The sequence below is a fragment of the Equus quagga genome, chromosome 6 (assembly GCF_021613505.1).
Source record: "Equus quagga isolate Etosha38 chromosome 6, UCLA_HA_Equagga_1.0, whole genome shotgun sequence".
In the NCBI taxonomy this organism is placed as follows: Eukaryota; Metazoa; Chordata; class Mammalia; order Perissodactyla; family Equidae; genus Equus; species Equus quagga.
Window position 1 is genome coordinate 128,565,055 of NC_060272.1, and position 72,089 is coordinate 128,637,143.

Consider the following 72,089-nt stretch of genomic DNA (forward strand, 5'->3'; position numbering starts at 1 on the left):
GTCTTACTCAGTAAAAGAAAAGCCTTTTCCTGGTTGATTTTGAGACACTTATAGACACTCTGATCCTGAGATTGAAGCATTCTTTCCATTGCAATACTGTTTTTCAATAACGTTTCCCTTTACCTAAGTCTGAATTTGTTCTTAAATGACATCAGTGCGTTTGGAAGAGGACTTGCACCTCCGATGTTTATTGCAGCCTTTTCAGACACTGATCAGAGGACGTAGCTAAGCTGAGCTTGGAATCGTGACACACGGAAATATGAGATAATAAATAGGTGTTGTTCTAAGCCACTAAGCTTGTGGTAATTTGTTACACAGCAATAGAAAACCAATAAATGTAGAAATGTACAATGTGAACTTGAGTCACAGTATAAATGACAACTCAAGCCCTTTTTTTTTAATAAAGAAACTACCTTAAGCACTTAATATGTTCCATGTAATTGTTTTCTTCTGTATTTTTCTTAATGTTAACTAGGAAGATTCTTTATTCTTATTTAGTATAGTTAACCTAAAGGTCTATAATGATTCAAATTACATTTTACATTAAAAAACTTAAAAATTGAATTTTAACTTTTAAAATAAACTCTTCTGGGAGATGCCTCGAGAGTGGTGGCATTTCATGATCAAGACTTTCCCATCTACGCGTATGAGTAAATATTATAATATTTATTTAAAATTGATGTTACATACATTGCTTGGATATGGAGACATTTTCCATAGTACATTACATCTATGAAGGAAAAACCATTCTGTTGGTTGACCAATAATATTCTACTAAATAAATATTAGCAGACGTGATTTCCATTTCTTTTTCATTAGTGGATACATCTCTGGCATAATGGAAAATAGAGTAACCTTGGTAGAAAAGACAATGTTTGTTCTAAGATGTGAAGACTTAGCACAAAGATGGTTCTGACATTCACTAGAGTAAATATTTTTGTGAGAAAGTAAAGCTAAATTTTGTAGATCTGGTTTTGACCTGGTAATAAAAAGCAGGTGCTTATTTTTACCAGTTGTACAGAGGTTTGATAGATCATTACTGTGGTGATTTAAGGAAGTTGTTTTTAATCTTATCCAGATAGACCTGAAGAGATTTTGACTTACAATTTTAAAAAAACGAAACATCTAAAAATTTACCATACTGAGTACTGTTTGAATCGGAAGTCATTTCTATAGATATTCTGTGACTTGCTGAACCGATGTCAAATCCCAGATTTCCTTGGTCTCTTATAGGAGGTGCTTAGGACATTTAAGGGAAAAGCTAGTCATCTACTGGGACAAAGCTAAGTTCTGCATACTATCAGAGTGTACCTAAGAGGAAGCACAATAATCTGAAATTATGACAATAATTTTTTTCAATTGCATCCTAAGAAAGGATGAGAATATGAGTGTCTCATCACACATTTCTGTGTTTGCTACAAGAAATTTAAGGACAGTAGAAGATGTGTTATTTTGTTAAGGCATCAAATACCCAACACTTCATCTCAGTGTTATGGATTAAATTTGTAGGTTGAGAATAAGAGAATTGTTATTATTTGGGCCACAAAACATAAAAGTAAAGTTGACACAAAAGGGGTTAAAATTTATATACCTACATAGAGTTTTTAAAACACACCCATTATAAAATTTTTAAAGGGAGATATATATTTGAAATTTTTAGTGACACATATGTTCAATAAATTGTAAATGGCATGTGAATTTTAACTAAATATCTGGGAACTTGGCCTCATAGAAAAAAAGAAGAGCTAAAATCTTGCAATTAATTCATTATATTTTTAAATTTTTTAATATTAATAATAGAAAACTCTTTTTTCAGAAACTTCACAAAGCAAAAATTAAAAAGACAGCTGCTCATAACAATGCCTTCTTTCTCAAATCATTAGAAACAAGAAATGAAATAAATTTAGGCAAATTAATGGATATAGCCTCTGCCATTGAAAGCTTAAAAGAAATAGAATTCATGATATAAAAACTTATTGCAAGAATTTTTTCTAATTCATCATGATATCGTGTTAATTTAAAAGTAAAAATACTAGTGAGCTATACCTTAGCAACAAATCTGACTCTCATTTTCAGGCAAAAATATAACAATAAAAAACAGTAACAGACATCTAGTTAATATTTATCAGCTAATATTATAGGCAGTTTAAACACACTGTCTTTTTCATTCTTCAAAACAACCTTATGAGGTAGGCGCTATTATTATTTCTACTTTACAAATGGGGCAACTAAGGCTCAGAGAGATTAAGATTAATTTATCTAAGATTCATAAGCAGATACGAAAGTCTTCAGATGCACTCAGACTAGGCACAGTGCTGCAAAGTGAAGAAACTTTTCTTCTCTGACCCCTCCCTCCTTTCCTGCTCCCTCATTAGCGCCTGTTCCATGCTAGGTCAGGTTCCATGCGACATCAGGTGTCAACCAACATCAAAACACAAAGGGATTTGAGAGACATCCTCACTTTTATTAAAACTCACTCATTCCAGTGTGTTTCTCAGAGAATGCATAGTTTTAGCTTTTTTTCTATAGTTACGAGGATAGACTATTTTTAAAGTCACTTGTGACCACCAACAACATATTAAAAATTATTAGGAGAGAGGATTTGAGAGCTTGACTATTTCCAAGGCCACACATGATGGCAGTCTGCCCTTTGCCTCTTCCTGTTGCTCTGTAGCCATCTCTTTCCCTCCCCTCACCTCAAGCTTCCAGGCCCTGTGGTGATGGTCAGGCTGCTGTGGTGTTAGAAGGGTCCATAGACGTGGGTCCCAGAAATTCTGCTGCCTCCAACCTTCTAAGATCCAGGATATAGAAATGGCTGCAAAAAGCCATCACCTCACGGGTGTAGATCTGTGAAGTGGGTTGTGCGAAAAGTTACTGAGGCACTGAAACAGCAGAAGATAGCCAAGTTTCAAAGTGGCTTCAATTGGCACTTGCAGGTGGTCTCAAAACTACTTTATTTGGTTACATAATCACTAGATTTTTAAGCACATTCTCCCTTGATAATCTATATGAATTTCTTTGTGAACTACACATGTAGGGTGGTCTATCATGTACACTAAGATCTTACAAACAAATGGAACTTAAGAAGGGCAAAATAAAAATTATAATTTATGCCAAAACCTCTACACATTCCTTGGTTATGCTAAAATGTGCATGCGATACGCTTTGAGGACTACCCTCCAGAATCTCTAGGTTCTCCCTGACTGTTTCTCATAAACTCATTTTTAAACTCTCTTCCTTTCTTCTGGGACTGCTTATTCCCTTTCTGCCTCAGCCTAAATGGATTCCATCTCTTTATAGTCACATTGGATTATCCGCTTGGCGTTGCCTTCAGTTTTGTTATTTAGGGGATTATTGCAGGTTCGTGTTTTGCTTCATATGGACCTACTGGAAAGGCTCCAGGCTCTGAAGTCAGAAATAAGATGTCATCAAAACAGATATGTGTGGAAATACTGCAGATGTAAAGTTGATAATGGTGCATTCATTCCCTGATCTTTCCTGTAAATATTTGAGGGCCTAGTATGGGTCAGACATTCTCATTAATGAGAGTCAGCAGTAAAAAGGAAAAAAAAAGCAAAATCTATACTCTTATAGAGCTTGTTGCATCCTGTTGGTGACAGAAAGAACATAAACAGATAAACACACACACAAATATATATATATATATAAAATGCCAAGTGGCAGAAATAAGTTCTACAAAAGTAGAGACAGTTTTGTGCTGTTGTTTAGGGAACAAATTCTAGAGACAGACTGTCAGGTTTTGAAACCTGGCACCGGCTCCTCTCACTTACTAGCTGTGTGACATTGGATGCATTACTAAGTCTCTGTGTGTCTCTGTTTCCTAGCTTGTAAATCACAGATAATAATATCCCAATGTTGTCATGAGTATTAAATAAGTTAATATATGTGAGACGTTTAGAACAGTGCTTTATGGGTTAGTGATATTGCAATACGTGTTAGCTACAGTCATAAAGAAAGGGAATAAAAGCATAAAGGATAAGACTGTGAAGCTTTGGGAAATGCTATTTTATATAGGGTGGTCGTGGAAAATCTTGAGGGTAATGAGAGCATATTGTACTTGATCACAGATACCTATATTGACATTTTTTAAATGTAGGATCATGCTAGTTCCCCAGGTTTCTGAAATTGTAATTTCTCTCCCTTTTAAAGGTCTTAAAATTTGATTTCCAGTTTGAACAATAAATTGTTCATTCATCCTATTTATCCATAATGGAGAACTAAAACCATGCAAAAAAGACAAAGCTATATGATCATTTGGGATGCAGAGAAGTTACAATTGTTGGTTTTTGTGTTAATGGATAAAATGTATGCATTAAATTGCCACTGAGTAATGATAATACATATTTATATCTTTTAATATTTTGGACAAACGAATATTATTTCATTTTAGAAGCATGAAGCATCTTCATATACTCTTACTATATGTACTAGTTGGAGAAAGGACAAATTATATACACCTTCCCTCAAAGAAATTTATCATCTGACAGCATGTATCACCTACAAGAAAACAGACATATGCTAATAAGCACAATGCACAGAATTAGGGAAAATATAAATAGGGAAAAGGAACTGATTTCGAGAATGCACAGAATAAGAACATCGTTGTTTTACTGTGGACCAGACTTCAACCTACCCCAGCATCAAAGTGTGTGCTATACAATTCTCCCCAGAATTGGGTCATAGAAGTGCGTTTCGTGACAAGAGTAAGTTCAGTGCATGGAAGAGTAGTCTTCAGTATTTGCTGCTCTAGCTGTGTGTTTTTCTGTCTACAACGATCACAGAATTGGGGGTGGCATTTGTCTCTACCTCGTAGCTTTTCCTTTTGTTCTTCTAATACCACTAATACCCTTTCCCAGACATTGAACGGGAACACTAAGTGAGGCTTAATTACTTCTGCCCAGAATAATACACCTTCTCCCCTTTTCCTGCATGAGAAAGACTAATCAAACTGCCACTCAGCATTATCTGAGTTTGGGATATGTGATGTCTTCAGAGGTTTTTTACTTTGGAATCCAGCTCACTATCACAAGCCATGAAAAACGGCCAATTTTTAATTTAACACAGGAACTGCAGTTTGCTGTGCTCTACAATATATCAACATTTTCAGAAACTCATGACTTTGCCCAAGGAATTTTTAAAACATAAAATTTTTGTTACATAAACGTTTAAACATTTCATGTTGAAAAATATCCAGTCAAATGAATCATTAATCAAAGAAAAATTAGAAGGTTAGAATCCTCAGCATCATCGTGTATGAACCTTGTGTTTTCCAGGGCACTGTATCAAGGCTAGTGAGCAGGCGTTTAGAACTCAGGAGGCCCAGGTCGAGTGCCTGTTCTATTATTGCAATTCAGGCTGATGACTTTTTTTCCCAAACATGGCCAGGGAAAAAATAAAACATTCTTTTTTTTGGTTTCTTGGAACCAAACAGCTTTTTGTGGTGTCTTTGAACCACAAAATAGCCAAAGCAGCATGCTGGCTGTGAGGGGCAAGATGGACAGAACTGACGTTCTCTGGGGGGAGAAGCGCGAGCCCCCAAAACCAAACCCATCAGGCAATTCGGAGAGGGCAGGCCAGGTCCTGCCCTCGTGTGGTTCCATGGAGGGCGGAGGGGGCCAGCTTATTTACGGCAGCAGCTGAGATGTCTGCTCTAGGAATAACCTACTAACAGATGGCAGAGAACTTGTGGAGGAGTTTGTGATGAAGGAAGACAAGCTCATTGTATGAATTCCAGGACTCCAGCAAGATCTCAAGCTCACTGTTGAAAGTAAGAAGACATAATTGGACTGGAGGAGTTTCCTCAGCAGATACACACAAATTGATCAGAAAGCAGTTACTAGAATTTGAGTATTTGGCCAAGCAGGTAGACCTTCTGAGGTACAATAAATAGCATGCAAATGTTGATAAGCAATTAGATGTTATCACAAAGGGAATGGAGAGAAAAATCAAAAGGTTTGCAGGTAACAAAACACCATAACGATAGTCTCTAAGTCTATCTGAAACAATTGATGCCTAAAAACCCATGCTGATAATCTCCAGAAGCAGCTAGAGGAACTGGAAACTTTTGGCCAAGGGAGAAGGAATCAGGAGAAATATGACCAACAGAAATCAGTGTACAACTTCTCACGTCTGACAAAGCATCATGACCATGGGGAAACACAAAATGAAAACCACCCCCTACTACTGGGCAAATAAGTCCTCCTCCTTACATAGCACTCCTTATAGAAGATGAAAGAACCTTCACAGACATCAGGCATTTGCAAAGATTGTCATGAAATTTCTGAAGATTAAAGAGAAGTTTTGGAAGAAAGTCATTACCAGAAAAAGCAAAACTGATTTTCCTGTCAAGATTGGTTGGGTCAATAAGATGGCCCAGTTCTAGAAGACATTCGGTTCGCTTTCTGAGAGTACATAAAGGTATAATAAAGAAGCAAAAGCAAGAAGGCCAAAGACAATGGCCTGAAAATTGGGTAAATTTTATATGTTATCAAATATGAGGTCAACAAAAAGGATTCTGGTAAATCTTACTAGTGATGTTACATGGCTCTATTTAATATACTCAAGCTGACTTTTGTGTCTAATGAAAATCCTGGAAACAGTACTCATTAGGATTGCTAAATAAAGGTAAGTATACATCAAAAGGACATAATGAGATCACAAGGTGAAATACACTAAACCATGTCACCATCATGACAGTGTTTCCAAGATGATCAAGGAAGCAGAAGGCTATTGCACGTAAAGGAACACCATAGAGATCTGATGACTTCAACAGCATTGTGTCTTAAAGTTATCTCAACAATATCCAAAATTGCATCATTAAGAGCATTCTTGATCACTAAATTAAGATTATCTAATGAGAAAAATATACAGGGTTATCTCAGTAGTATATGACTACCTTAAAAGAAACCCCAAATTTGTATTTGTCAAGTAAACAAAGCTCAATAAAAAGTTTATTTTCTTTTAAAACTAGCAGTTGTCATGTATGCTGAAACTGTAATTATAATAGTTGATACTAAGTAAATAGCCAGTACTCACTTACTGACTCTGTGTTCAGGCCTTGTGCAAGTTCTTTACATGTACAAACTCACTGAATCCTTACAATTACTCTAAAAAAAAAAAAGAAACAAAATAATAATATCACAAATGTGTTATGTGACATGGGATTGCAAAAGTAGCAACTTGAATGCCTTCAGAGGCCACAAAATGAACATATAAAGAACGAGTATGTGAAGATGGGGTTGGCGAGACGGACCGCTAACTGAAGTTGACACATACTCAAATTTCTTTATTTTGACAGATTTTGGAAAAATAAAAAATATTTCTAACATCTAGTCAGTTTTGCCTTTTAGACAGAAAATTTATAATTCCTCAAATAGGTCAAAATATGGGCCACTTTAGAATATTTTAAGATAGTTGTTCTTAGCATTAAAACAGGTCACCTTAAATCATTCAATGTACTACTAAAAATTGTAGTGTGGGCTATCATACAAAGAGAAGACTAATTTGATTTGGGAATGTTTCTCAAATATTTTTAAAATATTCATTTAATATTATTATGGATATTTACATGCTAACTTTATTTCAGTATTTAAACTATAAAATCATTGAGGGCCAAGGTCTCTCTGTCTCTTTCATTACTTACTAATGCAATTTTCACTTAAGATGGTTATGTTTCCCAAGAAATGTTTTGGAAAAATAGAGAGGGGTGTTTTTTAGTTATCACAGTCATCAGAGGTACTTAGTGGCTTTAACAGGTTGCGGGTAATTTTGCTAGATGTAGCTCAATACATGGGTCAATTACATGTAATTAAGAATTGTCTTACATCCTCTCTGACCTTCCAGTGTCCCTCTAGAAAGTCATTCAGGTGAAAACAACACTATAACTTTTGGAGATAAAACATAAATCTCTTTTACGCTTTTTTTTTTTTAAATTTTTGAGGAAGATTAGCCCTGAGCTAATGTCTGCTGCCAATCCTCCTCTTTTTGCTGAGGAAGATTCGCCCTGAGCTAACATCTGTGCCCATCTTCCTCTACTTTATACATGGGACTCCTGCCACAGCATCGTCTAATAAGTGGTGTGTAAGTCTGCTCCCAGGATCAGAACCAGTAAATCCTGGGCCACTAAAAGTGGAAAGCCTGAAGTTAACTGCTATGCCACTGGGCTGGCCCCTTTTTTACATTTTTACCGGTTATAACATAAACTGAACTTTCAGAAAGGTAGTTCTTGTATAATTCAAGGGGATATTGAATTTGTTCCATTTTTAACTTACTAGAGATCGTTTCTCTAGCTTAAGGTCTGCAGCCTTAAGTAAACCTGTGAAGTCTCTTTTGATGTGAGACATAACATATTCACAGCCTCCAGGTATTATGGCTTGGACGTCATTGGTGGGCCACTGCCACCACAGTGCACTAGACCCTCATATTGATAGCTGACCCTAAACCCCATAGGCCTTGTCTGTTTACTCTCTGCTCTCTTACGTAATCACTGCCTCACACAGTCCAGGGATGAGTTCTGCTAAGAACTGGGCAAGTGTGCTGCAATTCCCCTTACCAAAATCTGGATATGTCTTGCTCTTCCTCAAAGGTACAGTCTAATATCTCCATTATGTTCAATGTCTTTCACAGCTTTCCGATTATGCTCTGTTCTTTCTAAGATGATCAGTAAATAGCAATGTGGTGAAGATACTTGGATGTTGACATGCCATGAGTAATTCTCAAAATTATTTTTGCCTTGAGTATCCCATGTCACGTATGCACAATTTTTAGAGGTAAAAATTATTTTTTTAGTAGAAACAATATTTTTTCAAAGAATGCCTGATGTTCAGGGAAAAAAAAGATCTTGTATCTGAAACACTGTTTAAGTAAGATAATTGTATTTTCCACCAACAAAGTAAATGTAAAAATGACACAAAGCTATAGACAGAAAATTTACCCTAAGTCATTATTCCAGGGACATGTTGAATATTTTCAATAAGAACCTTCAATTAATGTTCATTTGTGCAGTAAAATTATTATAATGAGCAAGGCAAACTAATAAAGCAGTGTGCATGAAATTGGATATTTTTTAAAAGTTTAAAGAAATTTTAAAGAAAAAGTTTAAAGAAAAGTTTAAAGAAATACGATTTATATTCCTTGGAAATTGTTTCGTCGCTTTAATGGAGACTATTAGCCATAGAACTTCTTTCAAGTTGGCAATATGTCAAAACCATTTTAAGTCCATGGATGTCTTAAGTTTTAAAAGATCAAGAAAGCTGAAAATTTTTTTAAAAATTTAGATTTTCATTTGTATTCTATCATAAATTTTAATTTAAGTTTTAAGAAAGATAATTTTTCCTAGAATAAAATACCCTTTCTAATAGTAATTATAATAGCATTAATAAAAAATAATTAACATTTGTTGGTCCCCTGCTGTGGGCCAAGCTGTGAGCTAGCTGCTTTATGCCAGCAATTATTTTTAATCATCACAGCAACTCTATAAGGCAGATAATTTATAATTACTAATTTACTAGTTCAGAAACTTTAGCTGATAAGGGTTAATGGAAGTCCCAGGTCTGGGAGCTGATAAGTGGAAGACCCAAATCTGTCTGAAACCAACAACTGTGTTCTTCAACTATAAGCAATACTATCTCAAAATATAAATCTGCCTATCTAAGAATGTAGAGAGAACAGTAATGTCGTGATTAAAAATGAAAGCAACTAAAAATGTAATCAGAAGAGTTAGTTATGCTTCTTACATAGCACCCTGGCTTGACTGGTAAGGCTCAGTAGGAGTGGAGAATGTTGCCCTGTGAGCGTCTACCACCAGTCCATTGTCATCAGTGGATTCTGCTGTTGATTATACTTGGAATTTCTGGGGCAATCTGGAATCAATCTGACTGAGAAATATAATTTCAGATCACTATGTGGTAGAAGGGAACTGCTGTTACTTCCTGAAAAACAGCTCCCACAACTTTTATTTTTAAGTTTTTACTTTTGAAAAGTTATGTTATTTTTGTGGCAGAGAAGGATTTTGTTGTTCTCTCTGAAAACCTGTCATGTAGCTGTGCTCACTGAAGAACTGACATATTTTGTCCGATTCCTGTGTATTGTTTGTGGGTAGAGGGTGCATATGGTGTGTGGATGAAATGAACTATATAAATAGCGTTGCTCCAGATAATACTAAAGTGAAACACAGGACTGAAGTGAACTTTAACAAAGTTCAATCTTGTCTTGATAATCTTTTCAAAAAAGGAAAGCAGAATATCTTGATTCTATGTCTTATTAGTATTAAAATGTAGATTTATAAGGAAGCCAAAAGGAAAAGAAAAATAGAAGTTTTCCTTATTTACTTTGTGGCCAGTATATTTTTCTTCTTTGAAAAGTTGTTTTTATGCTTTACATGTTGCAATTCCAACATAGTAAGGATTTTGATCCAGGTCAGATGAAGCTTGATTCTAGAAAATGCAAATAGGCAATAGATGGTAAAAACAACTTATTTTACTCTTTTGTGGGATTACAAAATATTCATACTCAAACTCACTTATACATTATGAGTCTTTGAAGACAGGATAGATGTCTTGCATGTGTGTTATTATTATTTCACGTGAAAAAGCCCATGATCGCAATCTGGGCTCCAATCTGCTGTCTTTTCATTGCATTGGCTGTCCTTCTTGGGAAGTTAACGCAATGCCCTATAAATTTTATGGTCAATAAAAATGCCAAAATGTACATTCTTAAATTTTTAACATTAACATTTGCTATATTAATGTAGCCGCCCCTGACACAGGAAGGGTTAATAATCACTGGAAAAAGCTTGCCAACAAACTGTCACCCGGAGGTGAGAAGGCCAGTTAGCCAATGACGGGTAATACCTCGGGGGGGAGGAGGGGAGCAACCTAAGACAGGTGGTGGCCGCCCGGGGGCACAGATGGAGAAACGATATCGCTATCGGGAGCCGGAGGGACCATTGCCTAAGAGACCTTGCCTGCTCCGAGATAAAAATATACGAGCACAGCAATAACATGATAATATCAAAACAGAGGCCGAGGGAGGGCTCCTTGAGAAATCACTAAGAATTCTTGGCATTCGCTAATTATTTCATCCAGAACACCTGTGTATGTCTAACAGATGTAAGCAATGTATATATTGAAACCCTGGTTGCAATAAACTCAGTGGCCATCAGCCCTCTCCACATCTATCCTGATGTGTACATTGGATTGCGACACCGACAATTAATGTTAAACATCAATGATATTTCTCTTCTCATCTCCCCAGAACTCCTGTCCTGAATTTCCATTGAAAAGTCCTGAAAGACCTTAAAATCAGCATTCTACAAATAATATTTTACTTCCCCTCTCAACAACTCCAAACCTTGAATAGTTCTGTTCATTGAACCACCATTCTCCAATTCTCCCAGGTTCAAAATGTGTTACTGTCCTTGATTACTCCATAGCTTTTTCTCCTGATAGCTAACTAGCCAATAGGTCTTACTGACTGAGTCTTCCTTCAAAACACTGCATGGAATCATCTCATTCTTTCTATTTCTTCTGCCACGACCGACATTCATGACACTTTTATCTCCCACTCTGTATAGCTCCCTAAACACGTTGTCCTTTTAGAAAAATACACACTGACACACATCTACCTATCTATAAAATAATTAGAACTGAAAGACAATTTTACTAGGGCCTTCAGTATGTCAATTAATGCCTGTAACTTTTGGAAAATGACTTAAATCCCTGAAACTCATTTTTCTCAGCTAGTAAATGGCAATAATAATACCTAACCCCAAAAGCTAATATGAAGATTAAATAAAACATTTTTATAAACACATTAGTCTTATGGAAATATGACCATGATGGGAATTCTTCACCCCTTTATTTGTTTTTAATCTCCATTTCTTTAGTCAACCAATCATTTATTTCATCATTCATTCATTCATCAGTTCAACAAGCTATCATTTTTTTGAGAGGCATTGAGCTAGGCCCTGGAAGGACAGATTTATTTCATGAGAATTTAGAGTGACACTATTACCTCACTGTAGTGACACTATTATCCTCACAACAGATTAAAGGCAATTCAATTTCAGAGTCCACAAATGTATATTTATTTTTTCTCCCTTCCTGATTTGGTCCCTGGCCTCCAGTAGCTTACATCACACTAGGGTAACAACTGTATCTATTAGTACCATGATGTTCAAAATACTATTATAGAAGCATTCGAAATATTTTGCAGTATATACAATATATCTAAATCAGAATAAAGGTTAGGGAAAGACTCTTAAAGGAGGAGACACTGGAGCTGATATTTAATAGAGAAGTATAAATCTGCTAAACAAGTAAAAGATAGGTGGAAGAAGACATAGAAAAGTATATGTGAGGATGCAGATGTGGGACGCAGTGTGGGACACTCAAGCCCTTAGTCATAAAGCGAGGCTACAATTATTAAGGGAGAGTTTTATTGTTTAGAGATTATTTGGAGTCTAATTATGAAGATGGTATAGATCATTTTAAGTGTGTGTGCAGGAGAAAGAGAGAATTATTTCTAACTTTGAGCTGAATATATGCCAAGTATGAATATTATGAATATGTACCACAAGCATTTTTTAGAAATCAGTTTGTCTTAGTTTGTTTTCCTGGGAAACAGTCTCTGAGACAGTGATTTGCTGAAGGAGTTTACCTAGAATGCTCTGGGCAACAGCATTGATGACACAGTTGACCACTTATTGAGTGTGAGCTGTCCCTGGGGAGAAGGTTTAAATTTGGGTGAGGCTGTGAAGGGAAATTCACTTGAAGAACTCAGCTGTGGACCGTAAACATGTAGCCTTTTGACAGCTGGGAGAAACGCCTCAGTCCTTAGGTGGGATCTGCATGGAAAAATACGGCATCTACAAGGTTCCACCCATTGCCCATTTAGGATCCATTTGCTGCATATAATAAAGTCACCCATCTGGGAACAATTCTTCCAGAATTCAGGTTGCTCTCTCTTTCTGGGTAAGCTTAAAAAAGGAAAGATAGGAGGGTAAATTAGGGTTTGTACTCTTGCATCTGATCTGGATCCCTCAGTTGATAGCAGTCATCTCCCTTCATTATTCTAGATCTTCTTTATTGTAAATTCCCTTCACCTTAAGCCAGTATCTATGCTAGACTACGTAAGACTAGATGACTACTGGTGGTGTGACACAGACACAGACACAGATCCTCAGAACTGTCACTTTGCCCTTCTAAGTTTGTAACTACTGCACTTATCCACCCAATGTTCAAATTGGATAGGTAAATAATAACACCCCCCTGCTGCATGGATCACTTCGGTACCAAACATATTATTCCTTGCTCACAATGTAAAACAGCATCCCTATCTCTCCCTCAGTTACTATACTGGTCACTTACTACTTAGTGTAGCCAGGAGATGCTGAGTCCTGTCTGTGGCTGCTTTTCCCTTTCCATGAGGAACCTGAAATTACCGTGATTAAAATTAAATTGAACCCTTCAGGGTCCCCTGATGAAAGTGTTCCTTCTCTGGAACCAAGGCCTATAGTTAGCAGTTCCTAGATTTGCATGAAGGAAGCACAAATTCTCAAGCATAAATGGAAATGATGGGAAGCAAGGTCACTCTTATTTTCTTCTCTTGGCTCTTGGACCCATGCATTCTACTCATTAGGGTCAAGGAACAATATAATATTATTGCATTCTACTCATTAGGGTCAAGGAACAATATAATATTATTGCTTTAGATTGTATATTACCTCCTAGAGGATGATGCCCAGTTCTCACAAGGCATCATCTCACAAGCTGACTCTTCAACTAAACCTTACAAAGAGTTCTTCCATATCTTATCAGGGTGTTAGTTTCTGGGTGGTACGATACACACTAACATCAGCGCATCTTGTGGCCATTCACTCATTCTGCATTTACTTTCTTGAATGTTTCTGCATTTACTTCTGTTGACCCAAAGCAATGTTATGTGTAATACAAAGGCAGTGGATCAAACACTCTGAGCTTCTTATACACCATGCAGGCTAAAGTTTTTTAACCTTATTCTTTATTTACAAGATTGAAAGAGGGGCTGGTTCCGTGGCCAAGTGGTTAAGTTCACACACTCCACTTTGGTGGCCTGGGGTGCGCTGGTTAAGATCCTGGGCACAGACCTACACACCTCTCAGCAGGCCATGCTGTGGTGGTATCTCACATAGAAGAACTGGAATGACCTACAACTAGGGTGTACAACTGTGTACTGGGGCTTTAGGGAGGGAAAAAAAAAAAGGAAGATTGGCAACAGATGTTAGCTCAGGGCCAATCTCCAAAAAAAAAAAAAAAAAACCTGCTCTTTAAAAAAAAGAGAATATGATATGCCTAGGTGTAGATTTAAAAAAAAAAAGAATATTGAAATATATTTTGAAACAGGTCTAAAAAGCCTGCACTAAATGTTAGCTTGCTCCAAATTGCATAGGGAAATCTCATTATCTCATTGAAAATCTATGTTTTTCAACTGAAAGTATTGAAAACATTATTGAACCCTGCTGTTTCGCACACTTCAAGTAATAGTAATGTCTTTCAATTTTGAATAACTTAACAAGAAATTTGTTGGAATTTCTTTGAAAGAAAAATAACAATGAAGGTCACAAGCTTTATCTAAATTATAAAACTCAGTGAAGGTACTGAGTCTATTGGGAAGAGAAAATGATGAATCAGGAGAAGAGAGCTGGAATTTTTCTCTATTTTTCTCCTTCATTTATTAAAATGGCAGAAAATATCACTTACCAACCATGAGTAAGATACTGAAATTGAATTGTTTTCTCAAGATACACTCGTATTAATACCTTCTACTTTCCCAACATATATAGGCATTAAGTGAATTTGATGGAGAATATGATGTTTGAATTGAGACTTCTGGAATGCATAGGAAAAGTTAAGGATAAGGGAGGTAGGTGACCAAGGAGTCAGACATAGGTTGGGAAAGCATGTGAGAGCCACATTTTCAAGTAAGTTGAATGTCAGGGTAAGGAAAGTAACTTTTATCTTGTTGTAAAGAAAATGCATGAATCTCTTTTAGCAGGTGACCAGACCACTGTTACGGAAATATTAATCTGAAAGAAGCTTAGGGAGTAGAACCTGGGAAACAATTTACACGTATATGATGAATTTTTTGCTAGGTTACACAGCTGATAAGACGGGGCTCATATCCTTTAGAAACTTATCATCTGATAAGGTATCTGTGATTTTCGCATCCTGATGCAGCCTTTGTATCATAATGCCATGTATTCTGCCTCACATCCCGTTCCACCTTTTATTCCTGCCATTGTAGGAGTAATTCACAGGTGCAGCAGGAGAGCACCTCTCCTCTCATCACAGCTGAACTGTCCTGGAGCTTTTCTGATTCACAGGCTGATCATAAGATGTATGGAACAATCCGTCTGGCACTTAGACAAGCACAAACTGGAGGTACAAAGGCAGTTACCTCTGCTATGGGCCTTCGAACAGAAGATCTCCCGTCCCATCATGGGGCAGAAAATTCTAAGCTGCGTTCAACTTGCTCCTCACAAGGTTCTGAAGGATCCAGTCTCATTTTCCCATGAGTGTGAACACTCCAGAAAATGGATTTCCCTCTGCTACTTCTCTGTCCTCAGTCCCCCGCTCCTGTTTCCTAGAATCACTTTCCCACAAACCACCTGCATGCAACCACTTCCCTAAGTCTCTGCGTCGGTGGCAGTGGTAGGGGAGGCATCAAGGCTAAGACAGTGTTTAAATATGAAATTCATAAACTATTTACAAGGCATGCTGGACCAATACTTGCAGCACAAAAGGATTATATGCTATATGATCAGTCAAGCATCAAATTATATCTAAGATAGTATAAAGTCTTATGTATCTGCAGTTTCACTGATGTTTACATTATATATAGTACAGAAAAATTTCTCTTTCTCATTAAAATATCACATACATTAAATATTTAATTGCAACAGAACTTTACTGCAATATTCAGAAATTACTGTTCATTAGAGGAATAAAACTAAAGCTGGTTTTCAATCCCATAGTACTATTACTAAAGTGTGTCATAGAGAAAAGAAAAACATTGACAGTAAAGTCTTGAAAGAAAAGTTCTGAAACCAGAAGGGGGCAATACTTACAGCAAACAAAACGTGGGTTACTGTGGAAGAAGCTCGGCAAAGTTCTCATCAACTACAGTGAAGTGCGCAGGACGTAACCTTTGTCAAATGGCATTCCTCTTATATTTTTGTGACTTTTCTATTGTTGTTTCTTAATTTTTCCTCTGCTCTCCGGGGCACATTAACTATATCTCCAAACTTCAAACAGCATAATCTTAAGAGAGAACATTTATGAAAAACCCATGAAGGCAATTTAGACGAGTAGATTTAGTGAAAAGTCGTAAATTGGTTGAGATTAGAGAGGATGCTTTTCCTCTTACACTATAATCAGCAGTCATTTACTTTAGGCCAAACTCTGAGGCTTCTGTCTGCATTACACAAAAAGGCGACTATTATACTTGTTTTAACGTCTGGTTTTCTTTTGGCCTGTAGGATGGTTTTTAAGTTCCTAAAGCAAATTCTCAGCATGTTTTATAAACTGCATTATTATTGCTATCACTGTTTTGTGTTTTAAAGTACTTTAAGGCTGGTAAGGCATATTTGTGTAAAATATTTGGACCTCATGATGGTGTCAAAATGTATTATAATATTCACTTCATTTACAGGCAAAATAACTATAGTTCAGATAAGTTATGAGAAAAACTAGATTTAGAAACAAGATCTTTAATTTTCTAAGTTTTCATAGATCTACGAAATGGAAGACTACTTGGAAAGAGGAGCAATTCTCTGTGAGGCAAAATCAATACTTAGGAATTATCACCAGGTAGTCTATGAACAACTTCGAGATGTCGTCTTTCGTCTTTGATTCTCTTCCCCCTCAGTTAGAGACAAAATCGGAAGCCACTGCAGATAGAAGTGAAGACTCTTAGCAGTAGACAATTGTTATCACATAATTCCAGCTAAGTCACCATTAAATGGTGCCTTCCTAAAGCAGACTTTAGAAATGTGACAGGCTTGCCTGTTTATTATGATTCAATCAAGCAAATTTTCAGCAAGGACTTCTCATATATTTGCATCTTTGTATTGTTTTTTAATATAAAATATGTATTCTAATTTCTTCTAAAAAACAATATATTGCAATCCTAGAAAATTTTCATTTGAGGCCAAAGAGAGACAGAAGATACCGCAGACCTAAAATCAGGTTTAATTTGAATAATCAGCAGTAAGAGAAATTTTCACAAATATGCATGAAGCAGAAGATAAAGGCTCATTGGAATAGATGAATTCAATACTCATGATTGGAATATGGCCTACAGAGAGAAACAAACTGAGCCTCTTTAACCAGGCATTGCTTTCCAAAGTGGGAACCATGTCTAGGCATGTTCAATCACACAAAAAAATTAGCCTGTGAGGAGGGAAGGGTCTCCTCACTTAATTTATAGTTAAAATAACTCATTTTTATTCTATCATATGCATATGCCACTTTTCCTTTTTATATAATTCCTAAATGTATTACTTTAAAAGTGACTGCTATAAAGAGTATGGAATTTAAATGATATTATCTGTGTTTTAGTCCAGGCTCTGATGACTAGTACTTATGTTAATGGTCAAATTACTTAGCTTTCCTAAATTTTATACTCCCCCTATGTGGGAATACTTATACTAATGTATTTTACTTATAGAATTATTTTATATTTGTAAGAGAGAAATTACTTTAAAATGTGTTTTCAAAATGATAAGCACTGTGAAAATAAGATACCCTTTTCTTTTTTTTTTTTTCTTTTTCCCTGAGCAAGACTAGCCCTGAGTTAACATCCACCACCAATCCTCCTCTTTTTGCTGAGGAAGCCTGGCCCTGACCTAACATCGTTGCCCATCTTCGTCTACTTTATATGTGGGACGCCTGTCACAGCATGGCTTGATAAGTGGTGTGTAGGTCTGTGCCTGGGATCCAAACCGGTAAACCCTGGGTCACCGAAGTGACCCTTGAAGTCACCGAAGTGCACCTGCTCAAGTTGTATTATGATAGTTGCTTTTATATTAAGCCATAATGCAGAATTATTAAAGATCGGTAACATTAATTTTAACTAATCTTATGTTAGATTTTCATTTTTGCTTAGTCACCCACCCTGGGCTGAGAATTACCAAGCTGAATTAAAAGGGTCTGTAATACGACCACAAAATATACTACACATATAATTCCTCCTGAATGTAAGGGATATAAACCTTAGAAAAAAATAAATGTAGCTGTGCGGAAATGGCTCTGGGGTTATATAGGTTTTTATTATAAGAGCTTTGCAACCACCTAGCCGAGTGAGTTTTGACAAATCGCATTATCCCTCCAGATCATTTTTTCCATGTAATCAAATCTGTACCTTTCTGTCTTGAGAAAGATTTTTCTGTTAAGATATTCTTGATCTTTTTATTTTTATATTTGATAGCTTATCTATCCAGATAAAAGATTTTGTTCCAAAAACTAACCACATCATGTGATTGCTACATATTTGATGACATAAGTTTTAGGAAAAAAATAAATAGAAATGTATTATTAAGAATTAGTAAAGGAAAAATAACTTGTATGTCTTTATCATTTGAATTGTTTGCTGAGTGTGATGTCATGAATTACTAGAAAAATAGGAACTTAATTTATACAAAGAAAAATATTTCCTTTAACAAAAATGGTTTCCTGTTTGGTAAATAAAAGTGAGTGCCAATGATCAAACTGAAAAATTTATAATGTGAAGAAATATCTACAATACCAAGGCCAGCAGTTCCATTTTTTAAAGTTTTATAATGTATTTCTTATTCCTGATTAAAATGCTGGAGTGAACACACACATCTAAAATTGACTAAAAGCAGAGTGAGGGCATATCTACAAAAAAAGGCATAGAACCTTTTGAACTGGGAGAAAGGAGAGGATAGATAGCACAGCAGGAGTCCTTTGGAAAGTGCAAAGTGGACTGGATCTCCAAGTGAGTTAGCACACACAAAAAAGCAGAACCCAGCCAGCACAGGGAAAATAGAGAATCAAGCCTATTTACGTGAAATAATTCCCCCAAATCTCAGTAGGTCCAGAAACAAAATAAGAGAAGAAAAGAACAGAGAAAATTATCAACAAAATAATTCAAGATGACTTTCCAAAATTGAAACTACAAAGTTACCAGTGAGAAAGAACCCACCTTGTGCCCAGAAAATTAATTAAACAGAACTTCTTGATTATCTTTTCAGAACACTAGGAAGAAAGAAGAGATCAGAGAGAAGTTTGTAGGGCTTTCTCAGGGAAAATAGTGGTAATGAGGACATGTATAAGGAGCTGTGAATGATTTTAACTTTGGAATTCTCATTAACAATGTCAGAAGTTAGTAGTCATTGGGAAAATGCCTTCAAAGTTCTGAAGAAGCATATTTTCTAAACTAGAATTCTATACCCAGACAAATGACCAATCAAGTGTCTGGGTGAATTAAAGTCATCACCAAATAATCGATTTCCGAAAAACTGAGTGCCTACATATAGCCTTGCTTAAGAAGCAACTGGAAATTCATCTCCATCAAAATGAGAGAGCAAACCAAGATTGACAAATACATGAAACATAGAAACCTAAATCCAACACAGGAGAGAGACAGAAGGATTTTCCCAGGATGATGGTAAATGATATCTTGTAACCCAGATATACAGAGTAAGAATACCAATTTGGAGCAGGTCAAAATGCACAAGGTGGGAAAAGAAACAAACAAGTAAGCAGTTACCATATAAACCTCTGACTTGATGAAAATAAAGAACTGATCTCAGTATTCTAAGCAGTATTCTGCCACTTATGGCTCATAACACTTTATTTCCATGACCAGCAAAAACATGGATAAATCCAGGAAAAACAAAACAACTTAGAATTTCAAACCAGTCACTGTTAATTATTCTTTATGTGAAAGTTTCCATGTATTTTTTTTTTCCAAATGAATGTCAATTATAGTATAGAACTATAGTTGTAACATTCCAAGAGTAATTATGGATTTTTCATTCCTAACACAATAAAAACGCTTTAACTTGTTTATTGAGATGTTTAGGATCCATGTAATACTTTCATGAATAATAAGAAATATACCTAGAAATGCCTATTGTTAGATATTTCAAAAATAAACTAGTGAGATATGGTCACTGAAACCTCCTTTAGGCATAATGATATAATCCAACTACTAAAGGAAGATTCAGTATACTCTATAATACTATGAAGGCACTGTATTCTAAACACTGGCAACCACAATGTGTGTAATAGTGTGCCATAGCACGTGGGCCTTAAAACATTTGTTAATAGTTTCTTTAAAAGCTCTTCTCAAATTAACAAGAAACTAAGCATTTTTAGCAACAAATCCTTGTTCTGAAGTACCCACTTTCTTCGTTTTAGTCCTCAAATGTTGGTTAATTGAAATCTTACTATAGACATGATGAAAAAAGTCTAAAATATTATGTACCAGTATTCAGAAGTAAAGCTGATTAATCACATTAAACTGAGTTATCACAAAAGTTAACCCAACTAGGTTTTCTTTGTTTTTTGTTTTGTTGTTAGTCTTACTCTAACTTTAAATTTCACTATAAATCTCAGCAGTTAGGGAACTACAGAAGATTTTTGACTTCATCATCATTTGCGTCATTGTCATCATGGAAAAATAAAGAAATGTTTATAGGATATTCTTTTTGTAAACAAAACTCAAAATTATTTTCTTCCAATGATTAGGTGTGTAGCATAAATAGCCACGATGTGACAAACCAAGGTTCCTTTCTCGGACTCTACCATATAGCGCTAGATTGATATTATTCCCATTTGCTGAAATAGGATTGCATGACAAAGTACAAGTCTGTGGGGAAATTCTACGAGTTCAGCTTTGAACAGGTTCAATTTAAGGAGTCTGTGGATCATAAATATCTCATTAAGCAACTGGATTCTAGAGTAGTGCTCATAAGAGAAATATGAATTAGAAAGTAGCTATAACATCAAAAACAGGTGAGTCTGTTAAGTAACCCATAGTGAGTATACAGATTAATCCTAAAATTGGACTAAGATAGAATCCCTGGAAATACCAATATTTAAGTTGTGGTTGGAAAAAAAACACATTAGCTCCAGACAGGTAGATCACAAACCACAATAAAATAGCGTTCTAAAGCCGGTGGAAGAATGTCTTTCAAGGATGAATGACCAACAATATCAAGCACTTAAGAGAAAACTTTGATTAGTATCAGAAGAACAATGGGCATGGAAAATAAGTTTTAGTGCATACTGATAAATAAATAGAGGCAGCAAATATAGATAACTATATTTCAATAACTATGCCAGGAAACCGCTTGTGGCTGAGGTTTAATCCACATCTGTAGTTCCAGAAAGGAAGTCTTCTCTGAAGACCTCAACAATGAGGCTGGGCTTCCATAAATGTGTCATAGTCCTGGTGGTGATTTTGGAGAAAAGACAGTGCAATTACGAAGAGCGAGAAACAAATTCTGTGTAACCAATCCCAGAGTATTTCTGACACTGGATGGTATTTATATGATGCTTACCATGTTCCAGGGACCCTTCCAAGTGCTAAACACTTACGGAGATGCAAATTTGTGGTAATTACTATATAAGGTGGGTAGTAGTTTTTACCATCACCTACATTGGAAGAAACTGAGGTGCAGAGAAGTTAATAACTTGCTCTAGGCTCAAAGGAAAGGAGCACTGGTACCAGGCCTTGACCCACGCCCACCTGATCCAGAAATTAGGCCCCTAACGTGATGTTTATAGCCCCCTTTTTGCTTCTGTATAACAAACCATATTTATTGGCTGACCAAATGAATGAAAACATGGTGGGTGGGGATTAGAGAAGAATGAACTCTGGCTTGGTGTAGAAGTTTACATCAGTGGAGGGACCTTCTCTTCATCTCCCTTTCTTTCTCTCAAGTATCACTAACAGTCTAACTTAAGCCTGTTATATAAATAAGTGTCTTCAGCTTTCCCAAATAACAGGAGCTTCTACTTAATTTGTAAATGCCCTAATCATCAAATGACAGGTTACTACACATCCACTGATTCAAATTACAGGAACTGATTTTTTTTAATTACTGGTTATATGTTGGAAAATGCATTCAAACAATTAAACAGCTTTGATTTATATGAATAGAAAAAAAATGAGCATGCCTAAAAGTAGAGGATGAATACTAAAAATAACAGAATAATATAACTTCCAGAAGCTCATGTTCAATTAGATTTCCTAAGGAAATCATTTGTTTAAGAAAAACAATTAAAAGGCTATAATTTTAAAACCTGCAAAGTTGATAGAACATTATGGTTCATTAGATTCACTTAGCATTATAAAATTAATAACAGAGTAATCAGGGCATTATAATTTGACAGATAAATAGGATAGATAAATGATAGATGCATAGATAGATACATAAATAGATAAGATAGAAATAAATACAGAGAAATAAAAGCAACAGATATGTATTACTATATTTCTGTATCCATTTGCTAGGCTTTCTTGGCAAAATACTACAGACTATGTGGCTTAAACAATGGAAAGATATTGTCTAACAGTTCTGGAGGCTAGAAGTCTGGGATCAAGTTGTGAATACATGTCTGTCTTTAAAAAAGTTCAATAATAAACACCAAATTTTGCATAATAGTTACTCCTGGGAAGAGATAAGAGGATGGAGTTAAAAAAAAGGAGCCTGTATGTTAAGACTCAGTCTTTTATCATATTTTCTTAAGGATTAAGGATTTTCTCTAGGAAGAACCCAGCTTTTAATAAGTCGTGGCTATCTAGAAAAGGCCCGCTCTGTCCCTGCCTTCAGATCCCTATGCTTTCTATATGTGTTAGGTTCAGAGTTTTCTGGATGTGTTTTCAGAAAATAAAATATATTTTTATTAGTAATCTTTCTTCTCAAATATCAAATACTTAACATTTTATTTTTAAGCCAAGAAATAATAACTCAAGGGCCAGGCTTGATGGCCTAATGGTTAAAGTTCAGCCCACTCTGCTTAGGTGGCCTGGGTTCAGTTCCCAGGCGCTGAACCACACCACTTGTCTGTCAGTAGCCATCACGTGGCGGCAGCTCATATAGAAGAACTAGAAGGATCTACAGCTAGAACAGATGACTATGTATTGGGGCTTTAAAAAAAAGAGAGAGGAAGATTGGCAACAGATGTTACCTCAGGGCTAATCTTTTCCAGAAAAAAAAAAAAAAAGAAGAAACGATAACTTAATTCATGAGAATTTTCCTCTATTGTTACCCTGAATGTACTCTTTCAAATCAATTACTTTTTTTGGCTTAGATTCTCCTTCCCTAATTTCAGACACAAAAATAGAACTTTAGACAATTTTAACTGCGAACAAAGGCTTCCTTTGTGGTACCTTGACACCATTGAACTGAGCAAACTACATAGCATAAGGCATGTTTAAGCTCCTGGCACCTCCAATGGTTTAAAAATAGTGAAGATAATGACAAACCTTGACCTAAAATAATTTTCTCTCTAGAATACAGAGTTCTTTCTCCTGGAAAACTATCTTCACAATTTTAATTTATCCAATGTAAATCCTACCATTGTTTAATAGTGATACTTTTGCTGATTAATTTACTATTTTAATAAGGACAACATTTCAGAAAAGAAGAGAAATTATATAGAACAACCACAATAGCCACAAAAATCAACGTTACTTCTGAAAATCTGCCATCCAAACAACAGACTTTCAGAAATCTCTACAAGACAGTGTGAAGTTAATGCCAAGTCAAAGATAGAATTAATGGAAGACACAACTAGGGACAGAGTTTTCAATAATTACATGCAAAAATAAAAAAATGAATAAACAAGTAAATAAATAAAATAGCACATCGATCAGACCCATAGCAGACCCACGGTGTGTCCATCAGATGCACTCTCCATTCTTCAGCTTTCTTTTTGCCCCAGAAGTTTTCCTGTTTGGGTTGTATCAAAGGAGATGTGCTCTGGCTTCCTTATTGTTTTACCTTCCTTGATTCAAAATTGCCTTAAAGTGACCAAATAACATTGTTCAGTGCAGAGTGGCTCGTTCCTTTTTCCCTTTTAAGTCCAAGTGAGGGACAGATCAACTGCTCCCAGCTTATCCTCCCCATACACTTACATTTTCACAAAGAGCTGAAAAAAACAAACTCTCCCTGAGTTATCCTATACTGGATTTTCTGAATGTTTTATGTTGGGACACTGACTCACACTCTAGCTTTGATGAGACTGACAGATTAATAACCCAAAGGACTCACTTTTGGGGGGAAGTTACTGATTCTCAGCAACACTAAATAACTTAAGGAATGCGGATGATGTTAATTATTGATCACTGTTAAACTTTTACCTAGTGCTTGGCATTTTTTTAGCATTATTTCTTAACCTTCCCTTTAAGTCAGAATAGCCTAGTGAATGTTTAAGCACAGGGATCCCCCATGTCTACTCTGCAGATCTGCCTGCAGGGCAATCATTCAAGTAGCACGTCGGGGTAACATTACACGAACTTCAAAGCAAACTAGGAGACACAGCACTTGGGACATTGATAGAATTACATTTAAATGAAAAAAGTCTGACAGTTAATAATCTAAGCATGCAGTTTATGATATTAGAAGACAGACTATAGTAGAGGAGAATAGAAGGAAGAATATCACGCTGATAACAGGAAAAAATAATAAACTGGATGCCTAAGGAGCAACAGAACTAAAATTTTCAAAATATAGTTCTTTTTCTAGAAAGTCAATTATGAAATGACCAAAATTGCCAAATTACCAATATTACCAAAGCATTGATTTTATGGAATAATGGGTTTACTAAATATAAGGCAAAATATTGGAAATATTCTTTGTAAAATTCCAGTAAAATTTCTGAATTTAAATTAGAAATACAAAAACAGGATAATTCTATAATCAAGAAACATAGTACTTCAACATCAATTATATGTAGGTAAAGAAGTACAATTGTGATGATTATGTGTACATGAGGAAGAACTACTCCTCTACCCTCTAGGTCCTTCTGGCTGGTCTAAGAATTAAATTGACATGAGACAGAATAACAAGAGGAAATCAAACAAAGTTTAATAACATGTATACATGGGAGAAACCCAAGAAAACTGGGTAACTCCCCAAAATGGCAGAAGCCACCACCTTAAATACTATCTTTAGCTAAAGACAAAGGAGGATGTTGGGGGTAGTGGTTTGGGGCTTCAAAGGGGAGGTAGGCAATTTGCATGGATATAGAAAAGCAAATGTTTGGTCAACAAATGTTGCTCGTGCCTGTAAAGACAGTGGGACATGGGGAGGACTTTGATCAAAGGGGCCTTACTAGGTTCCTCCCTGTCTACCACACCTAGCTCACATTATATTATAGATGTCTATGGCGATAGCTCCTTCCTGGAACAGGCCTTCTATCCTAAATTCTTTTAGATAGTTAGGAGAAGGCTAAAGTTTCTTCCTCAGTCTTTTGTTCTTGAAAATTAATCATGCTAAAGAGATACATTTTGGGGTGGCAAATTCTAGTCCCCTAGATATGAAAACAGGGAATTAGAGAACATCATCCAAGGAAATATAATGAATTTTTTTTAAAGAAGCTACCAAAGAGACAGATGAGAAGAGAGTGATGATATAATTGTTGGCTATATTTATGCATCAGAAACATGGTAGTGAGAATCTACTCGTGAAGGAGATTGTGATACGTAATCACAGATGGAGGTGAAGAATGAGAAAGGTGCAGATTATGGAAGAAAGTGGACTGAAACCTCAAGAAAGCTGGATGTTTGACCCTGGCTAATAGTGTAGAGTGAACAAGAAGTAACAGAATAAAGATAGGGTTTCAAGGAATTTTTAAAAATTAGAAATTATATTCCTTAGGGAAAATTGAAAATTATTTTGATTTTCACGTGGTACTTTTAAAATCCATTTTACTAGTTATTCATGGGTATTTTTCCGTAAACAATGTTAATATTTCTCAAAATGTGCATTTATTATCTGAGTAAAGATGAAAGAAACATAGCTTTTGTTTAATTGGAATATCAGGAAGCTGATACCAAAATAACTGATCTTAAGGATTAATTGAATTTTTACATTAATGTTCATTTTTCATAATGAGCACTGCATAAAAGTGTTCAAGTTACCTCTTTGCCTTGATTTTTTTCATAATGTATTCTATTAGTTTTTTTATGCTATCTTAGAAGTGATGAAAAAATAACCCTGAAGTGAAATATTTAGGTCATATAGGGGCTGACTTTAATACTTTCTTTCCTAAAATCACTCGTCCTGCTTAGTATATTCACATATTATTATTCAATCAACTCTTGCAATGATTCATCATGGAATCCCATAGCCATAGAAGTGTACTTCTGTGTCCCACAGCAATAATGAAATTCTAAAACTAATTTTTCTCTCTTTTCTCCTTGGGTAGAAATATTCTATTTGTAGAAATGCAGTTGTCAACATTCATATTCAACTTGAATTGATATGTTGCTAAACCTTAAAATGGAAAAAAGAAAGTTAAAGCATAAACTTGAAGGAGTATAATTTCTTATGAAGTACACACATAAAATTTTTCCTGAGAAATAGGAATTCAGTTATTGAGTTTCCTGTTATATGTCTGCTATTTAATGTGGCTGATGTTGAGTTTTTTTGTTTGTTTAATTTTGAAGGCAGAATTAAAAGCAAAATTGGTTGTTAAACCACAATACTACATTTAAATTCTCCATATAACTACAATGATGCTTTTGTACCCATTGTTAAAAATATCATGCTCATACCACTAACTCAAACAGCTGAGTAAGTTATGCTCATAAAACAAAAATATACTGTAGGGTACTTTGTATATTATCTAACTTAATCTCAAGAACTTAATGGTGTTTATTGTTATTCTAGTTTTATAAATGAATAAACTGGGAATTAAAGTGTATTAGATCAATTGTCAGAAACATACAATTAGTAAACAAAATAGTGAAAACACAACCTGGAATCAGGTCTTCATGACATCAGAATTCAGTTCTTTCTTGTGTATCTTGCTTCCCCAGACATTGTATTCGGTATTCGTTGTACAGAGGAGTGTACTTGATTAGACAGGATGTTCACAGTTCTTAATTACTTTCTGAAATCGATGAAGTCAGCAGGCATAAGGGTTAAGTCTCATTTTGAGTAACACTGCACAGTTTGCAGACTTCTTTCACAATCATTGTTAAGACTTAACTCTGTGAGTTTTGGTTTTCTAGCCCATTTTACAGATAACTTTTGCAGAATTCTTCAAATTTCACAGCTGGTGATTTCTATTTAAGGTGGACTTAGAGACATAATGTCTCCCCATCAAAAAAAAAAAAATCTAAATAAAACAAGACAGAGAAAAGAAGCCCTCCCTCCTTAACTCAACCACTGCCACCCTCCCCACCCCTTCTAAGAAAAAATCTGAAATGACCAAAGAAATATAAATGTATAGGGAAAAAAGACTTGCATTAGCTTAGAAAACTGAGTGCCACCAACTTGAGGAATATCTGCATTCAATGGGATCATATCAAAGGAAATCATGGTAAGCCACTTCTCACATTTGCTTCTGAGAAAGAAGTCTAGTGACTCGCCATGGCTATTAAGGAGTAGAGATAATGCTCTAATTGCCTTCTAATTTGGAGACAACACAACCTTAGGCAAATTTCATTTGTAAGACAAAGACTATTATTGAACTGGTTTTGCCATTAGACTATTATTGAATTGGCTTTGCCATTACAAAATGAGAGCATTAATGTTAAATTTTTCAAACTTAAATGTTTACTAGTGATTTTCTCTAGCATACAGTATCTGAGGACAAGATAGAATGGTGGAGAAGACCTACATTAACTGTCAGAAAAGCTTTGATTAATGTGTGGTTTAGTGTTATCTTTTCCTTATAATAGCTCCCTCTGTTCATTTATAGACAGGGGTACAGCAGCCAGGCTGCCTTGACTTGAGTCTGTCATTATTAAGACATATCAGAGGGAAAGACAGGAGAAGAAAGATAATGTACCACTTATCTTCTTTCTCCTCTACCACCCACGCTACACCATATCCCACCTTGTGCAGCCTCAACTACTTTCCTAAGTGCATAGCTGAATGGAAACTGCCTAGAGGGTTCCAGTAACTAACCATGAACACATTTTTATAGTAGTACATCGTTAGTTTGTAACTCACCACTCCTTAAACTGCAAATGAGAGCTGAAATGTTACTCCATGACTATGCTCTGATCACTTGTCCACCAGGATTAGACATTACTTTGTACCCCCAATTCCCAGTATGGTATCTTACACTGAGTAGTTATGCAATGTGTGTGGATTGAATTAATGTTGGATGTTAGGTAAAGTCTTTCTCTGTAAATCAGGTAAAAATGTTTGCAGACAAAATCTTGCAAATCATTGAAAAAGATGCATTGTTAAATTTAAAAAAATCATTTCTCTACCAAAAAAAAGTCTTTGTGATATTCTAGCATCATTACTGTCTGTTCTGTGAAACAGCCTGACTCAAGTCCAGATGTAGGAGTCTGAAATGCTTGAACTTAATAAAACTAAATGTTTCACATGCTGATTTATATTCCGCGTGGCCTTTGACCTTTCCATATTAATGACGCAGTCAGATTCTATTGTCTTTGCCCCGATATACCTTCAAAAGGTGGCATATTAATTTTATAACTTCCAGGGAATGATCTGATTAAACAAGAAACTAATTAAATACTAAAGGAGAAACACAATTTTACTGTTTAGATAAAGATATATAGGAAGAAAGTCTGCATAAATATGTCTACCATTTTTGTATTTCTATTAAGAATTAAGACAGTTTGTACTTATGTGTTCTTCTCCAAAGCTAAGGAATGTGGGGAAGAGGCACACAGATCTGGAAGGTGATGACTGCATCACATAACCACATTCACTACATTTCTCAAATATGTTAGAAATTTACCATTTGCGAACCTTAATGTGCTCTCAATTCTTTTAAGGCAATGCAGCTATATCCATTACTTTTTATTATGATTAGTCATCTCTCAATGAATTTCAACTTTATCTCACCCATTTGCAGCCTCCTTCTGTCTCTGAGATTGATTATGGCTGACATTCTCAGCAGTCAAAACATCTTGCAAATGACTTCTTAGCCTAGAGAGCCAACCAGAATGCTGTTCACTTCACCGCCTGCCTAGCTTGTCTCCCATGTAGCCATTGAAGCATTTACAAGAACACTTTTATTAAATTTGTTCCAACATGTGTTCAATTAGATGAAATCTTCTTAAATATTGCACTAGATCTGAATTGGGAAAATGTTAAATTGCCTCTGTATTTGTTAAATGTATTCTCAAAGGTAGATGAAGCCACATTATATCACTGTATTCAAGCAATAAAGTAAATAGAAGAAAAAGATGCTCTTTTAGTTTGGCTATGCTTATACATTTGGTTTTCTTTTCAAGATATATTAGAATCTATAAAATAAACTGTATATAAAGTGGTAGCCCTGGGTGAAATGTCATACTTTGATTTCTATGTTTTAATTTTTGGGGACAGTAGAAATTTATGGTCTCCCATATAGTACACAACATGATATGGGGGAGAGAACTATGAGTCAACTTAGAGACACTGTTTATTCTCCTTATTTGATAAATGGAAAACTAAATAGTTCTTACTTGTTTAATCAAATAGAGAATATATTTAGCATCAATGCTCTAAGGTTCCTAGTAACTAACGTGAAAAAGTATGATCAATTACAGAAGTCAAAAAAATCATAGTGACTCAGGTTAGGAAATTAATTATCTTCTATGATTTTTCCTAAGCATAAAACAATTAAATTATAAGGGCTTTCATCCCCAGCTCTCCCTTGCTCTGATCTATGTAACTTGTTCCACCCCAATCGGCACTGTAAAAAAGTATCTTGGTAAGAACAGCAAACCAAACTTTTTTTCAGGATAAGGAGGGAGAGAGGAGATTATTCTGCATGTGAAAGGATGAGAGAGGGTAAAGGCGAGAAGGAGAACACTAGCACCTGTGAGAAGTTTAGGGAGAGAGAGATGTGTAAGAAGAGCAGTCACAATTATAAAGAGCAAAATCTAGAAGGATGAGAAAAGATACTTTAAAGAAAGTCTTTCCTCTGTACTTTGCAATGCACTCGCCACCTTCTGAAGACACCTAGCTTCCTGAGAACCCCTAGGGTCTTTGGAGTTGGATTGGAGGTGAAGTGTGTTAAATTCATTAAACAAGAAGGCCGTTAGGCGGAGGTGGCTCTATGCCGTGGAGGCCCGGCTAAGCAAACCGAAATCTAAACCTGTAAATGGCTCAAGGTTACGAAATGGACACCTAAGGAAAACCAATCACGAATAGCCAACTAGGCTTTCAGCTAGAGGCAATGATCCTTTCCTCACTGTGCCTCCATCGTTTCTCTATCAAGTCTCTCCTAGGGCTCCTATAGGTGGAGAGCTCCTAACTGCTCCTGGTTTGGCACTGCCTGCTTCCAAATGATCTTTGCTCAAAGAAACTCTTAAAACTTTTAATACGCCTCAGTTTCTCTTTTAACAAGTGATTGGCTATATCTAACTGCCTTAAACTCAGTTTTGGGTTTACAGGAAAAGAATGCTTGGGTTCAACGGAAACCACCACTAATCTAAGATGCTGTCTTTGTCATTCTGGCCCACTTTCTTTCCCACTGTCTCCTTGAACCTGCTTCGAAGGGAAGAGTCAGTGTTCTCTCCATTCAAATATATGCCCTTGGGAGATTTTTAATAAAACGGGCGATGAATGGGCAGCAGAAGATACCAGAGTCAGCTAGAGGCAAGCCAGATAAACCCTGGATATTCCGAAGCTGGTCGCGTACAGACTCTGCTTATTTCATACTTGTTATGTGTTAGTATGTGTATGTTTAACTCTTGGGATGTGCTAGCACATATTCACAGTAGATGGTTTTCATTTTTTTAAGTCACTTATATGTTTTTTGTAAATTACAGAAAATAATGAAGAAGCTAAAAAAGAGCATTTTCAACATTTTTTGTGTTTCCTTACAGTATTTTTTGTGTCTATCTATACTGGGTAATATTTCTAGGTGCATGTTTGTATCCTTAAAATATAAGGTATGCAACTTCTCAGGCTATTACAAAATTTAATCAGTGTAATATAACATATTGTGTATTATTTTTTATACCATTATAGCATGCCAGCCTAAGCTGTCTTTTGGTTGGTTGGATTTTAGCTTGATATAAGAACAGCTAATTTTACTATTTATTTTATTGAATTCACAATTGGTTAAATATTGTTTCCTTTATAGTTCAGCTAATAAATGTTTTGGATAAATTGAGAATACTGACATTAATAGTAATGTGATTTTTAATAATGACAAGTACCCTGGAATTAACAGTGTAAATAGTAACTTATCCTTTTGGCAAAGTAGATATTTAAATATTGTTCTTCTCAGATAACATTTTATATATCAACGGCATATGCTTTATGATTATCTTATAAAAATCGTGTTAGTAAATATGAATAAAGATGAGGTATATAACTATGACTGTGCAAGAACATACAGAATTTATAATAATAGTGAATTTTAATTTGGAACATTTCTTTCCCTCTTTTAATTTGTCAACGTACATAAAGAAATAGGAACACTTGAAATGATAAGGTGTTATATGATATATCTTTTCACCAACTTGCATCAACAATGTAACAATCTGGACAGTTCTGCTCATTGGTTTTTCTTATTAATATCTGTATTGATTGAAGATAAAGACTTCCTATTATATACGGTTGACTCACTGCCCCCTGAATGATTTCTCCAACATTTGTACTTTCGGATCTTAAATTATGTATAAAATTGAATTAAAAAAGAAATTGAGACAATCACAAAATTTCTATATTTTAGAGCAGAGAATTCAACATGTTTTCACTTAAACAATGTCTACAGTAGTTCCAGTCTGGAGTAAAATGATTAGTATTTTGTAAGTATTGATATAGCACCAAGGATTAGATTGTGAAATAAGGCTCACGAGAGTCAGATGTAAAATTCAGATCAAGCTCTACTAACACATTTAAGGATGTGTATTTCACAGGCACATCAAAAACAGAAAGTAGTCTAGAACCACTGGTACTTCCCCCCACATCTTTCCTGCATCTTATGATGTGCTGTGGCTCAAATTAAAATATGAGATGCCTAAGGGACATACATTGTTATTCCTTATCCAAAGAGTGTTATCTCAATCATAAAGATCTCCATTTTATTTTCAGACTGTTATATATTTCACTTGACATTTTTCAGGGAAATCCATAGATTTCAGGGGAATCCATAGATTCAGTTTATTTACCCTAAGCAATCCATACAAACTACGTACATCCTGCGAGAGCATTCCATAGATAAGGAGAGTTTGCAAGGGATCTATCAGTAGCTGATTTCCAGGACATTTAACTGCATCTTTTTCCTTTACTTCCAGTCTCGCAGTAAAAGAAGAGAGTGGATTGAAAGTGGGCTGCTAACCTTGTCTTTTATTATGTGCCAGGCACTTACTGGGTCATATTCTAGACTAATTCCCTAAAACATCCCTATAAAATTTGGCATTGCTTTACTTATCTTAATCATTTTGTAAATTAGCAAATTGAGGCTCAAGGACTTTTAGCATCGTTCAAGGACAGAACTGGGATTGAGATACTGAACTTGGGCACATATAATCGAGTAAATTTTCAAACATTTAAAAACAGCCCTGGCAAAATTAAGTGTGAGCTAAACGTATGTTTTAGAATACTGAAGAAGGTTTAGCTCTTGGCTCTCTGAACACCGGATATATCCTTTCTAGGTGGGCTCCACAAGAAGAAGTAAAATGGACAGAATTAGACACAGGAAATGTGGAAAACAGAGAAACAAAAGAATGTGTGCAAATTTCCATTTTACATAATGAAATAAATCGTAAAATTAGAAAGAGTTTGCAGTTAGTTTTTAATAATTACTTTTAGCATCCTGAACCTTTAAGAACACAGTGTGACTAAACTTACTGAAAGTTATATATTTTATTTTAACGTAAGATTTTTATCAAAATCTCTTGACATACATCTTTTCTGGTTGTTATATTTTATTTTATCTTCATTATTTTTTATTATTATTTTTCTCAAATAATTTTAATTTCAGTTAAATATATTAGTCTCATACCCTTATAGTGGATAATCTCAAATGAATTCATTAAGGAAGTGCAATATAACCAGTGCTCAAATCTGTTTACTTATGAAATATGATTATAATTCATCCTTATTGATTTGAAGAGGTAATAATAGGAAATCAATGGGAAAGAAATCTCCTCAAACTTTCTGCAAATAAACCACAATATTTTCTCAAGGTCATTTTCATACATTATGCCAATCAGTAATATCCCCCAAACACTGAACATTAAGCAACAATCCTGGTGCCATATGGAATGTTTGCACTTTGTAGGTTCAGAACAGCATGAAAAGTTTTGTTTTATTGTTTCTTTCTGAATTTCTTTAAAATCATAAAGAAATATTTAACCAACAAAATTATGAAGAAACAAAGTCAAAGCACATTCTGTACTTCATAGAAAGAGTTGGATTTGGTTAGTTTATCTCCTGAAAATTCTATTTTATCATTTCATGGTAGCTAGTGTTACTGTTTATACTTATTCTCTTCCCTTCCTTGGGGAGGAATTTATATTCCATCTGAAAGGACAAAATACTTGACCATATGAACTGTTTTAGGCAATGGAATATGAAGGGAAATAATGTGTGTCACCTTTGGGCATTACTGTCAAGAGCTGGTATTTTCTCCCTTCGGTTGGGTTCCTGATTGAAGTTGTGGAACAGAGCTATGGCCAAATCTTAATAGATACGTAGCTTGATTAAATCTTTATTGTTTCACTCATTGAGATTTTGAGGTTGTTTTTTATTATAGCAAAACCTAAGCTACTGTGAATTATAGTCATGTTTATATATTCTATCCTCTCAACTCTTCCCTCATGGGTGCAACATTCTCATATTCTGCACACAGTAATTTATCCATGATACTAGCTTTGAGATGTGCCTATTGTCAGAGGCCATAATAAGAAGCCTCCATTGTTAAGGCTGATGGAACGTGCTAATGGTGATGGTGCCATAAGTCTCTACTAAACAATAGAAACTTCTACCAGGCAATTTCCCACCCACATATCATAAGTGTTAGTCACTAACTGATGATTTCAGGTTTCTACCCAAATCTGATTCTCACGCCCCTGATAATTTATCTGTTCTGTATTTGGAAATTTAAGTATTATAAGCGAAAAGTACTAAAATGTTGTGATGCATATATTACTTCATTCAATCCTCACACAACCTTATGATATAGGTATACTGCATCTATTTAACTCATTTTACGGATGACGACACTGACTCTGTTAGTTTCCCTTTTCTCCTCAATGTGAATATTTACATTCTTCTGTCATAACACCCATCACAACTGTACTTAGTCATTTAAATCTTATGGGTTTTTTTCCTGATAAAACAGGAGCTTCAATTAGACAGATCCTGACAATGATAAGTGTTCAGTTACTATGTGCTGCATGAATCAATGGACTGGGAATGCAATTAACTAATCCAATATGCTCAGATTTTTAAGTGGTACACAATAGGTTTGAAACGAGATCTGTCTGAACCAGTCCTTCTTGTATATTGTTCTGCCCTTGATTTCATCTTTGCTTGAGGATTATATAATGACATACCGATGAGGCTTTCATGGCTTTTGCTGTGCAGTGTCCATCTATGCTGAAATCTCAGAGAGACTGCACCTGTGGAATGACTCAGCTCTCTGTCTTTTCACACCTCCATTACTTTAAATGGGCATGCTCTCTTCTAGCTTTCATGTTGGGAAACATTTTATGAATATATTCATATCAATTTATCGGTGAGTTAACACAACATAATGCCTATTAATAACTATTTGCTTCTTGATACAAAAATACTTTCACCCAAATAAATTGATTTTGAAGGAAAATTTCAGACACACATGAACTGCTTGGTTTGTGAAAAGAGAGTTTCCAAATTATTCTGAATGCACACTACAAGGAAAAGTATATATTCTGTTTGTTTGTTTTGTTTTGTTTGTGTAATGTCCCTTCCATTATCACGTCTAATATGAAAGAAGCCTACAACCTAAAGGATTGAACTCAGGATATCAACTTTTTGTGTGAACGTCTGATTTTTAAACTCTCTCATTAAGCCTTCTTTTTGTAATAACCATTCACAGGTTTTTACATGAATAAATAGCATTATTTTGTCAGCTGTGCTTGCAAATTATAACCTAGAATTTCAGGTTTTTTAATACTTAGGGTTACATTACTAGTAAAGACTTTCTATGAGGTCTACTCATCTTTCTCTTCATTCCCCAAATCTCAATCACAACTGTGTGAAATATATTGATATAGAGAAATGCAACATATATCACCTATTCTACATTAGAGATTTATTTCCACTTATGGAAAAATTAATAGGAGATAAGAAAACTGCAATCAGACTCTATAATCTGCTACTGGGTGTATTTTCCTAAAGCTGTCTGAAAACATATACATTTAAATTAGAGGTATGGCAAATCTGACACATTGTTAGACTAAACTTCATTGGGTTGGGAGTTGATTAATTTGCTCTCTGCAGTATCCCCGACGAAGAGTGTATGGAATATAGATGCTTAATAAAAATTTGCTGCAAGAATAATCAAAACAGTTGTCTGCTTAAGAAAGTTACCATTGTAGATGTTAATTGTAGATATTAACCTGTGATTTGTACAGGTTGCCCTGGAAAAAGAAGGGAGAAAAAGTCTTCAAAACATTGGACTAACAAATATTGAGAAATAAAGGTGAAATGATACATTTAAAATTCAAGAAGTACCAAACTCCGTTGTACGTTTGGAACTTGAGATGGAAGCAGAAGTATGAGGCCGAAGAGACGGCATCTACATGCCCCTTTTAAGTGAATGTCAGGGTGAGATCTGAAGGCAAGAATCAGGGTGAAGAGTTTTGCTGGTGCAGTAAACAATGGAAAAAGTCAAGATAATAAACCAACACAGAGAATAGTGCAAAATTCAGGAGAAGGCACTGAAAATTCCAGATTCAAAGGTAGAGTCAGAATCAGGTTGGGAGTCAGGACAAGACTTCAGAGTAGAAACAAAGATGATAGAGGGACAGGAAGAGTCCAGGAAAGACTGAGGAATGCTCGCTGCAAATGACACAACTAGCATGGCACATTTTACAGTTGGCCCCTAGTGGTTGTGAAGCCAGTAAAGGGCAGCCATCCAGTTAAATCATGAACCATCTTGTGGCCAAGCTATGGAATTTGAACTTTATTTGGAAGACCATGGGGAGCTCTTGAAGGATTTTTAGTGAGGGAGTGACATGATTAGTTAGTGTTTTGTAAAGGTCACTCTGGCAGCTGTGTGGAGCGTGTCATTGAGAATGGCAATAAACTTGGAGAACAGAATTTAGACTTTCCTAGAGTAATTAAATTAAACCTTCTTTAATGAACAAGAACACTATTACTCAACATCCAGATCAATATATAAAACAATCAATGGAAAGCACAAGAATTTCTGCTATAGAAATCAAATCAACAGGCCTGTTAATGTAAGCAATTTCATTGTGCATTTAAAACCAGTAATGCATATAATAAGCTTGTTCTATCTTTGCTTTACCGTAGCTCCAGCTCTGATTTACAAGTTGCATCACACTGGATACAAAATTACTGTTATGAGAAGTGGTTTAAGTACTTGTAAGGAATTTTTTCCACAGATGTTCAAGTTCCTTATTCTATGCATATATCTTCCAGCTATGCTTAATTAAGGACTTCAAAGTGACACAGACTCTAAAACCTCCATGGATAGACCATTCCTTCTTAAATCTTAAATCACTTTTCTGTATTAACAGAAACATGCCATTCTTTTCCTTTTTACTCATTGTTTCATTATTTGTGCTGGGGTCAAATAATGCTCCTTTAGAACTGAGTCTGCTGTTGATTTCTTGAAAGAAGATGAAATATTTCTTTTCCTTTCAAATTACACCTGCTTTTCAGCAGTCCTTAGATGACCCATATATTTAAATATTTCAGCAATAATTCTCTGTCACACTGCATAATGCTAAATTAAGTGGCAAAAAGTGTTTATTTCTGGTCTCTATGGCTAACAAATAGTAAAATTTTCTTAAGGGATTTTGTAGCAGAGAAGCAACAGAGTGTCCATGCTGATCTCAACAAATCTTGACTAGAAATGTGTTATATTCACGTTTTCTTCAAACATTTAAGGAAATAGGACATTGTGACATGTCCTACTTTGATGAGAAACTGGTATAATCCAGTATCTTAGGATTTCTTATGTAAAAAACTTAGGAATATAGATCCTACTGCCCAAGGTTAAGAATTTACTCTTTTTTATTTTTGTTTCTAAACAAAACAACAAAAGCTTCAGCCTCATGCAAGAAAATTGCTCAGTTTTACTTAGTTTAGCTAATGTACATACAAAATAAATCTAGGTTGAAAGTACATGAGATGAACTTGACATTACAAACTAAGATGAAATATTACATATGGATACAATAATCTTACCTTTTATTTGTATCTTTCATTCAACCATTAGCAACCTCTTTGCATGTTGTAGAAAGCAGAATGGACCTCATGCTCAAAGTTAAGTATTATAATTACAACCGTACTTTTTCCATAGAATCAGTCTGTGGATTTGTTAGGGGTGTTCCTAAAGATGCAGGGAATCCTTGGCTGAATGTGGTGTTAAATAAGGCCACAGCCTGCTACTTTGTATTGCCTCTGGCAGAAAAAGCAATAATTGTCCACTTTGAAAAATTTCTAAAAACGTTCACATTTGCAAAACTCAATTCATTTTTCAATTGAAATCTGGGGTAAATTGAAAGTATCTCATTTTAAAATACGGTTTGAGTAGTCTTGCTTCCTTTTTACAAAATGAGCCTTCAGTATATTATTCCATTCAGTGATAAAAGTGACAATAGTGTAATAAAACAATTGAAACTTAATGAAAAGCTATGAGCAACTTCTCTAATGCAACAGAATATTTTCTGTTTCCAATAGTGATCTTGTAATTTAATGATTAGCGTGAAGGAATAAGGAATCTAATAAACACTGAAAAATAAAGATGTACCACTTTAGACCCTCAATTAAATTAAGTTGTATTAATAATAAAGTAATAAAACATTCATCCATTTTATTCTGGGATATGGAATTCTAAATAAGTATATACTATTTTAGGACACATTTTTGTACTGAAAATTTAAAATTATGAGCTCTGTGAAATCACTTGTATGGATCTAGGTAGGAAATAAATAAATAATAAATTTAAAGGCAAATTTCAGGATCTAAGATGGAATATGCTGAAATTGTCTTTTTCATGTTGTCTCATGGTACTGATTCAAGGGAAACATTCCTCAAAGACTCATTCCACTTTCCTAGATTCTATAGCTATTGTGAATAAAGGAAATAATGGAAATTTTCTTAATTTTAGAAGACAACTATTTAATTATAAAATAATAAGCCACAATATAAGAATGCATAATGCTCTAAATAATTACTCTAAATTATTTCTCTTGGCCTTCCCTGGTGATCCTGCACCACAGAAAGTCAAGATTTCCACAATTTTTCAGAACAGATTGAGATCAGAAATTTTATCCCTAAATGGTAGGTAATATGGAGAGCCCAGTCCTCTTAATTGGTCATGCTTGTATGGAAACATGTTACAGGTCTTATTTCATCATTCCTGCTTAAAAGAGACTACCCTGCCAGCTACCTGTAGAAGGGACCAGAAAAATGATGCTATTATTTCTACAACTATGGAGGGATAATTATGATTGTTTTCTGGAGGTTTAGAGCCTCCCTATCCCTCTTTTACTGCTTAGTTTTGTACAATTTCACCATTCCTTTAAAGAAAGTTCAAATGGCATATAGTGGGTGGTATAGTATACCCTGGAATTCCCCTTTCAGTCTTGAGCTGCTGAGCTGCTAGAAATTTTGTTTCCGACTGACTAGCTGAATTACTTTGAAACTGTCCATTCAAAGATCCCTCTCCAAAAATACACACCATTCAGAGAACAGTCTACATCAAATTAGTGGCCACAGTGTGGAGTAGAGGAGAAAAGCCCTTTGCCTCAGGAAAGGAGGGAAAATTATGAACAGGATCAGGTAAGGTCTTTGTTAAAACTGCATCACAGTTCAGTACTTGCCTCTGCCCAATATTACTTCCTTCACTTGCACAAAGGTCTTTGTCCTGAGGCTCTTTCCAGTATACCTCCTGCATGTAAATTTTCTTTTTCTTCCTGGGGAGCTGAGACCTACAACAGATGGTGTCAGGCAGGGTCTGGGTAAGTAAACTCTAAAATGAGATTTTGTAGTTGGATCACTTACTGCAGAGGTGATGACGAGGCCTTCATCGTAGGTGAGAGGTGGAGCCCTGAAAACTTCTGGAATTCTGTGCTTTCCAAAAGAATCTTAAAGGTAGGAGACTGTCAAAGGATTCCAGTGCAAAGAATGCGCTGACAGGCTTTTTAAAAGTAAAGTACAAGTAGTAATTCTAAATACAGTAGAATTTAGTGGCACTTGCTAAGTAGAATTAACACATCAAAGACAGGCAAAGAAAAACTGAGGACAATTAAAAACCAACTGAAGGTGAAGTATGAAAACCAGGAGCCTTCTTTGGCAATGTATAAAGAGACAGTTATCTACTGTCGATGGAAGAGAGAGAAAGCAAAAGATTGCAATAAGATTTTCACAAAGAGTTGAATTCTAAATCCTGCCAAGGCTACTATTACTAAGTTAGAACCCATGTGGATTCATCCACTCTGCCAACCTCTGTCTTTTGGTTGGTACATTTAGATCATTTGCATTTAATTATTCATATGTTAGTGCTTAAATCTAACCTTTTATTATTTTTCTTCTGTTCATTTCCTTTGGCTGTCTTTCCCCTGTTTCTCTTTTTTTTGCCTTCCTGTAGCTTACTTGAACTCCCTCCTCCCCCAGCTATTTGATTTTTGATTTATTTATAGCATTATTGAGTATATCTCTGCATATGGTTTTGTATAGTTTCCCTGGGTATTGCAGTACACATGTCTGACATATCACAGTCTACTGGTGTGAATAGGTTACCGCTTCAAGTGAAGAGTGGAAATGTCACTTCCATTTAGGTCCCTTTACAATCCCCACTTTTAAATGGCATTGTCTTGAGTATCAGAGGAAGTTTTAGTTTTTGTTTTAACCATAAACTATAATTCACAAAATTCATAAGGAAAAATAATAGTCTTTCTATATGCAAATATCTCTGTTCTTCCCATTGTTTATTCTTCCTTCCTGATCCTACAAGATTCTTTCAGCATTTCTCTTTTGCCCAAAGAACTCTCCTTAGCCAATCTTTAAATAGTTCTGCTAGTGATCGATTCTTTTTATTTTCCCTTGCCTGAGAATGTCTTCAGTTCTTCTTCACTTTTAAATGATGGTTTTAGTGGATATAGAATTCACAGTTGGCAGTTCCTTTCCTGCAGAGCTTCAAAAGTGTTGTCTAATTTCCTTTTGGCCTCCAGGGTTTCAGATGAGAAACCACAGTCCTTTGAAATGTTGTTCCTCTATAGACAATACACTGTTTATCCTTAGCCGCTTTCAAGACATTTTCCTTGTCTTTAGTTTTCAGAAATTTAATTATCATGTGTCTGGGCATGGACTGTTTTGGGTTTATCCTCTTTGGGATTCACTAAGCTTCTTAAATCTGTAGACTTTTTTTAGCCATTATTTCTTTGAGCACTCTTTTAGTCTCACTCTCTTCCTCCTCTCTTCTGGGATTCTGATGATATGAATGTTGGATCTTTTGTTATTCCACAGGTCCCTGAAGCTCTCTTCGTTTTCTTTTTTTTAGTTTATTTTCTCTCTGTTGTTCAGATTGGGTAGATTCTATTGATTTGTCCTCAAATCCACTGTTTCTATTCTGTCATCTTCACTCTACTACAAAGCTCATCTAGCAAGTTTTATTTTCCTTACTTCTGTTAGTTCCATAATTTCCATTTGCTTCTTTTATATAACTTCTATTTCTTTGCTAAGATGTTCTATTGTTTTCATGTGGTTCAATAAAGTTTGTAATTGACTGTTGAAAAATTTCCGTGAGAGCTTCCTTAGAAGCCTTGTCAGGTAGTTCCATCCTATGATCCATCTCAGTGTTGGCATCAGTTGACTGTCTTATCTCATGCAAGTCGTGATTTTCTTGGTTCATGGCATGGTGGGCGATTTTCTACGTATACTGGACATTTTTCCTATTATGTTAAGAGACTGAGTCTTACTTAAATGTTTTATTTTAAGAGGAAGTCACCCTGTTTAAGTTTAGCAGAAAGTTTGTGGCCTACTTTTGTGTGCTGTGGTTCCAAAAACAGTTTAATTTTCAGAGGCTTTGCAGTGTTATTTTGGGAATTCTCATGCCAGGTGAGGAAAGGAAGGCTTCTTTGGCCATTTCTTTTTGGCAGGCCTCCTATTAATCCTTTTCTCAGGTGGTATCATCTCACCTAATGTTGTCAGAGGGACTCCTAATCCATACAGGGGAGAAATGAACCTATCTGAGTTGCTTTTTTTCCTATGTCATGGATCTCGAAACACCAGATCTAAGTAGTCTTCTTCTGATGGATGGGAGTGTGTAAGGCACACTACTGCTCTATTATTTCTCCAGTCCCGGGGTCCAAAATGAGTTCTTTTTATTCTACCCCTTTTCACTCTTCTAGTGATTCTAGTTCACTCTTGTGTTATTTCCAGGATTTATGACTGTGCTTGTCAGGTAGGAGTGGGGAAGGACAGGGAGAAACAACTTTATACCATCTGGTACAAACTGAGAGGGTTCCATTAATGTTCAATGCAAGATAGTATCTTTTGTTAGAACAACAAAGAAAAGCTTGCTTGCCTAGAAGATGACAGTCTTATCCATTAAACTGAAAACACTAAATATATGATAAGGTAGTTTTCTTGTGGGGGCCTCGTACATAAAATAAATGATATCTCTCAGTTTTATGCAGCAATTATGCTGTACAAAAATGTCTTATAAAGTATTTCCTCATGTCATCCTCATAGAAGCTCAGAAAGGTAGGTCAATGTTTGAGCCCAAGTGCCTGTCATCTAAAAAAGGCAGGAAACTTTTATTTCAAAGTTAAGGCAATATTTAAAATTCTTTCTGATGTAGTTTTCTACAGTCTAACGCTTTGAATGTTCCAGGTCTCTCTCTGAAGCTTACCCAAAGACATGATTAGCTATTGTCAATGTCTAATAATAGTTGGTCCATCTGTCTTCCCTCATGCCAGTGTGACAAGGGAAAACTAAATTGCAACTGACTATGCAGCAGTATACATTTGTCCATTGAGATTAAGAGTCCTGATAACTTGGAGAAAATAACCAGAAAACAACCTCATGGCCATAGGGAAGCATGAGAAATAAGGAATATGTGAGCCAGAGGACAGAATACAGAGGATTAAAGGACATCTGTGTTTGTGTCAAAAAGAGATATTGCTATGCCCAAATTATGATTTTGCTTAAAATGTTTTAAATTTGCATATTGTGCTTATTAATTCTTCAAATGAAAAAGCACAATGGCTAATCCTAAATTAAGATAAAGCTCGTATCATAGTTGAAAATGGGTCATAAAATTTTGAATGTGAATAGGGCTTAGATCTTGAAATTTGCTATTTAGCTTCTGAATTCAGCTTATCCTGCCACCAGCTGGCATACAGTAGTCACTTTTACATCCTAAACAAATGAGAGAATAAAATTCAACCAGATTTATTTGAATCATCACTTGCATGTGACAATGAAATACAGAAACAGGTGAGGTTTCTCGAATAGTATCTTTAGGCAACCTTGGCAAATAAGGGAGTAAAGGAAGAGGATATATTCCACCTGGAAATCTAGGAAGTAACGTAAATATCCATCGTTTACAAAAGGATCTCTTATATCAATCCATAGTTTACAGAAGGGCCTCTGCCAATGGAACAGTCAAGATAACCTTGGACTTCATTCCGGTTCAGCAGTTTCTGGCTCTTCAGAAGATGAGGCAGCGCTCAGACTTAAGAATGTGGAGCCAACCATTCTGTGAGACTTACCTTGAAATCTCGCTGGAGAAACACCACCTGTCCATTTATGTCTGGCCCTGGAAGCTTGCTATTTCTGTGCCTTCCTTGTTTATCATATGTGTTTGACATTTTCTTCAAAGTCATGCAGGATGCTATCTGTGCTATGGTGTAATACATGCACAACCACCTTACACCAATTCGTCTAGGTAACTCTTTTGAAATAGTCCCTGATGCAAAAGCCAACATTCATGGAAGACTTGTAATATTTCTTGATATTCCTGTAATGTGAAGTGACTTCCTTGGAGCCAATATTTCTATAATGGTCCCAAGTTCCTCCTGTCCCCTCAGGGATATGAGCCATAAGCCTTAGAAACCAGTACATTGGGGCTGTAGCCTGCTGGCCTGCAGCCTGAGATTCTAAACACTGCCAGCTAGCTTACTGAAGGCCAGCTGGCAGAACGAGATGTGGGGACAGATGCATCTTATAAATGGACATCTGTGGAAAGGCTACACTCTAGGCTTTCCAGGCTGGCATGTAATCAAAGGGACCGTTCTTCTTCCTCGATGATGGGAAGCACAACCTAAGCAAAGATGCGACACCCAGTGGGCAGGGAAAAGACAGAATACACCAAAGGCTGAGATACTAAATGGACTGAAATGGCAATGTCTCAACACCAAGACTTTAACAGAAAAAAGATCCTATTAGAATAGTGATTTTGTTTTGCCTTTCCTTCATCCATGGGATCAAAGTAACAATACGCTGCAGGGGAAAAAAAGTCACTTTCATTGCTTTGTGCAGTTCCCCAAAGAGCAAACAATATGCGTGTGCATTTACACACATTGCACAAGTGCATGTACATGTATGTGAATTTGTGTATATGAATGAATGTATGCACAAGAATATATACATGTGAACACATATAGACACTATGTATTTGCATACATATATACATATACACGTGTGTGTGTGTATAGAGAGTATACATTCCTAAAATTTCTTTGAGAAAATTCCAGTTTGTTTACATTCTTAAGTTTTAACCATGTCTGGGCAAAAGCTGGTGAATGACTTTGTGGGATGGAACTCTCAGAAGTCTTTCTCCATGAGAGATTGATTATATTCCTATGAGAGTTTAGTCTTAGTGGAGCAAATTGTCAAAAAGACAACTAGGCCCTACCCTAGTGATAAAATAAGTATGAAATGCAATGGATTAAACAAACACATTCTGATTCTGTTCCTGCAGTATTTCACAAAGGTTTTTACAAGCATATACGTACGAAAGTGTGTGTGTAGTGGATGTCCATGATGAGCCTAGAGTATGCCACATTTTCTTTCGTTTTCCCTAACAAGAATATGTCACAGAACAACGTTTAGCAAATGCTGTCCTTATCCATAGAGGATGGACAGAGTCTTATCATAGCATGATGTTTCAGAATTAAACGTGTCTCTGACTCAGGCTTGTAGAGCTCATATCTGAGGACAGAGCATGGGAAGAAGAAGCAGTGAGGGAAGAACAGGGGCAGATACCAAAATGTTCATAGAGCTGTGTGACATTGCAGCATAAGGATGCTCTTCACACTGCTTGGACCTATGTTGCCAGGTTTTTAGTACTTCCTCGTGAAACACAGCTCCACTTCAGGACAATGAAGTCTCCAGAGAACATTATCTCTTAGACCTAGAAAACTCCAGCAAACTCCAGCAAAGCAATGGAATGCCTAGAGAAAGCTGGCAGCATACAACAGCACTGGTGTCTGTGCCAACAAACACATGCACACTCAGGACGGTGCAGTTGGCCCAGGTACAGTGATTCCTGGCAGACCTCTTGGTTCTCAGCAGGAGTCTTGGTGCATTAAAGACAGAAGGAACAATGGTAGCTAGCAGTTATGACCGTGCCTAGGAACACACAGTACCTACTAAGATGCACCAGTGCTCTGCTGAGCAGTTGAAACTTCTCCATTCCCAGTGAAATGGTGAACCTTCCTGGCCGAGGTTGGTGACACCTGGTGGATGAAATGCTAGCTAGCTGCAGAGTCAATGGCCATAGGAGGTGGCACTGCCCGTCAAAAACAGCAGCGTTCAGGAGCGGCAGCAACAGCCCACAGCAGAAGCGGCAAGCAGAGTCAGGCACTGGTGCCCAGCGAAGTGGGTCTTGTCCAAGTAGATAAAGAGTTTCATTTGTGGTAGAATATCAGTTGTCTCCAGTGTACCTTCTGAACTATTTTGGGCTCTCTGGTGGTGGGATGGAGTCAGGCTCAGCAGATAGGACTGCAAGTTTATACATCAAATTCTAAGGAACTGCTTTTCCTCCAGTAAAATTTTATTTCTTACAGTGTAATATTAATCTAAGACTTGATTCGGAAATTATGAGTGTAATAAAAAGGTTATAAAATATATCTGGCATATTAATACAGACAATGGATTAATATAGAAGTCTGAACAACGGAAAAATCGATATAGATAAAGCTGATATTGATATAGTTCGGTCTGAAAGATGACCATTTATTATGCATATAAAGAGGAATATTCCTTCAGAGAAGTGATATTTGACAGTAAGATAGTACATGCAAGCTTTCTTATTTTAAACATTTGTGCAGATTTTCAAGAGTTTCACTCTTTGGCCACACTGGAATATACTTGGAGCAGGAAAGTAAGCATGTGTTCATGCATTCAAGAAATATTTCAAACATTAATTTAGAGCTTACTATATCTCAAGCTATCTGATTTCCCCAGGGGAGAAAAGGTTGAACAATACAGAGTTCATGCATGGCAGAACTTCAAAGAATTGCAAAGCTGTCAAACTGAGAAGGAAGCACAAACAAGCCACAATGATGTATTTTGATAGGTTCTGTGCTAGATATATGTACAGATTACTCTGAGAACACAGAGGGAGGAAAAACTAATCTTGCCAAGGGTACTAGGAAAGATATCAGAGAAAGGTGACATTAATGCTGAGTCCTGAAGGGTAGTTAGAAATCTTGCCAGCAGAGAATGTGCATGTAAAGTAGGCCAGCAGTGGGAACATTGCATAATAGGCATAATTTGTCAAAGGGCACAAGACATTCAGGGAATCCTAAATAGATCAACATGACCAGAACACAGGCAATGTCTAAAAGAGACAGAGGGAGAAGGGTAGACGTTACACTATCGTAACCGAGAAGTAGGAGAAAATTAAAGTCATATTTACATGTAAGCAGAGAAACTGGTAAAAGGATTATGGAAAAATGCAGGGTAAGAAACGATGAAGGTCTGCAACAAGGTAGCAGAGATGTGCGAAGGAGACAGAATCCAGGTACATGGATGAGGAAGAATATGCAGATGATATGACTGATTGATGGTTTGGGGACAATGAAGAGGGAGATCTGATGACCCCCAGGTTTTCCTGGATCTCTAGAGTAACTCCCTTAACAAAGTGTAAACTCTAAGGAAGAATACCTTTGAAAGAGAAGTATGAGTTCAGTTTTGGACATACTAAGTTTGAATTTGTTGATGCATTGCCCATGGTTGTGCTGTCTAACTCACCATGTATTCAAATCGGAAATTGAGATCTGTGATTCAGCAGGTTGTGAGCACTAGAAAAGATTTTGGAATCATCTAAATGCCTACATATACGCAGTCATTGAAGACAGAGGGAGAGATGAGATTGTCCAGAGGGAAGTGTGATGTGTGATGTGCGGATGAGCATTGTTGCATCACTTTTGACCCCCTCCTCCTGCTTTTAAAAGCTGCCTCTTCCCAGTTGAGTGTGGATAATTCCATCCTCCTTGTGGCCATGTGCTAGCCTGTGCAGTGATGGGTTTAAGAAGAAGCATGTGATCCATTTCTAATCAATGAGAAGGAAGAAGAATCCGCGTGTTAGGGTGGGACAGGAAGGATCAGTGCTGGTTATTGGAAAGGTTTCTTCACTACAAGGAAGAGACAAAGGTTAAATAAGAGATTTCCAATTTTTCCCAAGAAATAAGTAATATGTTTATTTCAGGAACATATATCTAATTAGTAGTTTCAATATTTTCTTTCATTAAATGATTGTGTGTATATGTGTTATGGGTAAATATGCAAAGGGGTAAATGTTAATGCCCATAACTCAGGCATTTATTCAGAAAATATTATCATACTCATGCTATATCCTTCATCCAAATGTGATGTAGGTGATTGTTAGAAAAATGAATAAACATATTCTCTTCTCTAATAAATCATAATCCAGTAAGAGCAAAATTGTGTGTTCAAATAATTATAGCACAGTGGAATTGGTGAAGAAATAAAGGGTAAGGAGAATCATACACCAGGTGTTTTACACAAAATGACTTATTTAATTTTTTAATCTATATTTTATACGTGTTGAAATCAAAACTTGCAAGCATGGGTTAATTTTCCCCAGTGGATCAGCTGTGAAATAGCTACCTTGAGATTAAACTTTAGGGTTCCCTCTTATCAAAAGAAAATAATTTAAGGGATTCAAAAAGGTGTTAAAGGCTTTCTTCAGCTGATGCACGTACAGAGGACCTGAATACCAGGTGCACTCTGAGTAGAAGCAGGCTTGGACTTTTATAGGATGAGAAGAGGGGGGATCTGTTCTGGCGATATGGCTCAGCCAGCGGTCTTCGTCTTTAGCTGCTGGGAAACTTGTGGTCGAATGCTTGGATACTGAGTATTATTCTAGTTTTTCATCCCTCTTGCTTGGTGTCACTGACACAATCCTGTCCTGATAACTGACAGAACGGTCCTCACAAGAGATTTTTTTTTCTTTTCTTTTTTGGCAAATGTTATGGTTCATCAAAGTTCAGAGGCTGTGAAGGCAAGTTTCCAAAAAGGGGGCAGAGGGGCAGGTAAGAAATATGAAAACCAAGAAAAGGAAGCAAGGATTGAAGGCCAGGGCAACCGGGACCTTCTATCAGGTCTGTTTTAATACTTTTGCAGTTTGCTACCCAAATCTCTTTTCTATGTCTCTTCTCTGCCACGCTGCTCTGCCATGAGGCCTCTGCTAGTAGAATTTGCAGCGTGAATAGAGAAGTAGCAACAAATAACTGCCTGAGAGAGAAGGTTCAGGCTTCACAGAGGAGATGGCGCAGGATGTAAGGATACAGAGATGAGCAATCATTCATCAGTTAGACAAAACGAAGAACAAGGATGTCAACCTGCATGGTGTCTTGGGGAACAAGTCCTGGAATCCCAAGCAAAAAGGACATAGAGTTGAATGACAGAAAATGAGGGCACAAATCTTACATGGAATTGGTAAAATAGAACATGACAGTAAGGAAGACTGGAGACATGTTTGGGAATTAATAATTTTGTGATCATAATCACGTTTATATTTGACTTAAAATCCATTGCCCTAGGCAAGTAGAAAGGGTCAAACAAATTTTAGAAGAGATCCACTCCAGGGGTAATCTGAAACCATCTGAAAGTTGAACTAGAGGTGTCTGAGGGAAGAGAAACAGCACACAGGAGAAATGTCCAGTGAGAGGGTAAATTCTTCTGGTGTTTGAAAAGCAGTTTAACATCATGATAAAGCACATGGTTTTTTGAGCCCTGAATAGATTCTGGAGCCAGATTCCCTGGGTTCAAACCTTAGCATTGGCATTTTCCAGCTATAAGACATTAGATAAGTTATTTAAATGTAGGCATATTACACATCTGCTTCATAAGGTTGTTATGAAGATTCATTGATCTAATAGACAAAATTCTTAAAATATTTTTAGGCACTTAATACTTATCTCATTAAGTTATCAAAGTGATCATTATTTGCCTGAGACAAATGATTCTCAGAGTATTTCCCAGACCAGGAGCATCTGCATCCCCTGGGAACTGTTAGCAATGGAAATACTTGAGCCCTACGCCAGAGCCATGGTGTCCAAAAGTGCAGGGTGAAGAGGGCAGCCACCTGAGTTTAACATGTCCTCTTGGTGATTCAACAAATCGTAATGTTTGAGAACCACTGTCTCAGAGCACCTTAAAGTTATAGCAGGGCTTAGACCTATAGGAAAGTAGAACTGGTTTTTAAATAGATTTTAAGCAGGAGTGTGACAAGATTAATTACGTCAGAATATGGCCACAATATTGGCCATATGGAAATACGCACAAAGATGTATATCTTTTACTAAACGTCTAGTGATTTGTTGCTTTGAGTGTAGCAGTGCCTGCTACAGATGTCCTCTTTTTGCAATGCAAATGGTCTCTGAGTGAATAACATTGTCAGGCAAAAGACGAATCCAACTTAGCACTTAATAAGAATATTATAATTTACAAAGTAATTTTTCACAACAGCTTTAAGATTTACCTAAGGGAAGCTTTCTTATTATCTGTAGTCTAAAATGAGAAAACTGAGCGTTAGAAGCTTAAAATGATTTGGCTAGAATTATTTCCATGTCTTCAGACTCTAAATCTCACGTTTATTTTATTTTTATTTATTTAATAAAAATCATATAGTGCTTACTTCATACAGGTACCATTTGCCCTTAATAATTTTTAACACGTTTTCCCACTACTCCTCTAATTCCTTAATATCACTTCTGTAATCAGTTTCCCTCCTTTCCAGGAAAGAATTTTCATCTGGGGATGGAAGACAAGGAATCCGGGCTCAATGAACTTAAACAGACATAGATTAATCATGCATTTTGTCTCAGGCACAGTCCTAGATACTGGGGATACAAAGACAGATAGGACACAGTGTTTTCCCTCAAAGAACTTATGTTTTGATACAAGATTTTATAGTTTAACTGTAAGTAAGTCAGGAATTTGAGTAGAAAGTGTTCCTGGAGGTGAAGAATACGGCTACTACTATTTTTATCGTGGTCCTTTGCTGTTATCATAGGAAATGTTTGGATAACTTCCTCCAACCACTGCTATGGTTCATGGGCATAAAGCTGAACACAACAGAAAAATATTTATTGAATAAATATTAAATGCTTATTTAATAACAAATAAATGTTGAAATAAATAAAGTTAGGAAGGAAAGAAAATGGTGACTATTGTTATTTATGTGTATATATTTATGTAGTAAGTCCACAAAGATGGACTTGCAGGACACTGACGCGAGTTACTGACGGGGAAGACGGGGGAGAGGGAGCTCAGGGAGGGAAACAAAGCGATTTAAACTTTACATGCAATATTTAATATATTCACCTTAATTAACGTTTGAAAAACATAAAACGTCAACATTTACTAATTTGGGGTAATCGATACTCTGTAATTCATTAAATTCTCTTTTGTACTTTTCTAAATTTTTCCTTTTTAATGCTAACGCAACTGTGGTACTTTCTTTTTGATCGATTAAAGTGGTTGTTTATATATGATAAAAATAGGCACATTGCTAGACCTAAATTTGAGCCCTATATAAGTTTATTTTAAATAAGTTGAGTTCAAATTGTAACATTATTGTATGATTATGGTAATGATAATAAGAAATTTCCCTGGACCTGGTAAAAGCCAGGGCTATCAATGGCCACCTTCTAACCTCAAAATCTCTGAAGTGTAGACATATATCAATGTTCCTGGGAGAAACATTTACTTGCATGACCAAGTATGAATGTTCTTATATGTCCATAAGGAAAAGCAGTCTTAAAAGAGTGATTTTGTTTTGCTAATTATTGTTTAGCACACTAGGTGTCACCATGCTGGGTGTGTAAAACATCTGGAAATTTTTATTTGGGGAGGATATACTTTCAATATGGTGAATCTTGATTATCCAAGATTTACCAGTAAAACAATGATATAACTACCTTTCCTAAAAAAATGGGGAATTAAACAAAATCTGGATATATTAGCAAGAAAAATGGAAGGGGGATAGATTGAGGTAGAAAATCATTAGCACTTGTTATAAATAATGTGACCATATGATTTATTATACAATCCAAAACACATTTGATAATAAAAGGAGGTGCTTGCTGGTACCATTACAAGAACAGAGGGATAAATCAAGAGTTTCATGTGCAAACCCTAGCTATGAAGTGTTTTCTTACTTCTCACATTTTCTAGATAGTGCCCTTCAATGGTGTGAAAAGAGGAGAGAGGGTGTTTATGTTCTCATCAAAGACAGGAACTCCAGAAAATTTTAAAATTAAGACAACATAAGTTGTTGGTATGGAGGTACTTCTAGTGATTCTATTTTACGCATTATTGGCAAGAAGAGCTAATTTATTCACAGCAGAAGGGGTGGTCTGTCTAACAGTCTATAACTCAGAATGTTTATCTTGCTGATTTCCAATATTACTGCAGGTAAAATATAACTGGAAGAAAACAACATTTATTGGTTATGTTTTATTATTTAACATTATTTACGTACGTCAGACTCAATTTTAAAAAACGGTTTGAAGCCACTTACAATAACCTCACGTATATAAATGGAAAAATGTAAAACTTTAGCATCTAGAGTAGAAGTAGGGGTCAGACTTAGGGCAGGAGGAGGGCGTTCGACACAGATTTAGATTATAAGGGGTGACAGTATTTCGATCTTTGGATCCTGAATTTGTTTTGAGCTTCCTGGCATGAAAATATGAAAGACAAACAACAACGTCAGTATAGTTTGTGTAGCATGGAAGAAAAACAGAGTTTACATGTATATATATACATATATGTGTCTATGTATGTGTGTGTGTTAATATATATTGTTTTCTTCGGGGCTACACAATGGAGATATATATATATACACACACCCCCACAAATGCACATCTACACACACACACAAACTCTACATATATATACACAGATATATATACATACATTCACACACATATATACACACACACTAGCATACACATATTGATACACAGGCACATTATTTAATAGAAACAAAACTTTTCATAGACTGATTTCTAATTTCAAAAATAATTTTTTTAATGAGAGTTTCTATTTAGAAGCACTGAAAGATGTCGTGGTCAATATTCTCTGGGTTTTTTTTTTTTTTCCTAAAGCTGTTTCATATCCTATCAACCATACATGTGAACATTCATTCACTTGCTCAGTTATCAGGTGCTCATTGACCGCCTGTAGGTCTGAGGCAAAATGGCAAGCACTGAGACGCAGGAGTGAGCAAATGAGACATGTTTGTTATATTTATGGAGTTAGTCTTATTTGGCAAACTAATGACATAATCTCACAGATAAAATATAATTAAAGCTTATTTAGTGGTATGGGGAGATATATATATATATCTACCTACATCTCTCTCTCTATATATCTCCATTTATCTGTGTCTGTCTGTCTCTGTCTCTTTCCTGTCTGTCTCTTTCTCTCTCTCTCTATAGATACAGAAGCTATAGGTAAAGGCAGAGATATCGACAGATATCTAGATCTTTATATGGAACTATTAGCATGCTGCCTCAGCCCTGTGCTAGTGTGTGTTATGTAGAGAGAGTGGTATTTATAGATACGGGGATTTACAGATATAGTGAGTGTGCATATATATATTTATATCTACTTATATATAATCTTTTCAAATTCATATTACATTTTTTAAGAGACAGGGACTATTTGCAATAAATTATACTTTAAATTAGCAAAAAAATATTCAGATATATGCTATGTCTTTTCACCACAGATTATGAGATCCAAATAAAAGCTGATGTTGAAATCAATGCTAAAATGGAAACCAATGATAAACTTTTTATTAGTTCACTGTAGTCCACTTTGGTTTTCACTTTTATCCCTTGTTCACCCTTGATCAGATGTGCTACTCCTTATAACACAAAGCACACCTTGAATGCAAAGATTCTGTTCTTTTAGTAGTTCTAAATATTGTATACAAATAAGTATTAAACAGCTAAACATATGCACTAGTAACTTTAAGTCAATGATTATGAGTCAAGTTGAATGAATGAAAAACATCCCTTAATAATCTACTACAGGAAACACGGAGCTTATATATAGAGTCCACATGGGAAAAAAAGTCCTAACCATGGCCATTTCATTCAAGTATAAGACAGTGATACCTAGATCATCTTTAAGCTAGCCAACATACAACGTAAAGTTAAAAATTCAATATGTAATTAAATATAGAATTGAATACAAAGTAGAAGAACATGAAAGAGGAAGGTTATTAGAGGTCAAAAAAAGATTAAAAAGACATGGTTTATTTCTTCTAGGTGAACTCTCCTCAGCTTTCATTTCTGTAGCAATTGCCACTCAGAATTGTTCGAAATCCCACATGTTTTCAAATCAGATATGGTTGTCATTTCTCGACTTCTGTCATCTGACCATCTATCATATATATTATATATATCAATATATATATGATTTCTGTCATTTATATAATTCCATTTCATATTCTCCCTTTTTTCTTCTTAAAAATTCTGCTTATAACTCATCTATCTTTTCCCAGTTGTTTCTGTGTTAGCCTCTTTTTGTACATTTCTGAATAAGCAAAATGCTGGGCTTTTCCTTGCTTTGCAATTTGATATTTTTATTGTTGCTCTCAGCGTAGCATCTCCAGACTATGACAACCAAGATATTCACGTATTCTGAAAGCCAATCACCATTAATATTCTTTATCTCATTGCTCAGTGCCTCCTAAGGACAAACATGCCATAAAACAGCACCTATAAATCAAACTTAAGTGTCCTGCAGAGGTAATTGGGATTGTAAAAATGTCATGCTTTGGCAGTGGTTGAGTGGAGAATGACCCATTATCATATTAAGGTGATAAAAACCTGTATGATAAAACACATAAAGATTGTAACATTTCTGCTTCTGGGTAACCCAGCAGATTTAGATCAAATTATAGCATCAGATTGAGTCCAAATAATTTAAAAATAAATTGAGCTTTCAAAGAAATTGGGGAATTTAAAAGTATTTATTTTCCTCTGTATGAGATTTAGATTTATGAGAGCCAAATAGCAAATACATATAAACGTATAATATATTTGGGAGGACATGGTTGTGATACAAAGTTTCCACAATCTGTAAATTGTTCTATAAGGTAACAGGGACCGAGAAGAAATATTTGGAAGTGTTGTTAAAAGAGTTGCCTTCAAACAACATAGTGGCATCCACAATGAACTACTTTCACGTTAAAACACAGATAGCGGTCCATGCAACATATGGACAAATGGATCAGTCATCACATAATGTTGACTTCTGGTTGAATTGGAGGCACACCAAGAAGAAAGCCCTATTATTTGTGACCAGCTAGAGAATCTTCTCAGGACTTGGAGAAAGTCACAAATATTACTACAGACCAGAAATGAATACAAACAAATTTCTCCTGTTAATATAAATGAGCTTTATAGTGCCTCCCAAAACAATCGAATGAAAAGAAAACCCCCAAAACACAACTTTTCCAACCTCAAGTGATTTTGTCTAATAAGGGGATATTGCATCATTCATCACTGTTCAATTAGTTGGATCCTTTGGTCAACCAAATTACAGCAATTACATTGCTGACCTCACAAGCTTTAAGTAAAAACACTTTTGTTGAGAGCATCTAATTGCATGGCATACATACACCCCATTATGATATCAACATGAAATTAGAGTATGTGACACAGAAACAGGGAAAATAGTAGCTTTGTTTCCTAAATATCTAGTTAGTTACAAATTAGAGCTTATTGCTAGACAGACAAAATAAGGAATATACTTCCTCAATAAGTAGAGATTTGATATTATGCTCTAACTAAATGCAAGAACACCATTTGAACAAAAATGGTTCAGAGATGACCTTATCGAAATACTGCCTTTCAGACGAAGAGTTGAAATAAGTGATGCATTAACTACACGTATAAATTTTGAAATATGGAGAAACTCCTGTTTGCTTTTTATACGGGAGTATGCATGAATAAAATATACTTTTCACAGCAATTACTGAAGTTGTAACATATTACTTTTTTGGTTGAATACTTCAGGAAACGACTTTGTTTTCAAATCATTCAGACCTGGCCTAAAAAGAAGCATTAAATGAAAAATAAGCTATTTACTTATTTGAACCAAATTTACTCAGAATGGGCAAATACTAGATGGTGCATAACTTTTAATGAGAAGATACAAGATACCTTTTCTTATTAATTTAAGCTTCTCTGTATCGAGACACATTTCTCTATGATTTTCTTTCATTTATGCACATCTTGCAAGGAGAGGCACTGACAACTTTTCTTTCATGCTATCTTTTCAAGAATGATTGAATGGTAAAGTCATGGATGATAGAAATAGTGTCACTTTCTAGGCCAAAGAGCACATTTATTTTCTGTTCATATCTCCCTCCAGGGTAAAGATCAGGCAGGTTTATCAAAGCCTGTTATCAAAGGTCCATAAGCTGTGTTAGGTTCTTCAGCTGTGACGCAAATCCATTGTGTGAACAGTACCTACATAGGCTCATCCAAATCTCCCCTAAGGGACTTTGAAGAACCATCAGGAACATGAAGCTCAAGCTGCTTGCTGTGCCATGAGTAAGGAAATCTTTGTCTCTCACCCAGGAGTCTCATGCCTCTTGCCAGCATCCATGAAACTGTGTCAGGCTGACATGCCAGCTTGTGCGTAAGGTAAAATCTCAGACCCTTTACAATTCTTGAAAGCATCCAAATATAAATTCCTGAAGCATGCAGTGGTTCTCAGACGATGGTAAATTAGAAAACGAGGCTAAAAACCATACAATATGACAACAAATTTGTAAAAATAAAAATCGCTTATAAGTGGTTATAATGTGTCTAAAGTCTGCTACAGATCGCAATATAAATATGAAATTTAACAAAAAATGGATGGACAACTCATAGTAAAAATAAAAATTGCTTTAGCTGAATGGCAAACTGATGGAGATCTGCATAATTACCTGAATTACTACATCCGAGCCAGAATTCGATAGCTCTAGGGTGCTAAGAGAGCAAGTCATTGGAAGAATTGTGCTATTTTGGAAGGCATACAAAAAGAAAAAAAAACAAAAGAGTGCTTTCATTTTAGCCTTTATGTGTGGAAAATTATAAACTGTATATGCTACAGCAGTGACTGTTACTAATTAATTATTAGAAATATCCCAGTGCGTATGCGCTAGGAAATAACTCATAGTCTACTCTTCTCTTCATTCAAGCATCCCAACCTGTGTTTACAGATGACCAAAAGGCATGGTAACACAGAACCATGACTCGGGGCGGTTCTACTGTTTCCTGTCTCTGACAGTTTGTTGAAGATATTTGACCTCCTGTTATGGGCTGAACTGTGCCCCTACAGCCAAGTTCATACCTCAGACTGACTGCATTTGGAGATAAGGTCTTTAAAAAAGTAAAATGAGGTTCTTAGAGCGGGCCCTAATCCACTGTGACAGGAGTCTTCACAAGAAGATATTAGGACACAGACGTGCCCATGGGGGAAGATCACATGAAGACAGAAAGGAGAAGATGGCCACTTACAAGCCAAAGAGAGAGGCCTCAGAAGAAACCAACTCTGCCAACACTGACCTCAGACTTCTAGCCTCCAGAACTGTGAGAAAATGAATTTCTCTTCTTTAAGTCAGCCAGACTGTGATACTTTGTTATGGCAGCCCTAGCAAATGAATATACCTCTCTTACACCTACATTTTCTCACCTGTAGACAAGGAAATAATATATCTTTTAATATTTCCAGGAAATTTAAATAAGGTAATATATTCCAAGCATTTACTGTATCCCTAATAATAAAATTAATGCTCAATGAAATCTTAGAACCCTTTTCCCTCCTCTAAGAATTTGAACAGCATTCTATGCCCAAGGATAGGATCCTAAAGAAGTGTTTGTGCATCCTGTTGCCTTCATCTTCTGACATATAGTAAAGGAAGACGTCAGTACAGGTCTGCAATAAGGAAAGATGTTGTAGGCATCTGATACTGCGATTTAGACCCCAAAGGAGTTGAAAGAAGTTTTGGACATTATGTTTGAGGGGAAAAAAATGGGTGTCAATGGGTATTCTGAAATTTCAAACATAAGAATATTTAGAACTATAATACAAAGTGAGGATTATAAGAAAATTTTTCAGTATAGACTTATGAATTTGATTTGTTAACAGTTCAGATATAAGATATCTAAATTCTTAAATGAAGATTTATTAGACCATTCAAGATAATTGTCCAGATTTCTACAAAGGGGTGCTGCCAACTTATAAAAATTGAGAATTTAATATTTAGAGGGAGGGCTTGGTTAAAGTTCGAAGAAGATCAGGTAATCAGAGCAAGGGAGTTTAGAAAATAAAATCTTTGTAGTTTACAAATAGAATTGGGAGACGTGCAGATACGGCGGCAGTCATACAAGAGAAATGCCTAACGAAATATGACACAGGATGAAAGAATACAGAATTAGACTCTAAACAGAGAAGAGAATCCTCAAGAATCTCTAAGCTCCTGAACTCGAGCTATGGTTCTCAGAGAACACGTCGAGGATTAGAGAAGCATCTTAAGATGACAGTCTGCACCATCACCATAGAAAATATTTTGTCATCATTTATTTGGTTTGCTTTTCCCTTCACTCTGTTCACAGGAGGAAAGATATTGATGCCACGAAGGACTCTGTTTTGCTGAGTACCTCATTGGGTTTGTACAGGCAAATTTGGGAGTAGAAGTTAAATTTCCCTGTGAGAGACCTGGTGTCACTTGATATCAAGGCTTTAGGAGAATGGAATGGTTTCTTACATAAAAGTGGGGAAAGACTTCAGGTGTTCGGAAAGTGAAAGGACATAAATAAAAAAGAAGGCATGAAGAGCAGAGAAAAGAGAAATCCAAAGATGGCTGAACAATTGGGTACGTTATCAGTGCCTCTAATTAATCCCCCAAATTATAAATAAATTAGATTAACACAATGGTTTTCACATGGACAACTCTAAAGTGGCTGACTGTGCACATTGTGACACATTTTGAAAAAAAAAAAACCTCAGCATACAAGGACACAGGTGCTCTTCCCATAGGAAAATGAAGATGAGAAATCCCAGAAACGCAGGAGAGGGTCACACATTGGCGGGCTGCGGAATTGAATGGTATCTGGGCCAATCAAACTTGAATTCTCCAAGGTGACACCAGGGCACCACTTCCTGATAGCTCAGTGGCAGTTGAAAGGGTGGGGCAGAAGTCAGCAGGGTAAGTTGGTTGAGGTTGTGTCACAGGAATGGTTGTCTGTACTTTAAATACTAATATTCAAAAACATGCTTAAATTTCCACAGTTGATTTTTGTTGTTGCTTGTGGGGGTAAGGTATGAGAACACTAACTTTGCTATGAATACTGAAATTTGTTGCTCGAATGCCAGTTATTCTGAAAAAAAGAAGTGCTGCTTGCCTCAAAATAATACTCATTTTGAGGACCATGGAACTCCATTGTTCCAAATGCAAGAAACAAATTAGGTCATGATTCTACACAAAACTATTCTTTACTCATGTTACACTTTGCATGCACTTAAATTTTCGGCAAAAGTGTTTCTTTCCAAAAAAGTACCAAAAGCATAGCTGTAAAAATTATTCTTTTAAAACTTTCAAATGTTGAATTAAAGAAAAACGAGGAAAAATGACTTCTTTCCTTGTCAATATACCTTCAGTTTACACAAAGTATAAAGAAATGGCAGACACCATAAAGTTAATTAATTAATTCAACAAATACTTATTTGTGTTCTAATTAAGCTCCGATTTCTATGCTGAGTAAAATCTGGAGTAACAGTTTTCATGTTGTTTATATTTATATAGCTGATGACAGAAAGGCAAAGGATAATTCCAGTATAATAAAATAAGTGCTAATGGCAACAATCTATATGGGGCTGATTGCTGTCTCAGAAAATATGTTTTGGGGCTAAAACCACAGATGTGGAACTACGTTTACAGCCATAAATACATTATTTAAATGAGCTATTTTGAAATACATATTGGAAATACTTTTTTCCTCAAACTTTTATCATCTTGAAGTCATAGAACTTATCAAATCTGATATAATGCAAATAGTAAGTAGAGTTAAAAAGCAAGAAACTAGCCTCTCTGCCTAGAGCTGCCACTATCTATTATGTCACTCTCATGAATAAGGGCTTCTTCACTTAGTAAAAATGAGGCCACTGAGTTTGATCCGTGTCTGTGGAGCCTTAGGATGGCCCAGAGATGCCTGGATCCCCACAGAAAAACCCATTTCTACTCTCGCCTTAATAAGACCAAATCTGCTTTGATTCATTTTCTGTAGTGGTTGCAAAGTATTTCATTTGGAAAACCATTTCTATTGGTTAATTTGAAAAGCAGTAAATGATGATATCTATGTCCTTGTGATCCAAATACAATGAGATTCTAGCAAACTGAAAAATGAATTTCCATGACAATCAGGCCAACAAATGTCAGAGTAAAGCAGATTTAATTTTTGTTTAAAATTTAACCTACATTCAGGAAAATAACTTTCCCAATTGAATCAAGGTTATTTGATAAAATTTAATTTTAATATATTTATATTTGAATACACAAATCAGGAAAGCTCAATGAGCAAGTAAATGAATTAGTGGATTTCATATATGTATTTTTTGTTACATCAGATTAAGATTCATTCTGCCTTTGTTGCAAGTATAAGAACATGGATATTTTTATTCTAAGTCTTTACTGAGAAAAACAGTTTATATCAATTTCAAATCAATATATATATATTTAGAAATGCAGCAATTTGCATTTTACTTTAAAGGGATTGTCTTGTTATGCTCCTAACTGCTGGCTCCCTAAAATTTTTGCTGAAGTGGCAAGTCCTTGAAACTATGCAGGATTTACACCTGCCATCTGGCATTCAGGTGTCTTACTTGGCATCTAGTATACTAAGTCACCTCTTGCTTATTCCAGTCAATGAGCATGATGTCGTTGGTGTCTTAGATTAATGAGATGTTCTGATGTTTCTCAGGACATAAAAGTGGTCCAGATCTTTTGAGAATATATTATGACAGAGAGCAAGAGATTTAACCTAGCCCTGATTCAAAACTGTGAATGAATGTTCTTGCTGATTCTACACAATGAAAACTGTTTCTGATCCTGTCTTCTAATTGGAATAATAAACAATACATTTGTCATATCAATGGCCACATATGATATATTGAGGCCTTATTAATCTGTTTGAGCAACCATACTGTGTTCTGCAGGGTAGGTGTGAATTGGCTTGCCAACTGGTTAAATAGTCATCCTCCTGGATCCTTCTGGTTTCTCCAGAAGCCAGACTGGTTAATTCAATGCAAATATAGTAAGGACAACGATCCTCACATCATTTAGATCTTTAAAGGTTGTCCTTATGCCTACTGTCTCCATTTCCCTCCACTCGGGATGCAATATTATTTTTATTTAGTATCTTCGCTGATAGGAGGAACAGATTCAGAAGTTTCTGCTTGGCCTTCCTCACTATGACAGCTCTTATCTCACGTGCTAAGGACCCAGTGTGAGGATTATATATTTGGGGCCTGGGGAATTTACAATTGGGTGTGTCACTGAACCAGTGAACTTTACCTGGGACTCCCATTTATTACTTGGCCCCTATATACTCCTACTCTAAGAGAGAATGGGGTTGATGCTTCAGGTCTCTGGTTTTCAATGTCAACTCAGACCCCTTGGGCAATAGTCTTGAAACGTCTTATCGTTTCCCTGTCCCTGGGATAAATTTAACTAAATAAATGGCTGTAGGTCTCTTTGGGGCAACGCAAGAATAATCATTACAAGATATACTTGCCGCAGTGTTGCAGGACCCTTACTCTTGGGAGTCGGTCACCTTTTCAGTCGATGGATTCCATATCTAAATGTTGGCTCAAGCTAAGGAACTGAAAATGGGATTGCAACTTATTCTAGGGTAATTGCTCTGAATATCTTGCTCCTAAATTTGCGCTTTCTTCTACTCGCAGATGTTAAGCAGCGTCTTCACTTGCTTCACATATTTTGCTCCTTAGACAGAATCCCCTGCTCTGTGAACCATCTCCAGAGCTGTCTGCAGGTGCTGCTCCACGGCAGCACCTCCAACCCTGCCATTTGCTATGATAAACATGGCACTGTGGCTTCTGGCAGTGAAGTGCTTCCATCTGGCCTGTTATTTTGGGGATCTGGAATCTCTGTTGCTATTAACAAGCCAAGCTCTGTGACCCCCTCTCCTACCATCGGCCCAGCTCTAAAAAGAGCGAACACTGGACTTACTGATGCTGTCACCCTTTTCATCAGTGCAATCTCAAACTAGGTCATGTTATGAGAACTGTCTGAACCATCCTTGCAAATTTTCTTCAAATAAAAAACTTTGCTAAAATAAAATACTTATTAAATATTTAAAAATCTATAAGGTAGTGTTATAGTGGAGGCTCAGAGGTATTTATACTTTAAATCAATATATTTAAACAATCTCTGAAAATATGTTACAAGAGATGGAAACATTTCTGAAGGGCAATTATGTAACTGAGTTATTTCATCTCAATTAAGCATTTATAATACTTTTGTTAAGTAGGAAATAGGTCATTTCCAGGTCAGAGAACCTGTGTGAAATAAGAAACACCTGATCAAAATTCTTTCCTGTTGATTAGATCTTGATATTTCTTCTTCCTTTTTTTTCATTGTTATCCACTATTAGAAAACAGAGTTTGTTAATCCACTGTTGGAAGTATTGAAATTTTAAAGACACAGAAGTCAGGAAATTCTAAGTTAGATTGTCTGATCACCAAATTAAATGTTGCTGAATTTTCAATTACTTCATTTTGAGGACATTAGGGCTGGTTATAGCCTTGAAATTGCTTGGAATAATCAGTCCTTTGCTGAATCACTTGTCAGGATACAAGCAAATGAGCTTTCTTCACTCCATATTATGTGCATAATTGGTGGTGTTTACCGTTTCTGAATATATGATGCTTTTTAGAGAATTCTGAATTTTAGTTCTATGTTGAGAATGCTGGTAAATAGAGTGAAGACTTTAACAATACTTAATTAGTTTTGGAGAAACTTTGAAAAATCAATATTCCCTAAGAATATGATTTGCAAGACTCTTCAATACTTAGTGACCTTGTAAATTGGTGAGATAACTTGAAAAATTATTATTGTTTCAGTTCAATGTCTCATAAGATAATTCACTAACACCTTGATGAAAACATGAGGATTTACTTTGGTAAATTTATTTAGCTTAAACTTAGCTCTAAATGTTTTTTTATTTCAAAAATTATGTGAAAATGAATTTAGAACATGTATGTTATGTGCATACCCTCAACCTTTTTTAATGTAGATATATATTCACTGATTATTTAATTGAAAAAACTTTTACTGAATACTTACTGGAGACTGTTGATTAAATACATTTGGGGTATAAATAAATATCTTGTTAATCTCGCATAACTCTCAGTATAGAGGAGAAAAGAGAAATATAGACGAGCAACTCAGGTGGCTAGTTTTCATGGTTGCCTGAAAATTACATTTTGAGGGATAAAATTACTATTATAAATAATATAATATATAATATTGTTATATATAAAATTATATATTGTTATTGGATTGAAAGAAATCCAGGAAAACTGAAGAGGAATGATAGAGCAAGTGTAATTCATGGAGAGTACAATAGGATGACAGGCAGAAATTACATTGCATGCGTCTGATTTGCTTGGCCCAGAAGTCTGGACCTCCTATCTATAGGGAATGACAGACTGTCAAAAGATTTGTGCAATAGTGCAATATTATAAATTTTAAGAAGTTAACTCTGGTAGCTGTGTAAATAATAAATTATTTAATCAAACATTAGAGGCACAAAAATACTAATAGAGCATATTGCAATAGTCCAGGTGAACGATATACCAATCTTAAATGTAGACAACGTTAAAAAGAAGGCGGAAAAAAAGCTGGAGAGAAAAGAACATCTTGAGAGATATTTGGGCCGTAAAATGGAAAGGGCATCATTGTGGAAACAGAACACAACTGCTTAAAACACCACTCTGGACTTCGAATCACCTGCACTTGTCAGAGGTCGCTGTTGGATCAATGCTGCTCAACCTGCTTTCCTAGTTTATTGATGTGTATGTGGATTTTGTAAAGTCACTTTTACAGTAATACACATGGTAGTTCTCAATTATGATTACATAATTTATTTGAAGGCTGCTAATCAAAATTTTAGTTACATATTTAGTCTTTTTTTCTTCTTACAACTAGCATATGTATTTTTTAAATATTTGAATTTGTTTAACTATTGAAAATGAAAATTCCATTTATTAGTTACTCTAGACTATAGTATTTGTAAGAATTTACTGAACGAAGTTTACATATATATTTTTAACTTTTAAAATTAAGTTTATCGTATAGGATGTTTTCCTAATGAATAACAAACAGAAAAGTTCAGCTGATGTCATAATCAGTGGAGATTGTCAACAATAACTTACTTATGATGTTAAAAAAAAGTGCCTCTCATGTAAGACATCACCCAGCAAGTTTTACTAACTTGATAATGGAATATAAATACTTATACAGGCAAGTTGGGCAGTAAATTACAAATTTATCTTCTATAGGATATACGGAAAATGCAAGAGTTTTAGCCAAATATCATCACAAGCACCCATATGCCTAGTTCCAGGTAGGCGTCTCCTGTGTTCTTGAATGACCATATTGGTAAGCTAAAAGTACCATTTTGATTGGGATGTGGTTATTAGGAGAACCAACGGTTTGGATTGGGCTTATTGATAAATGTACACATAATGTAATCTAGTATGAAAGTGTAATGTAGTGAAACATTTCTAGGTAAGGTTTCAGAAGACGTAAATTTGAACCTTGGTTTTCAATTAATCTTGGTGTGATCTGGTTGTCACTTAACTGTTTTGAAAATGTTTTTTAAAGAAGTTGAGAATTTCCTAAGGAGTTTGGTAATAGAGAATAGGACATACAGCCCATAATACTACTTGACATAACTGAATACACGTATCAAATAACACTGCAGTTATTTGCACTTCATGCAACAAATAATTTCTAAGTGATTACTATGTACAAGGCAGTATTGAAGTTATTGATGACTCAGCAAGAAAATAAGACAAAGCCCCTGTTTATACGGCCCACATATTCTATTGCGGAGCTTAACTGGCCTTTGTTTTAAGGTATCTTTTTAAATTTCCCTGTGCATTTTATTATCTGAAGTCCATCAAGCATGTGCAAAATTGTCCTAGATAATGATATTCTTGGATTTTGTAGTTCCTAGTTCTAGCATATTTTTAGTGTTCATTAGAACTCAAAAGTTTATCAGCCCTGTGAACAATTCCCAAATTGTTCAGTTTACAGCTCCCAGGTAGTCCTTTGTGAAGCTATGTGATGTTTCTCCCTATGCATTACACGTTAGTATTCAGTAACATTCTCAGGGGGCATCTGTATAGATCTCTGGCCTTTTCCTTTCTCTGTACCTCTTGCTCTTCTTTAGGATTCTTTCCTGAAAATCCAGCTAGCTCTGCTTTTCCAAACTCCAAACTCTGCCTCTGAAACTCCATGAGTCTGCCATGTTCTGCTTAGATTCCCCCTCCTTGTGCTGAAGTCTGGAAAATGCCTCCAGGCAGAAGTCAGGGGAGCTTTGTCTTGGCCTTCGAACTGTCCAATGTTTGAAAACACATATTTCTCCAATTTTCTTGTTGCTTAGAGAAGGAGGTCAAGTTTAATACCAGTTAATCCATTTTGGTCAGATACAGTTCTCTACCTTTTCTTCAAGATTGTCTATTTGATTCTTTCTATATAATTAACTTCCCTTTCGAACATATTAATTATAGTTAAAGTTTTCATCTGCTAAACACAAACCCTGAGTTATTTGTGGGTCCATTTCTATTGTTTATTTCCTCTTACTTATCAGTAACTGTTACTTGCCTCTTCCTGTGTCTAGTTGCGTCAGGGTGTACGGTGGACTTCACCTATAGAAGACTCCGTTGGTCACGTTATCATCCAAGGAGGCTGTGTCTCTTCCCATGTTAAGACAATGAGGAACTGACCATCTCAAAACAGTCAGTTACTGAGTTTTGTGTGTTTTATTTGTAGTTGTAGGAAGACTAGTGAACCTCTGCTGTACCCTTTTTTCTAATACATGATCCCCCTCAGTTTTAATTAAGAGATCAGAGGTTTCTCTCTCCTCAGCCCTAAAAACTGTGAGAAATACAATTTTGCCCTTCAAGTCTTCAGTCCAATTCTCCAGACTCCTGACCACACAATTTCAAAATCGGACAGATTTCTTGAGTAAAAACCCAGCTATGTGCTTGAGGCAGGAGGCTGGCGTTTTCTCATCTAAGTCCCAGGGGACTACAGGAACTGGCAGGCTGCCATTCCTATGCCTTTCCCTTTTCTTTCCAGACCCCATGCACATCCACCCCTCAACACAGGATCCATGAAGAAGCCCGTTAGTTTTCAGTTGCTACATTTTTGCGATTTATACTCCAGTCCCTTGCAACCATTGCAAGATTTGTTGATTTCTGTTAATCCCATCAGAGGTCTTCCCAAACCAAGACCAGATTTCAGATGATGCCTGAGATTAGCAAATATCCAAGGGGAAAAAAATACATAAAAATAATATGTCATTTTGGAAGAGTTTTTCGTCTCTGATATTTTAAAATCATTTACTTCTTCCCGCTGCCATAGGCTCCCTAAGGACTACAATATGATTTTTGTATATTTATCTGGCTTTTTTTAGTTGCATTTGCAATGTTGGCACGCTATGATATACAATATCCTACTTGGAAGCAGAATTCTGCGTGGTGCTTTTAATTATAATAATTATATTTTTCAGATCAAGAATCTCTAGGTAGTTCTTTATTTCAAATCTTCTTGGTCATTCTTAATGGATTTCTGCACCTGCTTGTATTTTCAGGTTTCTCTTTTATTTTTTGAAATATAAATGCATTTGTTTTCATATTTAATGGCTGATAAGTCTGCTCTCCTGAAATCTTTGTGGATCTTTTCCCTGATATCTCTTGTAAATGCTTATTCTATGATTTTTTTTATGTTGAATTATTATTATTGTTTTAATTGTGAGCTATTTTTTTCTTTAGAAGTTTACCCATAGGAATTATTTTAGGACTGTGTGGAAGTTGAGCTCCTCCACAGAGAACTTAAGATGTGCTGCTACTATTCTGTCTGAACTCCCAAACTGCAGATATTTTAAATGTGTTTTTTTGCCTGAGATTTTTCAAACCAGGTAGAATGAAGTTGCACTAAAAATCCTGCATGCGGGCCATCTTATGGTCAGAAATTTCAGAAGTCATTTATTTTCCTCTACTCAGTTCTAAGGTGGAGACACTTTCTTGCTGTCTTTTTCTATGATTTAAGTAAATTTCTCATTTATCTTGCCATGAAAATGTACTCCATTCAAGGTCTCAGCTTTGTATTAAATGCTTCATTTGGGGAAACTCCTAAATATCTTGTTCTGAGTTCTCCAAGAAACCAAGAAAGCAAAAGCTCAAGATCTCCCCAAACATAAAAGTATATAAAGAACTTGCTTACCTCCAAGAATTTCTGTAACTTGGCGTTGGGGTCCTATAGATTCTCTAATTTGATACCAGCTTCACAATGTATTATTATACATACACAAACATTATTATACATAAATATGCGTACTACATATATTTTATATATGTATATACACACACACATATATATAAACTTTTTTATCCAATATTTTGTTTGTACTTATTTTATTTGTAATAGTTTTCAAGTTATTTAGTTAGCCATACTACTAGAAAGAAGAACTCACTTTTATTTAGTTTTCCTAACTTATTTCATAGGTACCATTATTATAGACTATAAAAATTTACATATAGATAATTAATAAATTATAGACTCCTTTGTAATTATTATAGAGTAGACACATGTAGTCTTATTCCATAGCTTTTGCTCCTAACCACCATCTTACACAAGCTTGAATGAATAAATTTCTTGAATAGAAATTTTAGGTGCTGGATAAAGGAGAAAAAAGTTTTCTATATCATGTGATATGTGAGAGTGGTTTAATTCAATTTAACCCCTACCTTTTAGTAGTAAATGCATAAAGCCAAAGGTCCAGGTTAAAACATGAGAAAGTGGCGTTTACTTGCACTTTACATAAGCTGCCAAAAGAAAAAAATATATATAGTTTATAAATTGCATGGACCATGGCTTTTGCTAAGATGCTGTAGTCCAAGTCATAACAGAAAACCTGCTGGAAGCTGGAAATTTGAAATTGATTTTCCAAAAGTGTAAAGTGAATGTTACTGCATTGCAATTTGGTGGCGTATGAGAAAAATATAAAAGTATTATTGTTCTTCTTGCTGATCAAAATTCAGACAAAAGAATAGATCTATACATCTAGGCATTTTTATTACAATGGTTTTTAATGATATATTTTTTTCTAAAGTATAAGATACTATTTATTGTGTCATAGAATCAAATAATGTTGAAAGAAAGCTCCCTTAAATTAGATATTTTACACAAGATGAACAGACCATAGGACCCTAGCTCCAGCCAGTTTTTAACGCTTTTCAAGAGTCATGTTTTCCTTATTACTAATTTATTGTGTATTTGCTATTGTTAATAAAATTTGAACTTATAAGTGTACAAGGAGTCACCCTACAGCTGAAACATTAAAAACGATCCAATTCAGGTGTTTATTTTATTTGTTAACGTATAATTTTCTAAAAGGTAGAATTATGGCTCTAAAAAACTATAAATGAACACATATCAAAAATATTATTCAACTCACTAAATGATGAGGGTTCCAGTAAAGAGTTAAAATCATTCCAAAGAACATTTAAGGAGCTAGTTGTTTATACCCAACGCTAAGAGTTTGGGTTAGTGTCCAACAGAACCAGAAGCCGTAATCTTCTAAGGTTATCTGTTCCATTGGATGGAAATCATTTGCTTCTCTACCAGAAATCTTTATCTTTCCACTGCTACTACACATACAAGTGCCCTTAACAGTAAGACAAACCAAACATGCACTAACAAAACATCCTATTAACATCTCTTACCTGTATTTATTTATTTTTTTACTTTACAAATGATAACTCTTGTGTTTTATATATGAAGTGTTCATTTATGTACAGTAAAATGAATAAAATTAAGTGTATATCTTGAGGACATTTTTATAGCTTTATTTGTGTATAACTAACATAAAATACATTGTACATAAAGTGTACTATGAGATGAATTTTGACATATGTATATACCCATTAAACAATTACTCCACAAAAAAAGATAATGAACATGGCTGTTACCCCAAAAGCTTCCTAGTTCCCCTTGGCAATCTCCTTTCATTTATGCTTCCCAGATGTGAAGCACTGACGAATACATATTGCATATGGATATCTAATTGTCTCAGTATCATTTGCTCAAAATATTATCCTTATGCCATGAATTGCTTTTTGTTGAAAATCAGTGTCTATCTATGTATGCATCTATTCCTGGGCACTGTGCTGTTCCTTTTGTCTATTCGTCTATTGTTACACTAGTACTACTCTAGCTTGATCACTGTAGCTTTACGATAAGTCTCAAAACCAGGTGGTGTTAGTCATCCAAATTTGATCTCTTTCAAAGTGATTTGGGATTCTAGGTCCTTTGCACTTCTATGTGAGTCTTAGAATCAGCTTGTCAATTTCTACAGATCGCTATAGATTGAATTGGGAAGATTTGACTTCTTAATATTGAGTCTTATGACCTGTGAACTCCATGTAAGAGGTCTTTCATTTCTTTCCACAATATTTTGTAGTTTTTAGTGTATAGATGTTTCCCATCTTTTTCAGTTTCATCCCTAAGTACTATACATTTTGATATTTCTGTAAATGTTATTGTTTTAATTTTTTTATTGTTTATTGCCAGGTAGTTTTAAATGACAATTTAATTGGATGATACAATTGAGCCTTAAGACCAAGTATATGTATATATATACACATTTTTTTTTTTCCCCTAAGTTTGGGAGACTGACTCTGCTGTCATGTTCATTTATAGTAGCACTTGATACTACTCAGCTTGCTCTCAAGGACGACATATCCAAATACAAGTCATGTTTCAGTTTATTTAACAACATACCAAAACTCTCAAATTGTACACACTATTAGAAAATTGGAACAATCAAAGAATATAAATACCAGCTCAAAGGCAGATACATGGCTACATTTGAAAATTATCTATATATTGCTCTAACCACTATGTTGATATTCTCACTCTTTGTTTCTTCCTCTTGAAATTCTCTTATACTGATTATTGGCTTTTGGTTTAATGCTTCTTCTCTTTTTCCTATAACCTACTTTCTAATATTTTACTAACCTTTTGTTCTTTTTGTTTTAAGATAATTTTAAAACATTGTGCATTTTACTTTGTATTAAAATGCAAACACATATCAAAAAAAAATGAAAGCAGAGACTCAAATAGATACTTGTACACTCATGATCATAGCAGCATTATTCATACTAGCCAAAGGGTGAAAGCAATCCAAGTGTCTATTGACAGACGAATGGATAAGCACAATGTAGTATATATATACGGTGGAATTTTATTCAACCTTAAAAAGAAAGGAGGGGCTGCCCTTGTGGCTGAGTGGTTAAGTTCACATGCTCTGCTTTGACGGCCTGGAGTTTTGCAGGTTTGGATCCTGGGCACAGACATGGTACCGCTGATCAGGCCACATTGAGGTGGTATCCCACATGGCGCAACCAGAGGCGCTCACAACTAGAATATACAACTATGTACTGGAGGGCTTTGGGGAGGAGGTGAAGGGGGGAATAAAAGAAGATTGGCAACAGATGTCAGCTCAGGTGCCAATCTTAAAAAGAAAAAAAAAGAAAGGAAATTGTGACACATGCTACAATGTGGAAGAATCTTGAAGACATTACAGTAGGTGAAATAAGCCAGTTACCAAAAGAAAACATATTGCATTATTCCACTTACATGAGTTACTTAGAGTAGTCAAATTATAGAGACAGAAATAGAATGACGGTTCCCAGGAGCCAGGAGAAGAGGAGGATGGGGAGTTAGCATTTAATGGGCAATGGAGTTTTAGCTGGAAAAGAAGAAAAGTCTTGGATATGAATGGTGGTGATGGTTGCACAACAATGTGAATATACTTAATGCCACAGAACTGGACACAAAAATAATTTAAACAGTAATTTTTATATTATATGTATTTAACCAGAATCAGAAAATGACTCAGCATAGAAATAGAATTTATTTTATAGAGTTTGGTGACAATATTTTATATTTGCACGTATTTAGAATTTCAAGAGCCCTCATTTCAGATAAGATAGTCTAAGACTTCCCAATGTAGAGTAAAAGAAAGCTATAAACGGTCCCCATATTCAATGAGATTTGTTAGGAAAAATGTATAAAACTGGCCAATTTTGTTTATCATTATTACTATATTCTTATTTCTAGTAATGGAAGTATGAAAAAGCGTCATTAAGTAGACCAATATTGTCTTGTCGTAGAGCACATATAAGTAAAATATAAAAGAAAATAAAACAAAAATATTAATAAGGTGAAATTCATATAATCCTGAGCTGATATTCTTGTCTGATAGCATTTTTTCCCTAATAGAAATTCAATATTTCAAATATATCACTAAACTTCTGTTTATATTTATATTTAATGAGGAGCTATACAAACTTGAGTTAACGATACAGAATTTTACAAGATCAAGAAGCTTCTTTGAGGGCCATTTCTTTTCAAGTTCTTTCTAAACTACCCAAGAGGACACTGGTTCTCCATAAATCATATCATCTGCCTTTACAGGATCAAAAAGAAAAAATGCATTGGGCATAAAATCTTAGCTACTGTGTTAGCTAAATAAATTAAACATGGATTAAAGCTGTGCTCTTTATTTGAAGTATAAAAACCATTTACAAGAAGATCTTGACATTTGTTTTCCTCAAGTGAAGCATTCACGTGCAATACCATTTTGGGGGCAAATAGAGAAACACCAAAGGGCCTTAAGCATGTTTCCCAAAGCGATAGCGTTCACAACTTCTCTTTAGATGGATCTGTCAGTGGCCAAGCTCCCAAGAGCTCCCATGGATATAGGTGGCTAAGATTCCTGACTGCAGTTTGGAATACCTTCCCCTCCCAGTGCCTGTGTATCAGTATAAAAGCTCTGTAAACTGCAGTTAGCTATTTTAACACCAAATCACAATAATAAAATATTTCATCCTAGGTGAAGCAGTTTCTCTGAGTTTTTGGTTTAATTCTCAGGACCGATACACTTGCTGAGCTCGAAAAATATTCCATACCTAGAGGATACTGAAACAAAAGAGAAAGAGAGAGAGAGAGAGAGAGAGAGAGAGAAGACAATGCATGAAGACTTCTGTTATTGTAACTAAACACTCGAATTGTTTTCTTTTAATCTAATTAAATTTAGAGACACAGCTGTCCATCGGTATCCATGGTGGATTACTTTCAGGACCCCCGTGGACACCAAAATCTGTGGTGGCTGAAGTCCCTTAGTCAGCTCTCCATATCCAAGGTTCTGCATCCACAGATTCAATCAACCGTGGATCAGAAACATAAGACATAATCTGCAGTTGGTTGAACCTGCTGCTTCGAGGCTCGTGGCTACAGAGGGCCAGCTATATTATTTAACATTTGTATTTTCAACACAAGTAGAATCTTGAATAAGAAATTCAATTTGTTGAAGGGCTTGAGTTGACTTGAAATCCTAATATGTCTGCTTAAATAAAGCATATAAATTGAAGTATATTATACAGACCACTTTATCCCACATGAATCACAATCTCAGAGTTGTGTTGAACTTGAGTCTAGCAACTCAGAGGCCTCCTAATACCTATGATGGTTTGATAAGTACATTTGGTGAGCATTGATTTTCTATCATGTGTCCAGCATAGTGAGAATTTCAGAATTTCAATTTTCCCTAGGCTATTTGGGCAAATTACTCAACATCTCTAAGACTGAATATTCTTTATTTTTTAATTTATTTATCTTGCTGAGAAACAGTCACCCTGAACTAACGTCTATTACCAATCTTCTTCTTTTTGCCTGAGGAAAATTCACCCTGAGCTAAACTCTATGCCAATCTTCCTCTATTTTGTTCGTGGGTTGCTGCCACAGCATGGCCGTTGACGAGTAGTGTACTGAACCTGGGCAGAGGGTGGCAAA